Source organism: Acomys russatus, chromosome 17 (assembly GCF_903995435.1).
Source record: "Acomys russatus chromosome 17, mAcoRus1.1, whole genome shotgun sequence".
Lineage (NCBI taxonomy): Eukaryota > Metazoa > Chordata > Mammalia > Rodentia > Muridae > Acomys > Acomys russatus.
This window is the reverse complement of record NC_067153.1, coordinates 62,374,666-62,444,238: the sequence shown is the minus strand read 5'-3', so window position 1 is coordinate 62,444,238 and position 69,573 is coordinate 62,374,666. Positions and strand designations below refer to the sequence as shown.

General features: G+C 49.6%; 3 protein-coding genes across 8 annotated transcripts in view; 2 read left to right on the top strand and 1 right to left on the bottom strand.

The window, feature by feature from the left end:
* The window catches only part of Pou6f1 (POU class 6 homeobox 1), a 20,959-nt gene extending 14,528 nt beyond the window's left edge, over window positions 1-6,431 (top strand). For both annotated transcript variants that reach the window (XM_051160360.1, XM_051160361.1), the window contains exons 8-11: window positions 248-451; window positions 3,177-3,318; window positions 4,605-4,773; window positions 5,647-6,431. In XM_051160360.1, coding sequence (XP_051016317.1) covers window positions 248-451; window positions 3,177-3,318; window positions 4,605-4,773; window positions 5,647-5,992 — 861 coding nt within the window. In that variant the 3' untranslated portion in view covers window positions 5,993-6,431. The remainder of the gene's footprint in view (window positions 1-247; window positions 452-3,176; window positions 3,319-4,604; window positions 4,774-5,646) is intronic.
* Window positions 6,432-21,610: 15,179 nt separating this feature from the next.
* Tfcp2 (transcription factor CP2) lies at window positions 21,611-61,814 on the top strand. 5 transcript variants are annotated; one of them, XM_051160357.1, is made up of 15 exons: window positions 21,611-21,857; window positions 37,726-37,877; window positions 38,261-38,337; window positions 40,054-40,159; window positions 43,666-43,772; window positions 45,352-45,504; window positions 47,878-47,988; window positions 48,304-48,392; window positions 51,568-51,616; window positions 52,456-52,549; window positions 53,470-53,560; window positions 54,544-54,677; window positions 55,324-55,466; window positions 59,494-59,545; window positions 61,672-61,814. In XM_051160357.1, exons 1-15 carry the CDS (start codon window positions 21,736-21,738, stop codon window positions 61,707-61,709), a joined length of 1,518 nt encoding a protein of 505 aa, XP_051016314.1. In that variant the 5' UTR covers window positions 21,611-21,735; the 3' UTR covers window positions 61,710-61,814. The 5 variants fall into 5 exon arrangements, with proteins under 5 accessions (XP_051016314.1, XP_051016313.1, XP_051016312.1 ...); XM_051160356.1 differs by having other exon boundaries at window positions 54,544-54,689; window positions 61,675-61,814; XM_051160355.1 differs by having other exon boundaries at window positions 54,544-54,689.
* Window positions 30,751-35,750, bottom strand: LOC127201777 (dnaJ homolog subfamily A member 1-like). Its single transcript, XM_051160501.1, is given in 4 exon segments — window positions 30,751-30,766; window positions 34,454-35,201; window positions 35,204-35,439; window positions 35,441-35,750. Coding segments are annotated over 4 exon segments (1,203 nt in total). The 5' UTR covers window positions 35,644-35,750.
* Window positions 61,815-69,573: the final 7,759 nt, after the last annotated feature.

Below are 69,573 nucleotides of genomic sequence, written 5' to 3'. Positions count from 1 at the left end.
GTCTACAAAGCAAATCCAGGGCATCCAGGGCTGCACAGAGAAACCCTGTCTCGGAAAAAAAAAAAAAAAAAGAAAAGAAAAAAGAAAAAGAAAGGAACTGCTTGGGTTCCTTTATTGCACCAGGAGAAGCCAGAAGGCTTATGCAGTTTCTCTAAATTGGTCTCTTCGCCTGCAACTGTGGGGGATTTGGATTGGTGGGCCTGGGCGCCCCCTTCATACTTGGGGGTCCATGCCTTACTTTCCCCAGGTTATTGGAGCACTTCCGTGGGTAGTGAACTCGGCTAGTGTGGCCACACCGGCGCCGGCACAGAGCCTGCAGGTGCAAGCCGTGACTCCCCAACTCTTGTTGAACGCCCAGGGCCAGGTGATCGCAACCCTAGCCAGCAGCCCCCTGCCTCAACCTATGGCTGTCCGGAAGCCAAACACACCAGAGGCCCCCGCTAAGAATGAGGTACCAGGGCTGGGGGTGTGGGTGGGCATGGGAAGGAAATGCTGTCTATCACTGCTACCTCCCTCTGAGACTTCTGGGAAAACAAGGCACCTCTAAAGACAGGGTTCCTCTGTGTAGCCTTGGATGTCCTAGAGTGCTTTATAGACCAGGCTGGCCTCAAACTCACAGAGATCCTCCTGCCTCTGCCTTCTGAGCGCTGGGATTAAAGGGATAGGGATGCGCCACCACGCCCAGCCACAGCGTCCATTCTCAGCCCACCACATACCAAGACTTGTGGCTGCGCCCACAGAGGTCAGAGGTCAGAGGTGGGAGATGCTTGAGCTGAACAGTTGGGTTTGGATCATCCTTGGGGCAAACAAATGGCTAGGAAAGCCCTGGCTGGTGAGTTCTATGCCCCAGCACACCGGGCACACTGGGGCTCCGGCTCTTCCCTTGTCTCCGTTCTAGAAGAGATTTGGGGTGGCTGTTATATTCTGGGTGCTAAGGATGCGAAGATGAGATTGGGCTGTGCGCACTAGCCTTAGGTAACCCAGTGCTGCAGACGATTACCAGTCAGTGTCTGAAGGTCTGCAAGGGAGGCATGAATGAAGGGGCTGCGGTACCCCACAAATGGAGCCATGACAGACGGGAGGTCAGGACAGCTCCAGAGGAAAAGGGGAGTTGGATGTAGCGTGTGGGAACTGGAGCAAGCAGGGCGGGCTGGAGCGTCCTGCAGGGCTGCTCAGAGCTGGGTTTCTCCGACAGATCTGAGGTGAGACCCAAGGACGTGCTGAGTTCTCAGGTGATGGTAGTCTAATATGTTGCTTCCAAGACACTTTTAAATAACCCCTTAGCCTCTTCTGCATGATCAGGGTTATAGAAATTCTTGCTTCAGGCTTGTGCAGTAGTAACAGTTGCAATCTCAGCTTTCATAAAGTTTGGGGGCAGCCTGGGCTACATGAGGCCAACCTGGGCTATACAGGGAGCTCAATTCCAGCTTTAGTTATGGGATCCTGTCTTAAAAAAAAAAAAAGACAAACAAAACAAAAAACAAAAAGTATCCGGGCGTGGTTGTGCGTGCCTTTAATCCCAGTACTCGGGAGGCAGAGACAGAGGCAGGCAGATCTCTGTGAGTTTGAGGCCAGCCTGGTCTACAGAGGGAGTTCCAGGGCAGCCAAGGCTACACAGAGAAACCCTGTCTCAAAAAAACAAAAACGAATAAACAAAAAGAAACAAAAGCTGGGCGGTGGTGGTGCACACCTTTAATCCCAGCACTTGGGAGGCAGAGGCAGGCAGATCACTGTGAGTTCCAGGCCAGCCTGGTCTACAAAGTGAGTCTAGGACAGCCAAGGCTACACAGAGAGACCCTATCTCGAAGAAAAAAAGAAAAGAAAAGGAAACAACAACAAAAAAATAGCCCCTAATTTATATGTTTATGAATATTACCCCCAGGAGCTCACCCACTGATATACAATTGGCCTGTGGCGGTAGTTCTGCCTGTTATAGGAGATGCTGCTGATGCTTTCGGTGGCTGATAGGTGTGTGTCTTAGAGGCCACGCCCCCTGACTTGGTGGAGTCAAGGATTGGCATTGGGAGGCCTGGGCTCTGGGGTCAGCAGGAGGCAGGGTAAGCTTCCCAGTTTTTTCTCAGTCAGTGCTGGAGTCTTGTTTATGCTCTGTGCAGCATTGCTGTGCTGTTCCTTCAGCCTCGGGAGTTCCAGGCAAAGAGGAAGGCCAAGGCCCTGGGGACCAGGGACCAGGTGTGAGAGCTGTGGGGACGCAGGATGCAGAGAACAGGAAACCTAACAAAAACCTGTATTTTCTAAAAAGTCTATGGGTTTTGGTTTGGTTTGGTTTTGAGGCAGGGTTTCCCTGTGTAGCCTTGGCTGTCCTGGACTCACTTTGTAGACCAGGCTGGCCTCGAACTCACAGAGATCTGCCTGCCTCTGCCTCCCGAGTGCTGGGATTAAAAGTGTGTCTCCGCACCTGGCCATCTTTGTTTTAAATGCATACTAATACTGCTACTTTCAGATATTTGTAGTTTTCCTGATCATAAATATAAGATTAGTAAAATGGCAAATAAGATTAATCAACATTACGACGCTATGTGTGACGTAAAAAGTAACAATCAGGCTGGGTAGGTGGACCAGTGGTTCAGATGATTGTTATGCACATGTGAGGACTGGTGTTCGGATCCCCAGCTCACCTTGTAAATGTTGGGTGAGTGTGGTAGCCCATCTGTAATCCCAGCACTCAAAGAGCAGAGGCAAAGGATCCCAGAAGCAGGCTGCTAGCCCCACCACCAGCTACACCGGTGAGCCCTGGGCTCAGCTGAGAGACTGTCCTTCCGTGAAAACCATGGAAACCTCTCAATGTTAGCATCAACCATCCGCACTCATGCGCACACACGTGTGCCCACACACATGTACACACACAGCACAGACATGTGAGAGAAAACACAAGCATCAAGACAGGTGTGGCAGTACATACCTATAATCTCAACATTTGGGGCGTGGAGGCAGGAGGACCATAAATTCAAGACCAGCCAGGCACACGGAGAGAGATCAGAGCCCGTTTACTGTGGCTGTTAGTGAGCAACCTACAGTTCTGTTTCCTGATGGCCATAGGTGGGAATGCCCGGGTAGGTAAGAATTTCACGTCCGTTTCTCACCTGGTGCTGGTCTGACCAGAGATCCTGAGCCCCTAAGTCAGGCACTGGTCATGGGGCTTGTGTCTCTTCCTGTAGGCCCAGCCTATCCAGCCAACGCCGGCTGTGCCCCAGCCTGCAGTGATCCTGACCAGCCCAGCCCCGGCACTCAAGCCACCTGCCTCAGCTCCAGTTCCAATCACCTGCTCAGAGACCCCGACAGTCAGCCAATTGGTATCAAGTAAGTGGTGCAGGAGAGGTATGTGGGTCTGGGGTCCCCAATGCCCCTGTAGTCCCAGCTACTCGGGAGGCTGAGACAGGAGGGGGGTCTGTGAGCCCAGAAGCTGAAGCCTAATGAGACTTGGCCTCAAATAAACCCACAGACCTCCTGGTGTCCAACACAAAAAGGTAGCGCCCCAAAGTAGAAAGATGATGACTTTAAATTTTTGCCGGGCTATGGTGGCGCACGCCTTTAATCCCAGCACTCAGGAGGCAGAGGCAGGCGGATCGCTGGGAGTTCAAGGCCAGCCTGGTCTACAAAGTGAGTCCAGGACAACCAGGGCTACACAGAGAAATCCTGTCTCGAAAAACAAAACAAACCAAAAAAATTGTTTTTTCTTTTTTTTTTTTTTTGGTTTTTCGAGACAGGGTTTCTCTGTGTAGCCTTGGCCATCCTGGACTCACTTTGTAGACCAGGCTGGCCTCGAACTCACAGTGATCCGCCTGCCTCTGCCTCCCGAGTGCTGGGATTAAAGGCGTGCGCCACCACGCCCGGCTTTTGTTTTTTCTTTTATTTATTTGTTTAGGGCTTGGGGCGGGGGGGGCAGGGGGTGCATGAGTATCCGCAGTGTGCAGTCTGGGGATTGAACTCAGGTCCTCAGGCTCAGTGGCAAGTGACTTTAGCCACTGAGCCTTTTGCCTTCTACCAAGAGATGGCTTTCTTTCTTTCCTTTTTAAGATTTTATTTATTTATTAATTATTTATATAGTATTCTGCCCCCATGTGTCCCTGCAGGCCAGAAGAGGGCACCAAATCACATTATAAATGGTTGTGAGCCACCATGTGGTTCCTGAGAATTGAACTCAGGACCTTTGTAAGAACAGCCAGTGCTCTTAACCTCTGAGTCCCAAGATGACTGACTTTCTTATTCCCTTTCCCGTTGAGGTGGTTGCAAGCTCAGTGGAGGTGGGGGCTGCTTGGCTGTCTGTCTGCTTACACGGGGCCACCGGCTGGCTCAGTGTGGCCTCTCACCCAGATCTGAGGAAGACAGATGGTGGACAGGTGTGCCTGGCTGGGACCAGAGCAGAGAGCATGGGAGAGGGTCAGCAGTCAGAGCTAGGAGAAGTTGAAAACAGACCACCTCACTAGGTCACTCAGGGCCCTTTCCTGCGAGCCCTGCTTGTCTGGGGCACACGGGTGATGGGGTCTCTTGATAAGTGTCCTTGTCCCTTTTGCTGCACTGGTCTAGAGCCACAGGCCAGACTCTCTCCTGCATACACTCACTGCTGGTCCTTCCCTCTGGCCTAGAGCCTCACACTCCGAGTCTGGATGAGGACGGAATCAACTTAGAGGAGATTCGCGAGTTTGCCAAGAACTTTAAGATCCGGCGGCTCTCCTTGGGTCTTACCCAGACCCAGGTGGGCCAAGCCTTGACGGCGACCGAAGGTCCAGCTTACAGCCAGTCAGCCATCTGCCGGTAAGTGTGACTATCCCCGGATGAAGCCGGGGCCTGCTCCGTGCCTAGGCTGGCTCTCGTTGCAACCTGGGCATCCGGCCCGTGTCTCCCCTCACGCTGTCTCCTTCCAGATGAAGGAGTGTCCTATGGAGGGTATGGGCATGTGGGGTTGGCCAAAGACTGACCCAGGCCTTCTGAACTTTAGATAGACTTCACTCCTGAATATTTAGATGTTCATCTGACAAAGCCCAAGACCCCTGCCCGTTGAAGAATCTTAGCAGGACAGGGGTTGGCCTTGCCCCTCAGCTAGTCAGTGTGCTTGACCCTGGCTGCCTTGCCTCCCACGCCTGCTGGCTCAGCTCAGCCTGAAGGAGCGGCAGGCCTTGTTCTGAGGCTACCCAGGGGCAAAGCAGGAGAAAACTGGCCCTCCTCTCTGGAGGCCATTCAAGATGGCCCCTCAAAGGCCTTCCAGGCATTCAGGGTGAAAGTGCTCCCCAAGTTAGAGCACCTGTGTCATTTCCCGGCCCCACAGAGGCTGTGGACATTATCTCAGTTTTTCGTTTTGTTTTTGCTTTTTGTTGTTGTTGTTGTTTGTTTGGGCATGCAGGGTTCCTCTGTGCAGCCTTGACTGTCCTGGACTCGCTTTGTAGACCAGGCTGGCCTCAAACTTACCAATTTCTGCCTGTCTCTGCCTCCCGAGTGCTGGGATTAAAGGCGTGCACCACCGCCATCAGCTGTAGTCTCATTCTTGAGGCCTGTGAAATGGAAAGTCTGAGAAATCTGGGCTTTTGAGGGGGCCAGGAGGATGGGGACCCAGCAGGAGGCAGGTTGCTTTTCCCTTGTGGGGGATGTGTAGAAGGCACAGACAGCCGCACACCTCCGCCCCTTCTCCAGGTTTGAGAAGTTGGACATCACGCCCAAGAGCGCCCAGAAGCTGAAGCCCGTTCTGGAGAAGTGGCTGACCGAGGCAGAGCTCCGGAACCAGGAAGGCCAGCAGAACCTGATGGAGTTTGTGGGCGGCGAGCCCTCCAAGAAACGCAAACGGCGCACTTCGTTCACGCCACAGGCCATAGAGGCCCTCAATGCCTACTTTGAGAAGAACCCCCTGCCCACGGGCCAGGAGATCACCGAGATTGCTAAGGAGCTTAACTATGACCGTGAGGTGGTGCGGGTCTGGTTCTGTAACCGACGCCAGACGCTCAAAAACACCAGCAAGCTGAACGTCTTTCAGATCCCGTAGGGCTCAGCCTCGGCCCTGTGTTCCGGCACTTTCTGCTCTTTCCTCGGCAGCCGGCTGTCAGCGCTGCGGTGACAGTGCCTGTGTGCAGCTGTGCTTGCCGTAGGTCATGAGACCCCCAGCTATGCATGCGTGTCAATGCCTGCCTCTTCTACCCACGTATGTCACACCCTGGGGGAGGCCCGAGGGGCTGCATGGGAGTCCCGGGCTCTGGGTCGGGCCCGTGGAAGGAAGGGGTTTGCGTCCTTTAGAAAAGCACTTTGTGGGTTCTGCCTGGGAACCCGAAAGGCTCTGTCTTTGGGGCAGGGCTGTTGCAAGTCTTGGAGACCACTGTATATTAGCTCCTGTCTTCAGCGGCACTCTCCACCCCACACCCCCTTTGCTCCTCTGTGTTTGTGCCACTATGACCACCTCCCCCAGTGGGACCGCAGCCTCACACTGCCATCCATCACTTCATATTGAACCCCTTGAAGGTCCGAGGAGACAGAATTCTGGAAAGTGTGGCGTGCTGTCCAGACTCACTGTCTGACTTGATCTCGAGGGCAGAAGGCTCCCAAAGCTGTGGGGCCAGCCGCCACTTGCCGCCGTGAGGTGTCCTCCCTGGGCCCTGCCGGTGATGGGATTGCACTGGGTCAGAACGTTTTCTTCCGCAAACCAAGTTAGAAGGAAGAAAAAGCAAACTTTCCTATCCTGGGGAGGCTTGGGGTCTGTGGCAGGTCTGGAATTTAGTAAGTAAGGCCACCTGCCCAGATTTTCCTGGAATCTTCATGCACCATGCACGGACGTCTCTCAACACAAACGTGTGCTAAAAGAGATCTTTCAACTTGGAGAAATTCCCACTCCCCACTTAGCACAGGCAGCTGCGGGGGGGAATGACCACCAGCCTCCTCCCTCTCTTGTGCCTATACCCATCTCAGTCCAGTAGTGAGGTCTCTTCAAAGTGACCAGTTGAAGGACAAGCCGGTCAGCAAGGAGCTGGCATCGGGAGGGAGGCAGCATCCAGAAAGGTGACGGTTCAGGAAGGGCTTTTGCTGGGGCCGACTTACCTCTAGTTTTTTTTGTAACTTGAAGTCTGGGATGTTAGAAACCTCTCACTTTGTCCAGCTGTAGACCGAGTCTGTGTGTGAGCAGCCATGGCCCCACCCCTTTCCCATCCTTCTGCAGTGCTCCTCTGAGCCGAACGTGCCCCATGTCAGGGCTCTCCCTCTGTAGGTGCTGGCACTCTGGTCACAGGTACCACATCCCACCAAGTGAGCTTGCAGCCACAGGGAGGCTGGCCAGCCCTGTCACATCAATGGTGAATGTCGCTCCACTGTAGAGAACCTTAGTGTTTGGTTTCAGGGGGGGGGGGTGGGGGGAGGAAGCTAAGCAGTTTGCTCGGATAACCCCAGGCTTGCCTCACAGACTGCCCCTAACAGGCTACAAGCTTCGGGGTCAGCCATTTTGACTGTTGTTTTTGTGAGATAAGATCTCACTTAGCCCAGCCTGACCTCAAACTTGTAGTTGGAAATGACCCGGAACTGCTGATCCTCCTGTCTCCAGCTCCCAAAGGCTGGGATTATAGTCGTGTGCCATCCTGCCTAGCTCTTCTCTACTCCTCAGCCTTACAGAGCCCGCTGCTCTCTGCTTGATGTCCACCCTGTACCTTTTGTGACCTACCCTGAGGAGACGACAGTCAAGCAAGGATACGTTACTGTCTCTGCCGGTCACAGGGCAGAGACGCTGGGGGCCATCTTCCTCTCACGGAGTCTGTTCCCGTTCCTGATGGCTGCTGATCCCTCTTGGGTCCTGCAGTGCCAGTGTGGAGGACCTCCTGGTCGCTCTGACAGTGAGAGGACAGTTGTGTGCTGAAACACACACACAAACACTCTCTCTCTCTCTCTCTCTCTCTCTCTCTCTCTCTCTCTCCCCCCACTGCATTCCACCCAGCCAGGCCTGCTGGTGTCTGTCAGGAATAAAGAGGCAGGCGTGTAGCTTTTCCAACTCTGACTCCCAGGAAAGACCATGTCCCCAGAGGAGGAAGCAGCATGTTCTAGACTGTGACCGGCGACCTGCTTCCAAGGGATGGGAGTGAGGACGGGTCCTGTGGGGTTTTTTGTGCTCCTGCCACTCATCAAGGTGACGCCCTTGAAAAGATTGCCCACAGCTTTTCCTGCTCAGAGCCTGCACTCAGGAGTGCTGTGTGTTTGTGGGGTGCCATGTCATACAGAGGACAGCCATGCTGTGGGCACACAGGAGGGTGCCATCTGTTCTGTGGCATGACGGGGAAAAGAATCATGACCCGCCGATCTAAATTCAACCCATCCTTTGTCTAAATCCGTCTTCCCAAGGCTGGGCTGGAATAAGCCGTTCTCTCCTGTGTTGGAAAGACGGGTCCGCCTTTCAGAAGAACAGCACTGAACCTCCCAGGCTGGATTTCTCGAGTAGGGGGTGCAGAGTATGTATACCCAATGTGGGGTTCCCTTTGACCTATGAACTCTGCCCCTGTTCCCCATCTGAGCCACTAATCTGCAAGACAGTTTTTGTTATTTTTTTTGGTTTGGGTTGCATTAGACTCTAAAGAACTGTTAATAGGAATTTTATTTTGAAAGCACCTTCTTGGACTGAAGCCAGCGCTTGATGGCTCTTTTGCCCCGGAAAGACAGGATTGTGGGCGGTAACTGTCCACCCGAATGCTTGGTTTGTTAAGTGATGGGAAACCAGGACTTTCTATGGACTGACTGCTGACTCAGCTGGGCCCTTTGACCCTGAACTAACTATGGATGGCATTTTATCCAAGCAAAGTCCAGAGAAAAAAACTGCTCACATGAACCGTGACCGCACTTGAGTTTGGAGTGAGAACACCTGATGTGTTTGTGTTCCTGTGAATCCAATCACCTTGCTATGCCCGGGACTCCTGTCCTGCCCGTCTCCCGGTGTGGGGGCACTGCCCGCTGAAGGCTTGGGAGGACAGGAAAAGCACTTGATGTAGTTGTGTGAATAAACAGTATTTTTTCTTTTGTACCGCTCTGCCTATTCATTTACTTGCCAGATGCGAGGGGCAGGTTGGGGGGCGGGTGTCAGGCCGAGGAGCTTCCTCACTGCCTTTGCTGTTGTCTTGCCTAGAGAACCCACAAGAAGGTCAGCGCCCCATTCTCACTTCAGAAGATTGCTTGGTCCGACCAGCCCCAACTCTCCCTGTGGGGCTGGGGTGTGCAGAGCTAAGGGGCATGCCCCTTTTCTCCTGATCTGTCTTGCTGGGACTTAGCATCCTAGAATCCCCTGCTGATCCTACTTTCCAACCCCTCTTCTCTTCGGCCCAATGGCAGATTATGCTTTGATGTGCACACTTCCTGCTTACAGTCTAGGCTAGAATAAAACACCTCCTCTGGAGAAGCTTTTAGTAAGGGAAAGCTCCTGCTTACAGGGTTGGAGCCTCTGGAGTCTGCCTGGAGGAGCCAGCAGGCCCGCTGTGTGGCAAGGGCCCCTTCCTGACAGGTAGATGGCTTTGTCATGTGGTAGAGGGACCTGTGCTCCCTCAGGCATCATGACTTAACCGTAACATTAATAGCCTGGCTTATACAGGTCTTTATTAAAATGCGGCTGTGTGCTAAGTGCATGTTCATTTATATCTTTCCCCAGCCTGCGCCTGTCTGGCACAGGCCTGCGACTAGCTTAGGGCTAGCCTAGGACGACTGCCAGGAGGGTTTCCCTTGGCCTGTCCTAGGAGCAGTTTTCATGTGGTCTCCCTCACAGCACCCCCACTTCCCACCTACCCTGTGCAGGTGCGGCCAAACTGCGGCGTAATCTAAACTAACAAGAGCAACATTATCACTCGCGTGGGTTCTAGAACATTCCAGATCCACCTCCCTGACCAAGCCCAAGGGATTCGTGGATGTCAAAGGTTCTGCCCCAAGGCTTGGGATGAGAGGAACTTTGCGGTGTCCCCTAGAACAGTGTTATGCTAGCCTAGATCTCATACCCTGATCAGCTAGCCACAGGAGCTGTGTGTGGGGCTCAGCAAATCAGCCAGCCGGGCACGATGTCGATGCTGCTTCCTCCCTTTGCCTTGAGGGAAATACTGAGAGCTGAGACCCCGGCCTCGGGGAGAGAGCCAGCCCAGGATTCTACTTAGCTCTGAGCTTTGGACTATGAAACGCGGGAATAAACAGAACCTGGCCAGAGGCAGACAGCTTGCTCTAGGGGAGACCTGGGAGCGCTGGCTTAGACCGGTTGAGGGTGGTTTCTGGCAGCTGCCATGGGAAAGTTTTAGATTTTAGAGGAAGGGTGCGGGGTGGGGGGTTGGGGGGTAAGGGGTGGAGGGGTCAGGTGGCCTTGGAGAAGACGCTTGGGAAGGTCATTCGTTGTTCTGTGGACGGCTTCGGCTTTGAAGCGGGAATTATGTAATAGACTGGCTGGTTTGGGGACTAGAGAAGTGAGGAGAAGGCCCTTGCAGGGCTCTGGAAACTTCTGACTAGTTTTTCCAGCTTCAAGGTCCTCAGAGCAGCTTCTGGGGCCTGTGGGAAGCTGGGCCGAGGGAGCAAGGCTCCTGGGTTCTCGTTCTGTACCTAGGGGGAACATGCGGGGGATTGACCTGAGAACCCGGAAACGCTGATTGGTGGGGTGTGGAGGAAAGGCGGCCAGGGCTAGAAGGGTCCTGCTGCGTGAGTCTCTGAGACAGGTGCGTGACGCTCCTTCTGTCAAGGGCAGCTAAGCTTTACAAACCGCCACCGGCCACCGTTTGCTCTGCTTTACTACAGCTTTGCAGCATTTATTGTCTCGGCTGGTTCTCGCCGGTCGTTTTGTGAAGCGAGAACTGTTATCGTTTCCCAGCTGGGACAGGGAAGATGAATGCCAAAGTCACTTGGTTTCTGCGTGGCAGACTCGCTCGGGATTTGAACCCATATGGGCTCTCTCTAGAGCTTTTTTGTACTTAACCCACACCCCAGCCTGGATAGAGCTTGACAGCTATTACCAAGAAATGTCCACTTTCGGGGCCTAATCCAGGGAAGCGAACCCTTCACCACTGAATCCAGACCTTTGTTAGTTGTACCTTTTGCTTAACAAGAACCGGGCTTTTATAGGTGGAATTAATGGCTATAGATATTTGGCCTGAAGGTAGCCATCACTGAATTTCTAGGGGTCCCAGCCCCTGGGATCCTGGTTTCCAATCCTGAAGCTTGAATTTCACTCTTAGTTTCAGTGAAAGGAAGAGGAGGAGGAGCCTGTCAGATCTCACAAAGGAGCTCCTATCCGTCATCCCAAAACAAACAGGGCCAGAGGCGCTCCTAGGCGCTGGCCATCCCAGCAGACCATAGCCTGCCCTGAGACGTCTCTCTTTTCTAGTTTATTATATTTAAGTGTGTGTGTGCACATAAGTGTGTGGTGTGCCTGTACACAAGTGTGTGCACATAAGTGTGTATAGAGGCGCGTGTAAGTGTATATAAGCATGTGCATGTACACAAGTACGTGTATATAAGTGTGTATGTGTGTAAGTGTGTGCACATGGTGGGTATGTGTGTGCATGTATGTAAGTGTGTGTGCCCGTGGAGACCTGGAGAGAGTCGCAGGTTGTTATGAGCTGCCTCACATGGATGCCGGGAACTGAACTCAGATCCTCAGAAAGAGCAGCAAGTGTTTAATAATTCTCCATGAATGTAATTCTTTCTTCCTTCATGCCCCCTCCCCCACCCACATCCACAGACCCATCTCTTTCTTATTGACACTATGTAGCCCTGGCCCCTGGCTGGCCTAGAACTCACTAAAGACCAGACTCAAACATAGATCCATCTGTGTCTGCCTCTGGAGTACTGGGATTAAGTCATGTGCCACCATGCCTGTCATTCATTAAATATTTTTTATATTCATGTTTTTATTATATGTGCTTGAGTGTTTTTGCCTGCATGTATATTTGCATGCCATGTGCATGCCTGGCGCCCTCAGGTCAGAAGAAAGTGTCAGATTTCTGTAACTGGAGTTACAGACAGTTGTGAGCTACACCATGTGGGTGCTGGGAACCCAGTCTGGCTTCTATGTGAGAGCGGCCATCGCTCTTAACCACTGAGCCATCTTTCTAGCACCCAGTAAATTTAAATGTAATTTTTTTGTTTTTGTTTTTCGAGACAGGGTTTCTCTGTGTAGCTGTGCCTGGCCTGGACTCACCCTGTAGACCAAGCTGGCCTCGAACTCACAGAGATCCGCCTGCGTCTGCCACTGTCCTGAGTGCTGGGATTACAGGTGTGCGTCACTGCACCCAGCACAAAATTTAATAATTTTTAAAAAGAAAATTAGAGTCTGGAGTGATGGCTGAGCGGTTAAGAGCACTGGCTGCTCTAGCAGAGGACCTAAATTCAGTTCCCAGCATCTACATGGAAGCTCACAAACTCCCGTAACTCCAGTTCTAGGAGATCCGCTGCCCTCTTCTGACCTCTGTGGGCACCCGTCATGCACTGGCATACATGCAGGCAAAACACTCAGGCATGTATAATACACAAGTTTTTAAAAGTTAAATATATTTCAGTGCATAAGTATGTGTATGTGCATGCTATGGTGCATGTGGAGGGGGAGCGGCTGGCAGCAGGTGGCTCTCCCGAATACTCAGTGGGTTCCCAGGTAGAAATCAGGTTTTTAGGCCTGGAGGGGAGCATCTGATGGTCTCACTGGCCGTGATGGCTAGCTTTCATTGTAAATATGACACAGCCTAGAATCACCTGGGAGACCTTCATAAGGGATGGCCTCCACCAGGCTGGCCTGAGGCAATGGTACGAGTTGTCTTGATTGCCTTACGGCTGTAGGGGAGCCATTTTAAATGTGGGCAGCACCTGTGGGATCAGATAAAAGGTCGTGGGCAAAGGAAAACCAGCCTTTTCTGCCATTTTACCTGCTTAGCCTTCACCCTGCGGATGGGTTCATCTACCCTATTGCTGCTGCTGCTGCTGCTGATCCCTTCACTATCATTGGAACGAGCATTCTTAGGACTGAGGACGAACAATTCCCCAGTAATCCTTCAGACATGCGGTGCCAGGTTAGGACGGCTGAAGCATGTTAGCCTTTCGGACTGAGCGACTGCTGAGTTCTCTTTGGTGTGAGAAAGCCACTGTTGGACTACTGTAACCTTATCATGTAAGTGAACCTAATAATTCCCTTTTCGTATATGTTTATTAAGTCAGTCCTGCTCCTTTAGGGAACCCTGACTAATACACTTAGCCCTCACCATTTTATTTCCTGACTCTGAATTACCTTGCCTATGAAGTGATTTCTTTCTTTCTTTTTTTTTTTTTTTTTCACTTTTCAAGAGAGGCTCTCACTAGTGTAGCCGTGGCTGTTCTGGAACTTACTCTGTAGACCAGGCTGGCCTTGAACTTACAGAGATCTGGCTGCCTCCAGGGATCTGGCTTAAAGGTGTATGCCACGCCCGGCTTATAAATGGAATTTACTACTATCTTTATTATGGGGGCAGGGAGATGAGACAATATACATAAAGCAGTTATGCTAATGCTTAGGAGGCCTCAGTGCCCGGGAGGCTATTGTTATGATTATTTGCTCAGGGGTAGCATTCAAGCTGCCAGCCCTCCGTAGCAAGAGGGGCAGAAGACCACAGTCTTAGAACTGCACAACAGGGCCTGCAGACATGGCTCAGAGGTTAAGGACGCTGATTGCTCCTCCAGACGTCCTGAGTTCAATTCCCAGCAACCACATGGTGGCTCATAACCATCTATAATGTGATCTGGTGCCTTCTGGCCTTCAGGTGTACATGCAGGCAGAGCACTGTATACATAATAATAAATAAATCTTAAAAAAAAAAAAAAAAAAAACTGCACAACTGAGGTCTCAGGAACTACTGGAGCTAAGTTCAGCTTTACTCAGGGAGAACAAGGCTATATACCCCTTGGGGATTGGGTGGGGCTCCAGGATAGGCGTTCATAACTGGTTGGAACCAGGCACTTTCCAGATGCTGCTGGTTTTGCATTTGGCAGCACGCTCTTATCATATGAGCGGGACACACAGCTCCTAATTATCCTATAGGCACAGGGAGGGGAGAGCTAGCAGGGAGCTGTGCCAAGGGCCATGTGTCAAGTGTGGTTAGGGACATCTATGCCTAAAGACTCTCTCCAGAAGCAGTGAGGCAGAGAGCTGGGGACCCTGCTGGGGAGAGGGAGTCCTGCACCTAACGCTGAGCTCAGAGTGGCCATCCGGACTGGGAGGACAGCAACCTCAAACAGCAGGGTCCTTCCAACAGTCTGCCTCGCTGTTTCATGAAGAGGAGATCTAAGCCCCTTTGGTTTTGTAAGGCCTCCTCACCCAAGCGGTCTACCTGGCTTTCTAATCCGGAGGTGGAGCCCCGCAGCTGACCTCGTCCAGGCCTGTGTGGGTGCTGGCGTATCTGAAGTTTTGATCTCCTGTGTATGAGAGCAGAGGTTCTAACTGGCTGACTCTCGACCCTGCTAAGAGTGGGGTCAAGGTGGGGGCAGCCCTTTTGTCCTGGCCAGTCCCGAGTCTAGACTGAGGTGTGCCTGCCTTCTCCCCTGCTGGGAACATGTATCTGGGAGCAACATACACCAGCTTACAGAGGAAAGAAGTGTGTTCCTCATGTTGATCTGAGGAAGGACATTTGGTGATTCCACTGGTGCAGCAGAAACATGGTAGAACAGCCTCCATTTTGAGGGAGTTTTGCTGGCTGGTACTACAAGTCTCAGTGTAAAGGGAGTTGGCTAAGTCATATTCAGAGGAGGCTTTGCAAGTGCCTTTTCCTTAGAGATCTCCCATGGTTAACCCTGACTGACTCCAGTCAGAGCCTGTTCAATCTCTTAAAGAGGTAAGGATCTGGTATAGTCTAACTCCTACGTGCTTTTGGGGTTTACTCTGTCTGGAAATACCCAACAGTCCTGCTCTGGGTCAGCATTAGAGCGGTTGAGCGTTTGCTGCTCTAGTTGGCAGTGTGAACCTGGGAGAGTGGCGCCTAAAACACAAGGCAGACTAGAGTCTTGTGCAGTCACCAGCTTTACTCCTCAGAGCGTGCGGCACTTCATGGCACTTCATACTCTGAGGGTTAAGAAGACCCTTACGATAAGGTATTCAAACTCAAGGTCAAGCCCCATGTGGCAAAACCATGCTTCTCTCCATCAACAGAGGCACATGAAGAGCGACAGCTGACGTAAACTCACTCCTGGCGCTCTGCCTGTGAGGGGCACAGGCGCACATTCCAAGAACAGCTCTGTGTTTTTGAAGAAACCGAGGTTACGAGATCTTCTGTTCTCCGTGTTTTCTCACAAGCACTCAGAATTCTCCTCATCCAGCTCAGGTAGTTGCCGTACCCTTTCTACTAGTTTAAACATAGACAGGTGCGCCTCTGGATTTGGGGTTAGGGTGGTGTTAGGAACCCACTCGTGACCAGGGGCATCTTGTGGCCTTGGGGAGAGTCAGGCCTGGGTTTCATTTCCTTAAGGACCATCATATAGAGGATCCTACTGGAACCAATTGGTCTATTTTCCCCAGGTGGGTATCTCTTGCATGGTGACTTTGTCACCCAGATCTTCCCAACAGGCATGTAAAGCCTGACTACGCATGCTGTCCCTGTGGCCCAGGAGTGGGTGCCAGCCCCAGCCAGGCCCTGATTTTAATCATCTTCCAGCAGGACAGACTGGAGGGTTTCTCCATTGCTTTCCAGAATTAGGGATCTTTGTGTCCCATGAGGGGTCTGTTTCAAGGCCATGGCTGCACAGGGATACGGCCAGCTTCCTTGACACGGGGATGGACTGCTCAACTGGGGGTTCTGAAGCCCCTTTGCCAGGAAACAAGTACCAGAATCTATCCTCTGTCACACGCTCCCCCGACCCCCAGCCCACCCACCAGCCCTCTAAGTGGCACAGTCACAGGGCGCAGAGGCCCACCCAGAAAGTGGGGTGGTCATCTGAAGTTCTGTTAAAGACAATCTTTCTGTTACCGTCTTTCTCAGTTCCCAAGTCCAGGTTTTGGTTCTATAGGGGTGGTACGCCCACAGCCCAGGGCGAAGGAAGAGAGAAACACCATGCCTGCACTTACCTCGAGGGACTCAGGAGGAGGATCTGGCGCCGTCCTCCGTCCTCCTCTGTGGGCTGATGAGACAGCTGGTTTGACATGGTTTGGGGTGGTGAGGATGGCCGGGTCAGGTCCCTTCCACACAGGCCACAGCGTGCGCGCTGCCGTTCTTTTTATCTGAGCCACGTGCCCTGGCATGCTGGAACTGCTGTGTGGGGGTGGGGCTGGGTGGGAGATGGCGGGATTTCCTTTATGGTCCAGTTAATGGCTTGGTGAGCTCCTTGCAAAGCTGGCAGGGAAGTTGATAGGGTGTGATTGGACATTTCTACCTGGGGGATATCTTGGAGTCTGGGGAGAACGGGAGGTGGGTTTTACTCATCCTTTCTACCCAGCCAGAGCTCTGTGACCTATGTGCATGATACAATTCCCAATTAATTTGGTTTGGTTTGGTTTGGTTTTCAAGACAGAGTTTCTCTGTGTAGGTTTCTGGTTTTTTTTTTTTGTTTTGTTTTTTGGGTTTTGTTTTTGTTTTTTTGTTTTTGTTTTTTGATTTTCGAGACAGGGTTTTTCTGTGTAGCCTTGGCTGTCCTAGACTCGCATTGTAGACCAGGCTGGCCTTGAACTCACAGAGTGCTGGGATTAAAGGTGTGAGCCACCATGTCTGGCTTCCAATTAATATTTAATACCTTTGCCAAACTTTGAAATACCTTGCCCAGACAATGGGCAGTCCAAACCTGGGGTTAGCTCTCAAAGAGGGCTCTTTGTAACTACTAGGGCACCTCTGTGCAGGTGAGGTAGGCTGCCACACACACTGAGAAGGTGTCTACAAACACCAGCAAGTGCTTACAGCCCCAAATGTTAGACACGATTTCAGCAAAAATCCGATTGTTAGTGCTCCCCAGTTCCTCCATCCCGGGTCCCTTGAAGGATTTTCTTCCCTTCGAGCCTTTCCTGAGTGCGGGTGACACACCTAGAAGTGGAGTCTTTGATCAGCCTCTGCAAATTTGGAACATAATGCCCATGTCTGCGCGGTTCTGCAGTGTTTGTGGTCCCTACGTGGGAGGCCGCTTGCCTCCCAGACCCACAGGAAGGATGGGTCTACCACCTGGCAGTGGCCATGATCCTTGTTCACCTTGTGTGGCCAGTTCCTGTTCTGCCCAGTCCAACTCGCCTGAGGTGTGTTCCAAATGGTTCAGCACTGTGGGTTCCGGCAGGGGTACTCAGACTTACGGAGGTTCCCCTGGCTCTAGGTCAACTCCCCAGGCTGCCTCTGGCTTCTAGGGAAATCCCTCTGTGTTCTTTGCAATGGACAATGGACACCCTTTTAGGAACTGGATAGCTTCCAATAGGGCTAAGATTTCTTGAGTCAATGCCAAAAGTTCAGCTCTCTGAGCTGCGGGTTCCCCTGCCTAAAGATCATGCCTAGATAGCCTTATCTTGGGTTACCAGTGTTACTGTAGTTTCGGACTATAAGACGCAGCTGACCGCGGGGCGGTGGTGGCGCACGCCTTTAATCCCAGCACTCAGGAGGCTCTACCCCCTATTTCCTCTCCTGCCTGTTTCCCTAAGAGCGCTAAACACAGCACAGCATTTCTTTCCTCGTCTGTCTTCAGCTGAATGGCAGTTGTCAGAACTTTCTGGGTGACTTCCAAAAGCCAAGACCTTTTCATTCCCTCCCATCCCTGTAACTTCTGGAGTTTTCTCCTTAAAGGCAATATTAGTGGCTCGCTGGTTCTGGGGGGCGTCTGGGTCTAGGGGGTTAAATACTGAGATGCCTCACTGAGCCTTTCCAGTAATCCTATGGGTGACTCGCCTGACCACTGGGTGACTTGACTCACCTTGGACAGACAGACTGGCGGGTTTTCTGGCTGCCTCGCTCAGCACCCCTAATAATGTCTGCCTGTGTGTCCAAAGCCCCCTTTTTTTCACTGGACTTGGGGTCCCACTCACCCGGGTGGTTGGGAAGGCCGGTCTATCTAGGCTTCACGTCCACCACGGGTCCCTGCACAGCACAGAGCCAGTGTCCGACTTTCCGGCTGGATCCAGCCTTACTCCTCAGCGGTGAACAAGGTGGTCTGGACTTGCTGGCAGTCATCCCAGGTTGGCTGGTCAGAGTAAGAGACAGTTCCCAACAGACTCCTTGGGTTTAGGGTCTTCCAGCTATATGAGTCATTGTTAGGGAAGGGGACATAAGCCATGACTGGGGCCATGGCTTCTGGTCTGCATCCCCCCCCACCCGCCGAACCAGAATCTGCTGGTGATGCTTCCCTTAGGGGGAGAACAGGGCGTGGTCCCCTAGCCTCAGATAATGCCTGCCTGGCTTCTTCACGTGTGAAGCCACAGCCTGAGCGAAAGCTGTAGTAGGCAGAGTTGACCTCCAGGCTTCCCCGAACCCCTCGAGGGCAGCGGTCCCTCCTCGCCTCCCATTGTACCTCCTACCGGTCTGGTTAAGATGTACTGAGGTGGGCTTTCCAGCTCCTCAGTCAGAGCAGGAAGAACTGGTGGTGCTTTCAGTGCCAGACAGTCTGGCCAGACCAAGCGTAGGTAATAGGCTGCTGGAGAGCCACCCACCTCTGGCACGGCCCGAACCCAGGACTTGAAAATCCCCACCCTTGCCGGGTGGTGGTGGCGCACAACTTTAATCTCAGCACTCGGGAAGCAGAGGCAGGAGGATCGCTGTGAGTTCGAGGCCAGCCTGGTCTACAAAGTGAGTCCAGGACAGCCAGGGCTACACAGAGAAACCCTGGTTCGAAAACCCAAAAAAAGAAAGCCCCCACCCTTGTGACACAGGGTTAACAGCCAAGCAACGGCGCACTGCACGCGAATAAAAGCCCGCCCCCCTGCCCAGCCTGCTGCCGCCTCTGTGCCTGCCAGACGCCGCTACCATGCTGTGTTTTTCCCCATTAAATCTGTGGAAGGTTTGCTATGTGGTGTGACTTTGTGGTATTCATTGGCTCCCAACTGCCAAAAGACTCTTGGGCTGGAAAACTGTTTCCCCAGGACCCTAACTCCCAGGGATAGAGCACAAGTTTTCAAACCTGGGAGTGGATGAAGAACAAGGTCAATACCTGGTCCCTTTTACAATTTAAAAAAAAAATTAATTTACTTATTTATTTTGGGTTTTCAAGATAGGGTTTCTCTGTGTAGCCTTGGTTATCCTGGAGTCACTCTGTGGACCAGGCTGGCATCGAACTCACAGCAATCCATACGCCTCTGCCTCCCGATTGCTGGGATTAAAGGCGTGCGCCACCATGCCCGGCTCAATTTTTTTTATTTAAAAAAAATATTTATTTCATGTACATGGGTGTTTTGCCTGCATGTATGTCTATGCACTGTGTGTTTGCCTGATGCCCAGGGAAGCCAGAAGGGATGTGGGATCCCCAGAGACTGGAGTTATGGACAGTTGTGAGTTTCCATGCAGGTGCTGGGAATTGAACCTGGGTCCTCTGAAAGAGCAGGCAGTGTTTTTGATCCCTGAACCATTGCTCCAACCCCCTTAAAGTTCTCTGTCATCTCTCTCTCTCTCTCTTTCTCCCCCGCGCCCTCTCTGTGTCCACAGTACTCAAAAGCAACTGAGACTAGAGTTACACATTTTGAGCAGTTTTCACTTTTCTTTCTTTCTTTCTTTCTCTCTTCTCGAGACAGGGTTTCTCTGTGTAGCCCTGGCTGTCCAGGAACTTGGAGATCTGTCAGCCTCTGGGATTTAAGGTGTGTGCTACCACGGCCCAGCTCAGGTTTCGCTCTTAACCACTGAGCCATCTCTCCAGCCCCTTCTTCCTTTTTCTTTCTTTTTTTCTTTTTCTTTCTTTGACAGGGTCTCACTCTGTAGAGCAGGCTAGCCTCCAGCTTCCTATGTAGCCCAGGCTGGGCTTGCCAGTACTAATGACCCTCATGCCTCACTCTCTCAACTGCTGGGATTGCAGGTATGTACTCCCAGACTCGGCCTTTACCTGTCTTATTAACACAGGTCTATGATGCCCATGTAGACCAGGCTGGCCTCAAACGCAGGCTCTCCTGCAGCTGCCTCCTGAATTCTGGCATTGAAGGTGTGAGCCACCATACCAAGTAATCTCCCCTATTCCTTAGGAGGTAGGACAGTGGGAGAAGTAGAGTCAAAAATATAAGTCAAACGGACTGTAAAGTTGGTGTGACAAGAATGAAGCATACTTTCATAAATAGGCAACACCTTCCGGTAAGAGGTTTATCATGACAATTTGGCCTTGGCTAATTTAAGCCCTTAGCCCATTTTCTGTTTGGTAAAATAAGTGCCATTTACCTTTAGATTTTTTTTTTTTTTTTTTGGTAAAAGACACTAGGTAGAGCCAGGTGGTGGTGGTGCATGCCTTTAAATCCCAGCACTCAGGAGGCACAGGCTGTTCGTAGCTTACGGATATACAGCCAGTACTTGAAATGGGGATAAGTACTTAATCCTTACAAGAGCAAGATGGAGCAGGTATGATTTCGCCTCCTGCTCCAGGGTCTTCACTGCACAGCCCTGGCTCCTCTGGAAATCAGATCTGCCTGTGTCTCTGCAGTGTTGGAACCAAAGGCACCAGCCACCGCGCCTGGGTATGACGATTCTTAAGCCGCCAAACTATAAAGACGCCAGAGGCCTGACTCTGTTCTGCGGATCTCTGCCCAACATTTCTCCACCATAACCTAAAACAAACAAAGCAAAAGGACCAGTAAGCGGGGCGGGGCGGGGCGGGGCGGCCCACGCTTTTCGTCCGAGCACTCGGTAGACAGGGGGTGCGGCTCTCTCAGTAGCGGGTGAGCCAAAGCTACCCAGAGACTCTGTCTCAAAACAACAAAATGTCCCTTTAATCCCAGCACTCGGGAGGCAGAGGCAGGCGGATCGCTGTGAGTTCGAGGCCAGCCTGGTCTACAAAGCGAGTCCATGATGGCCAAGGCTACACAGAGAAACCCTGTCTCGAAAAAAAAACCAAAAAAAAAAAAAAAAAAAAAAACCAACAACAACAACAACAACAACAACAAAATGTCTTCCCTCGGCTGCACGAGGGTGAAGATAAGGAGGGCAAGGAGGGAGAGTTTAAGACAGGACACCCGAGAAAGAAAGCCCCTCCGGGCTGGAACGTAGAGCTCTCAGGTACCGGCGACGCGCTGAGGCCGCCCACCATCCCGGGGGGCGGGGCGCCTTAGCGTCCATAGCCAATCACCGCTGCGAAGGCCGAGGAGGTCGCCTCTTCATTGGTGAGTGGGTGGGGTGACGCCACAACAGGGCGGAACCGGCGTCGTGATTGGCTGGCGCCCGGGCGGGTTTGCGCTTGGAGTCTGCGCCGAACGTTAGCCGTCCGAGACTCCGGGCCGTGCTCGTCGTCGTCGGGGTCTACGGAGGGCGTGGGGACGGCGCCACAGAAACCTGGGTTTTGTTCCGAGGGCGGAGAACGGGAAGAACCGGTGACCGGAAGTGATCCGACTGACCGGAAGCGATGCCCCGGGGGAGGAGCTTCCCGCGGGAGGGGGCGGAGGGGACGCTCGGGACCGCTGCTGTCTGGGTTCCGAGGCTGTGAGCGAGCCGGTGAGCTGAGCTCCGGCCAGTCCGGCGTAGGTAGCACCCACGCGCCTCAGGCTCCCGGGAGCCGAGCGGGAGGGCACCTGAGGAGCAGCCAGGGTGCAGCCGGGAGTCAGTCAGGTTGCGGTTCTGGTGCACGGCGCCCGCGGGAGCTTGTAGTTTGCTACTGTGGCGTCCCTGCCGGAGCCGGCGCCTGCTGGGGCCAGAAGGAGCCGGCATGGCCTGGGCGCTGAAGCTGCCGCTGGCCGATGAAGTGATCGAGTCCGGGCTGGTGCAGGACTTTGATGCTAGCCTGTCCGGCATCGGCCAGGAACTGGGTGCTGGCGCGTATAGCATGAGGTGGGTGTGAGTGCTTGGAGATCTTGTTAGCTTCTCAGCGACCAACGCAGGAGGATCTGAAAGGGTCGGGATGGCGGGTGCGGAGTTTAAAGAGCTGCCTGCAGCGGGGTGGGGTGGGGAGACTCCTCCCCCTGTTGGTTTGAGTGGTTGTGGGAGACCTGGAAAGGGGTCCTAGGAAGCGTCGTCAACCCTGCAGGGCCCTTGCATCCGGACCGCGTGGGAGACTGACGTGGGCACCCACGGTGTGTGTATATGTGGGTATGTCTGGGTTCATGTGAAGAAAGGGCTGCTGAGGGTGTCTGCGAACTTGGGGAGTTGGGGACTGAGGCTCAAGACTGACTACTTTGTTGGAAAGAAATGGGGGGAACCTTGGGCAAGAAATCCACACATAGCTGTCTCGTGCAACAAACTTTTCTTCTTAAGGGTTCTCTTACAGGGTTTCTGTCTTTGGAAACTGGAGCTGAGAAGTTTTAAAAAAGTGACAAAGCCATGTGTACTAGTACCAGCATCCCAGAACTCAGGAGGCAGAGGCAGGGGCATCAGGAGTTCGAGGCTTAGGGAAAGCTGGGTGTTTAAAAATTATTATTATTATTATTATTATTATTATTATTATTATTATTATTATTATATCACTGCTCAGTTAAAACTGGGTTTCAAAAACTATTATTATTATTATTGTTGTTATTATTGAGACAGGGTTGCTATGTGCCCCTCTGGTTACTCTGTAGAACAGGCTGGGCTCTAATTCAGAGATCTGCCTGCTTCTGAGTGCTGCGGTCGAAGGTGTGCACCGCTCCTGCTCAGCCTAAAGCTGGACTCTTGACTGTGCTGCAGAGAGAGAGTTTTGGGATAAATTACTATGAAGCACAGCTGGAGCTTACTAAAAGGGTTTCTACCGTCGATTTAAGCCTGGGGAGTAGGAGAAAGTGGGGTGCTGAGGAAAGGAAGCTGCCTGAGAATGGGGTTCAGGCCTCTTGGGGGTCATAAGTACCTTCACAGTAACTGTGTCAGTGGTTTCGGTAGCACCTGAAGTTGTACTTAACAGCTCATCCGTGGGATTATTCTAGGTCTCAGGGTTCAGAAGACGGTAAGATCTTTTTTTACTGTAAACAAAACTTTAGCCCTGTTTTAGGGTTTCCCAGGAAATATCTGGGAAGGAGTCAGGCTGTATTTGAAGGTAATGTAGGCTTAGGTCTTGTTTTGTTTTTTGAGACAGGACTTCTCTGTGTAGCCTTGAACTCTACCCTCCTGAGTGCTGGGATTACAGGTGTGCACCACCACCACCCAGCCTTTTTTTTTTTTTTTTTTTGAGACAGGGTTTCCCTGCGTAGTCCTGACTGTCCAAGACTTACTTTGTAGATAAGGCGGGCCTTGAACTCACAGCAATCCACCTGCCTCTGCCTCCTGAGGGCTGGCATTACAGGCATGCACCACCATGCCTGGCTGGAATATTCTTTCTTTCTTTCTTTCTTTTTTTTTTGAATACTATTTCTATGTTGATAGTCTTCACACGAACTATAGTTACTTGTCTTGGGGACCCCCCCCCATCTCCCATTTCTGTGTGCTGTGGGGGTCAAAGGGCAACTTTCAGGAATTGGTTCTATCCCTCAGCCATGTAGAATCCAGGATGGAAGGCAGGTCCTCAGACTCGGTGGGTGGCCAAAGCCTGAAGCACAGCTTATTTCTCAGCATCAGAGACTCAGCCACACTCCCTTTCCTTCCCTTCTCATAATTTTTGCTGTCTTTCTCTCCTGAGACTTTTAAGGCTAAAAATCTGTTTTCTAGAGCTTGTTTGGTGTTGGGTAGTGATGCAAACCCCACAAACCCAGGGACCAAAGGTCTCGACCTAAGAAAGACATGAGAAGGCTCAAGCTTGGAGAGGTTTTTTCTTTTATTCATTCATTCATTTTATTTATTTATTTTTTTAAATAAATTAGTCGTGATACACTTCAGCTTCTGTGACTTGGTGGAGGAGAGGGATTTTGGTGCATGATATGTAAATAATATAATAGACATTCAATAAAATAAAAAAGAAAAGAAGTTAGTCAGACTTTCTGTGATGTGCTTAAGCTTGGGTTTTTGTTGTTGTTGTTGTTTTGAGACAGGGTTTCTCTGTGTAGCCTTGGCCATCCTGGACTCACTTTGTAGACCAGGCTGGCCTCGAACTCACAGCGATCCGCCTGCCTCTGCCTCCCGAGTGCTGGGATTAAAGGCGTGTGCCACCACGCCCGGCTCTTAAGCTTGGTTTTGTTCTGAGTTTTTCCTATATCTATTTTGGAAAAGTCCTTAGGAATAAACTACTATCTAAAATCCCATTTCCCTGGTGATGGTGGCGCAGGCCTTTAATCTCAGCACTCAAGAGGCAGAAGCAGGCAGATCTCTTGAGTTCAAGACCAGCCTGGTCTTCAGAGTGAGTATGGCTACTCAGGAAAACTCTGTCTCGAGAAAAATAAAGAAAATAAAATCCCTTTTCAGGTCTGGGGAGATGCCCAGTGGATCCTGCCCTACAAGCATGTACCACACAACATCTGAGTTTGAAACCACAGCACACACATGAAAAAGCCAGGTATAGCTCCTAGAGCACACCTTACCCAGGGAGCACTAGGGACCTGTGCATACCTTACCCAGGGAACACTAGGGCCACAGTGCACACCTTACCCAGGGAGCACTGGGGCTCTGTGCACACCTTACCCAGGGAGCACTAAGGCCCTGTGCATACCTTACCCAGGGAACACTAGGGCCACAGTGCACACCTTACCCAGGGAGCACTGGGGCCCTGTGCACACCTTACCCCAGGAGCACTGGGGCCCTGTGCACACCTTGCCCCAGGAGCCTTGAGGCCCTGTGCACACCTTACCCAGGGAGCACTGGGGCCCTGTGCACACCTTACCCCAGGGAGCACTGGGGCCCTGTGCACACCTTACCCCAGGGAGCACTGGGACCCTGTGCACACCTTACCCAGGGAGCACTGGGGCCCTGTGCACACCTTACCCCAGGAGCACTGGGGCCCTGTGCACACCTTGCCCCAGGAGCATTGAGGCCCTGTGCACACCTTACCCAGGGAGCACTGGGGCCCTGTGCACACCTTACCCCAGGGAGCATTGGGACCCTGTGCACACCTTACCCCAGGGAGCACTGGGGCCCTGTGCACACCTTACCCCAGGAGCACTGGGGCCCTGTGCACACCTTACCCCAGGGAGCACTGGGACCCTGTGCACACCTTACCCCAGGGAGCACTGGGGCCCTGTGCACACCTTACCCCAGGGAGCACTGGGGCCCTGTGCACACCTTATCCCAGGGAGCACTGGGACCCTGTGTACACCTCACCCCAGGGAACACTGGGTCCCTGTGCACACCTTACTCTGGGAGCACTGGGACACTGAGGTGCCTAATGATAATGAGAAAATAGGCTTCTGTTTGACATATTTCAAGGTATGGCTTTGCTGATTCAAATTTCTTTCTTTTTTTTATGGTTTTTCAACACAGGGTTTCGCTATGTAGCCCTGGCTATCCTGGACTAGCTTTGTAGACCAGGCTGGCTTCAAACTCAGAGATCCACTTGCCTTTGCCTCCTGAGTGCTGGGATATTTGTTTTTGTTTTTGTTTTTTGAGACAGGGTTTCTCTTTGTGTCGCCTTGGCTGTCCTGGAACTCACTTTGTAGACCAGGCTGGCCTCGAACTCACAGCAATCCACCTGCCTTTGCCTCCCTAGTGCTGGAATTACAGGTGTGCGTGCCACCACACCCGGCTTAATTTTTTTTTAAAGATTTATTTATTTTATGGCTGTGAGTGCTCTATCTGCATGTACATCTGCAGGCCAGAAGAGGGCATCAGATCACTTTATAGATGGTTGTGAGCAACCATGAAATTGCTGGGAATTGAACTCAGGACCTCTGAAAAAGCAGACAGTCCTCTTAACTGCTGAGCCACCTCTCCAGCTCCTCAAATTTCTTTTAGTAAATGTTTAATATTGTGTATATTGTCTGGAAGTAACTTTATATCAGGCTCGCTCAGGGCGTTTTGGTGTTGTTAGCTAGGGTCTCAGGTAACCCAGCTAGCTTCCAACTTGCTGCCTAGCTGAGGATGACCTTCAACCTCTGACTCTTTCTGTTTCTTTATGTTCGTTTTGCTTTTCAAGACAGGGTTTCTTTTCGTAGCCCTGGTTGTTCTGGAACTCACTCTGTAGACCAAGCTGGCCTTGAACTCAGGGATCCACCTGCCTCTGCCTCCCGAGTGCTGGGATCAAAGGTGTGTTGTCTCCATAGCCAGATTATGTGGTATAGGGATCAAACCCAGGGCTTTGTGAATGCTAGGCAAGCACTACCCACTATATCCGGTGTCCTGGTCAGGGTGGGCACGTGTGTGGGTGGGTTGGTATGGGTGTGCGCGCGTGTGTGTGTGTGTCTGTGCGTGTGTGTGTGTGTGTGTGTGTGTGCGCGCGTGTGTGTGCGCGCGTGTGTGTGTGTGTGTGTGTGCGCACTCATGCACATGTATGTACATGTATGTGGAGGCCAGAGGTTGATGTCAAATGTTTTCTTCATGGAAGTCAGAAGGTGTTGGATGCCCTGGAACTGGAGTTACAGATGGTTGTGAGCCACCATGTGGGTGCAGGAAGTTGAAGTCTGGTCCTGTATAAGAACAACCAGTGCTCTTACCCATTCAGCTGCCTCGCCAGCCTGGTCGATGGCTTCTTTCGCTGTGCAGAAGCTTCTTAGTTTTCTGAGGTCCCCCTGGTCAGTTGTCAGGCAGATGGAGTCCTGTTCAGGAAATCTTCTCCTGCACCCCGGCATGGAGCACTCCTGTCCTCTCCTGCACCCCGGCATGGAGCACTCCTGTCCTCTCCTGCACCCCGGCATGGAGCACTCCTGCCCTCTCCTGCACCCCAGCATGGAGCACTCCTGTCCTCTCCTGCACCCCGGCATGGAGCACTCCTGCCCTCTCCTGCACCCCGGCATGGAGCACTCCTGTCCTCTCCTGCACCCTGGCATGGAGCACTCCTGCCCTCTCCTGCACCCCGGCATGGAGCACTCCTGTCCTGCACCCCGGCATGGAGCATTCCTGTCTTGTTTTGTACCCCGGCATGGAGCACTCCTGCCCTCTCCTGCACCCCGGCATGGAGCACTCCTGTCCTCTCCTGCACCCTGGCATGGAGCACTCCTGTCCTCTCCTGCACCCTGGCATGGAGCACTCCTGTGTTTTGTCTCATTCCAGCAGTTTCAGTGCTTCGGGTTTAGGTTTTTGATCCATTTGGAGTTAGTTTTTGTGCAAAGTAACAGACACAGATCTGACTTCATTCTGCCTGTGAACAACCACTTTTCCCAACACCACTTTTGAAGATGCTTTATTTTCTCCTGGTGATTTTAGCCTCATTGTCTAATATGAAGTAGCTGGTGTTATGTTTGCCTGTGTTTGGGTCTTCAGTTTTGTTCTGTTGGTCTGTCTGTTTCTGTGCCATATTGTTTTACTCCTGTGACTCTGTCATGTATCTCAGGATCTGGAATTGTAATCCCTCCAGTGTTGTTCTTTTTGTTCAGGATTATTTTGGCTATCTGGGGTCTTTCGAAGTTCCATATGAATTTTAGGAGGGTTTTTTTTTTTCCTGTAAAGAATGAAATGAGGATTTTGATTGGGATTGCATTGAATGTGTGTGTCGTCATTTTCACAATGTTGAGTCTGCCAATCACAGCATGGTGAGCCCTTCCATGTCCTCAGAGGTCTAAGCTTCGACTGCAGTGGCCTTTGCATCCTTAGTTATGTTACGCCTGGATGTTTTGTTTTCTTTGAGGCTGTTGGGAACGGGAGTGCACCCCTGACCCCCTTCTCTGTGTGCTTATTTTTGGTGTATAGAAAAGGTATTGGCTTGTGCAAGTTGATTCTGCATCCAGCCACATTCCTGAACTTCTTTATAGTTTCTAGAGGTTTCTGGTAGAGTGCTGGGGTCTCTACTGCAGTGTAGCTTTACCTGCGAATCTGCGTGCTGTGATGACTTCTGCCTGACGGGAAATGGTGGTATCTGTCCTGTTCTGACTTCTGTGCGACTGCTCCAAACTTTTTCTCCATTTAGGACAGTTGTTCTCAACCTGGGGTCACATACCAGACGTCCTGCACATCAGATATTTACACTACAGTTGATAGCAGTAGCAGGATTACAGCTATGAGGTAGCAGTGAAGTCCCTCAGCACATGGGGAACTGTGGAAAACGCTCACAGCACTAGGAAGGGTGCGAACCACTGAGTTAGGACAATGTTGGCTCTGGGTTTCTTCTGTTTAGCGTGTTGAGGTGTGTTCTTTCTAGCCCTGTGTTCTCTCACTGGACTTTGTAAACGGCTTTTCTGCATCTATTGAAACGATCACTATGGTTTATTGCATTCACCAACCTGTAAATGTTGATCCATCTTGGTCATAGTGTGTAGCTTTTGGTGTCTGTTTGGAAGTGGTTTATTATGTATTTTTGAGTCTGTTTGTTAGGGTACTGGCCTGTTGTTTTCTGTTGTGGTGGTTGCTGTGTCTTTTCCTGGTTTAAGGATCACACTGACACAGCAGGGTTGGGGAGTGCTCCTTTTTTTTTTTTTTTTTTTTAATACTAATTTAGTCTGGTGGTTTGGGTCAATCTAGAAATCCATTTCTTTTAAGTTTTCCTGCTTAATTGCAGTACAAGCTTTAAGTATTCTGAATTTCTTTGATGTCTCTTGTACTGTTCCCTTGTTCATTTCTGACTCTGTTAACTTGGCTTCTTTATTTCTTTCCGTTTGTTGAACCAAGGGTCTGTCAGTTTTGTTTATCTTTAAAAAACAGCTCTGGGCTGGAGAAATGGCTCAGCGGTTGGTTAAGAGCACTGACTGCTCTTTCAAAGGTCATGAGTTCAATTCCCAGCAACCACCGTGGTGGCTCACAACCATCTATAATGAGATCTGGTGCCCTCTTCTGGAATGCAGGTGTACATGCAAATACAGAACTCATACATAAAATAAAAATAAACATTAAAAGAAAAGAAGCGGCTCCAAGATTTGTTGGTTCTTTGTATTGTTTTCTTTGTTTGTTTTTTTTTGCATGTTTGCTTTAATTTCGACTTTGATTTCTATTATTTTTTGCCATTAACTGGGTTTGAATTTGTTTTGTTCTTGTTTTTCCAGATTTCCGAATTGCCTCGCTAAGCCATTTATTTGTGCTCTTTCTGATTTTGGGGTTGGGAGCCGGGGTTTGAGACAGGGTTTCTTTTTGTAGTGTTAGCTGACTTGGAACTTGCTCTGTAGATCTCTGGCTGGGATCAAAGGCATGTGCCACCACTGCCTGGCCATGATTTCTTTCTTTTTGTTTTTGTTTTTCGAGACAGGGTTTCTCTGTGTAACCTTGGCTGTCCTGGACTCACTTTGTAGACCAGGCTGGCCTCGAACTCACAGCGATCCGCCTGCCTCTGCCTCCCGAGTGCTGGGATTAAAGGCATGCGCCACCACGCCCGGCTCCATGATTTCTTTCTTAAACCACTATGTTTTAGCAATATTTTGTTACTCATTAAGATAGCAGGGTAGGCTCTACAGGATTGTTTTTTGCTCCCAACAAAACTTAGTAGTAGTGATAAATGAATATACAATGGAAGATGCTAGTTCTACACACGCACACACACGCACACACACATGCACACACACACACACACACGCACACACACATGCACACATGCGCGCGCACACAGAGAGACAGAGAGAGAGAGCAGCATATTTTAAAAGGCCTCATGCTGTTTAAGGAAATGTAGCCCATAACTCTTCATAGTACACTAAGAACCCAGGGTTACCTAATAAATATTACCGTGTTTGCTTTTGTAAAACGTGCTCTCCCCGTGTTTCTTGGGCTGGACTCAATCTGTGGCCTGTCCCAGTGTCCCCTGAATACTGAGGTTAAATGCACAAGCCTTAGAGCCGGTGTACATGTTATCTATTGTTTCATTTTGGTTTGAGTTTGTTTTTTGTTTGTTTGTTTTTTTGAGACAAAGTCTTAGATAGCACGAGCTAGCTTCAAACTTACTATGTAGTTAAGGCTGTCTTTGAACTGGTCCTCTTGCCCTACCTGCCAACTGTTGGGATTATGGATGTGAGCCACCAGGCCCAACTTGTCTTTTAAAAGAACACATTAATGCTATAAAAGTATATTGCCAATAAAATACATATTTTTTCTCTCTAAAGAGAGAGTTTTAAAGAATTTGAACAGTATGGCAGATGTCCTTATGTAACTCTTGATTACTCATCTACTTTGCCTATTGTTTTTCTGCCATAAAAATTACTTTCTTTACAGAAAACAGAAGAAAAACAGAAATGGCGAGGTCATGTCTGTATCATATTAATTAGTAACTAAATCAAAGACTGAGTCTGTGCCATAGGTTTGGTGTGTGTGTGTGTGTGTGTGTGTGTGTGTGTGTACTTTTTCAGTAACCATTGCTTCAAGAAAGCATCCTTTTTTTTCTTTCTGGTTTTTCAGACAAGGTTTCTCTGTGTAGCCTTGGCTGTCCTGGACTCACTTTGTAGTCCAGGCTGGCCTTGAACTCACAGTGATCCACCTGCCTCTGCCTCCCGAGTGCTGGGATTAAAGGCGTGCGCCACCACGCCCGGCTTGAAAACTTCCTTTTTTGTATGTTGTGCAGATCACCTCGTTTGTAGTTGATTGCTGAGTGCTGTCTAGTTTTGAGCCTCCCTCTTTTTCTTTGTCTCAGGTGTCGTTACCTGTAGAATTCCTTTCATGAGAAACTGGCGGCTAAGCGAGGCAGGTTGAAGTTCATGACAACTTACTGTCCTGAGTCAGTTTCTGCCGTCCTTGAGTGCTGGCTGCTGTTAGTCTTGGGCCTGGTAGATTTCCTCACACTTGTCCCTCTGCGTTCTCTAGGCTCTTTCTGGAAGAGAGTATCTCAACTGCTGGTAGGCCTGAAAGGAGAAGGCTAAAGCACAGTTAAGAATAGAGACCAGCCGGGCGTGGTGGCGCACGCCTTTAATCCCAGCACTTGGGAGGCAGAGGCAGGCGGATCTTTGTGAGTTCGAGGTCAGCCTGGTTTAAGTAGTGAGTTTCAGGACATCCAGGGCTATGTAGAGAAACTCTAGTCTCATCACCTGCCTCCCCCGCCCCCCAGTGATTGACAACAGCGTACATAGCGCTGCAGAATTGAAACAGAAATATAAAGTCCCATCAGTAACACATTCTAAAGCACATAGAAGTCATCTCTTCAAATCGCTTCATTGAAATGAGTCAGATGAATGAGGCAATTTGATAGTCGAGTAAAATGCTCCCTTGCACGTTGGCAGGCACTCCCTCCCGAGAGGCTGCAGAATGGGCTCCCCAGCTGTAAGCAGCTCACCCAGGAGAGCAGCGCAGACTTTCTCCTTGCACTAGCGCTTATTAACCACACATGGTATGGGCGTCCTTAGGACCTGCTCACTTGGATAATTTTCACCTTGCACTACACCCTTGTGTCCCACTCACACTGATCCTCTTTCCAACTAGTCCTACTTTCATGTCGTGTGTGCGCGTGTGTGCGTGTGTAACTTTAAAAGGTAGCCTCCTGTGAATGGAGCCATGTTTGGGGTAGCCATGTTTGCTTTGAGTAATTTTAGAGTCTCAACCTTAAATGACAGGTCTGTGCTTGGTCATGGAGGGTTAAGTGGAATGCCGCGAGCTGCTGAGAGCAGGACCGGTATGGTAGCCTCCCTAGGCACTGAGCTTTGAGAAGGAAAGTACCAGCCTACGCTAATGAGGGTTGAGCTGTTGCTATGTCAAAATCCAATTTCCCTTGATTCCTGGTAATTGTCACTAATCTTTCAAAGAAGCCGGCGGAGGTGATCTGTCTGAAGATGGTGTCACAGTAAAGTCTCCAGCGCCCAGCGTTGGGCCCATGTTTGTTTCATTTCCTCCAGCGTTTGCTGTAGCTGATCTTTCTAGAAGTATTCTCCATGGTTTGAGATCGTCTTCAGGAACACTAGTATTTCTCCCTGGCCAGCATGCCTAGGAAGGGTAAACCCCCTGCCTTTTGCACTCTTATTTCTCATATGGCCCAGGTTGGCTTTGAACTCGTGACCCTCCTCCTTAGCCTCCCTAGTGCTGGGATTACAGGAGTATTCCGGCACACTGGGCTTTCTCTACTCCCTCCCCCCCCCCTTTTTTTTAAAGACAAGTCTTTTTTTTTTTTTTTTTTTGGTTTTTCGAGACAGGGTTTCTCTGTGTAGCCTTGGCCATCCTGGACTCACTTTGTAGACCAGGCTGGCCTCGAACTCACAGCGATCCGCCTGCCTCTGCCTCCCGAGTGCTGGGATTAAAGGCATGCGCCACCACGCCCGGCTAAGTCTTTTATTTTTATAATTTAAAAAATTGTATAAGTATGAATATTTTGCCTGCATGTGCATGTACCATGTGTGTGCCTGGTGCCTGCACGTGTGTATGTACCATGTGTGTGCCTGGTGCTGCACATGTGTATGTACCGTGTGTGCCTGGTGCCTGCATGTGTGTATGTACCATGTGTGTGCCTGGTGCTGCACATGTGTATGTACCGTGTGTGCCTGGTGCCTGCACGTATGTATGTACCATGTGTGTGCTTGGTGTCTGCATGTGTGTATGTACCATGTGTGTGCCTTGGAGGTCAGAAGAGAACGTGGGACCCCAGAACTGGAGTTCCGATGGGTGTGAGCCACACCAGTGTGTAACACATAGCAAGTACCTTTAATTGCTGGGTCACCTTCCCACTTGTAACCACGCCCAGCCAGGCTGTGTGCCCAGCCACAGAGGGGAGGGGAGAGCACCTTCAGGCAGGGCTCTTCAGGAGCTTCTCTTTGCCACAACAGCTGTAGTAAAAAGTGATTCACAGTCTGGGTGTCCGGAGACTCGGGGCTCTGATCCCAGCACTTGGAGGTGTAGACAAAAGGATCTCCAGTTTAGGGCCAGCGTGGGCTGTGTAGGAGCTTCTGTCTTTAAAAACAGAAGGCTCAACTTCCTGAGAGTGGGGAGTGCAGCATCAGAGCCAACACACGTGAACCTGGACCTTTCTCCTGTTGTCCCATGGTGCTGTGGCTCAACCTGGAGCCTCCCTGATGCTCTTCTCTGGAGCATCCCTGACACTTTAGCTCCAACTGTTAGTAGCCGGCCATGCTGTGTGCTCGAGGGATGGAGACGGGGTCACCGGCCTGCTAGCCACAAGCCCAGCTCTAAGTGCAATGTGAAGTCCTGACTCCAAGGCATAAGGCTGAGTGGGTAAAGCAGGATCCCCACCTCCTCCTCTGGTCCTCTGTAGGGTGCATACTTTGCTCCCGGTGCATATACACCCTTACACACACATTTGCACAAGAAAACAGGAGGAAACCTCCACAGACAAAAGATGTGCGAGTGTGGAGCTAGGCATAGTGGCACACGCTTGTAATCCCAGCACCTTGGAGATGAAAGTATGAAGATCTCCAGATAAGGCCAGTCTAGGTTACAGAATAAACAGTCTCCAAAACAAATGCACAGGGGCTGGAGCGCGGCTGCTTTCCAGGGGTCCCTGCTTAGGCTCTTAGCCTCACACTGGGCTGCCTACACATTCCTGTAACTTCAAGGCAACTGACATCCTTCTCTGGTGTCTGAGCGGTCCAGAATACATCTGTTGCACATACATATAGGATACATAAATATCTTTTTTTTTTTCACTTTGTAATTAGTGTATTAGGAGATCATACATTTCAGTAACTGCTTAAATTGTGATATCCAGATTTAAGCATGTGAACATGTGACTTAAGTATACAACAGCGCTATTCATAATTTGCTATACTACCAACATTAAATTGCAGTTACGTTGGAGCCTAAATCAAACAGCAAGCCTGTAACAGACCTCAGGAACACCCTTCCTAGATTATACATGCAAGTCACCTCTCCACATACAGGTCATGTCACTTTAATTTGCAAATTACTTGAGCTTTGGAAGTCACTACCCAAGGATTTGAGAAGGGAAAAAAGGTGACCATGTTCTCTCTCTCTCTCTCTCTCTCTCTCTCTCTCTCTCTCTCTCTCTCTCTCTCTCTCTCTCTCTGTGTGTGTGTGTATTTTAAAGATGGCACAGCAGAAGGGAATTCAATCTAGTAGAAGCAAGCCCTCAAGCAGTAGCTTATAATAGCTTCTTTAGGAATGTATCATTTCTATCACTAACACAGGCGAAATTATATATTATACCACCTTTTAGTAATGGCTGACGCAATACAATGCAGATGCATCACAATTAATTCACTTCATACAACTACCTAGACCAACATGTTGCTAATACTTCTTTTTCTGATTACCAGTTAAATACAGAATTTTAATTCCATAGCTTAACAATGAATGGCCAAACAACACATGCCTAGCAGGTCAGTCTGATGTACACAGCTATTATCAGTTACACAAGATAAGGCCTAACAGATACTAGAGAAATTTTAAAGTAGTTTTTACAAGTATTAAACTTTCATCTTTTATATTTTATACTTGTGTTTATTCTTCATTTAACCTTTAAAACACTACTATAGTTAAAACTAAAACAATAGCCAAGTAGTGAGCATATTATGACTACAGTCCTCCCCACATTCACTGCCGCATGTAGAATGTCATAGTGACTGGCCCACTCAGAGGTCTGACACTGAACGCCACCTCTAGGGTGATGGTCATCATCCTCGTAGGCTTCTCCATTATAATGACGCCGTCTTTCCTGATTTGGATCAAAGTCCACCAGCTCTACCTGATCCATTTCATCAGTCTCTTCTACTTCTTTCCTTTCAGGAAGAAGTTTTTCCAGCAAAGAGAGTTTATCAGGAGAGAAAAGGCCATTTTCAGGGAAGTTTACCTTAACCTCAGTGATTAGACGTGCTTTCTCATGTGGCTGGTGGTACATTGGCATGCCTTCATTTAGCACACGCTTTGTATCTCCATGCTTGACAATCTGACAGGGATGAGAGGTGATGACTATGGTTCGGTTGTCAAGAGTGGATATTGGCTTTTGGAAGCCACACCGTGCTTCCGCCAGCTGTTTGCCCATACACATGAAAAGGTCTCCTCCTTGTCGTGTGAAAACAGCATGGTCCTTCTGGTCTGAGACAATGATAATGTCTCCCAGCTCCAGTCCTGGCTCTTGGTCTTCTTCACCGTGGAATGTTATCTTCTGACCGTCTTTCATGCCTTTATCAATGTGAACTTCTAAAAGCTTCTTCTCACGAACTATTTTCCTTCCATTGCAGCTCTTACATCTGTCTCTAGGGCTGATGCGTTCTCCGTGACCCTGGCACTCCATGCACACTGACTGGATCTGCTGAACCGTTCCTGGTCCGATCTGGTGGATCCGTCTTTGCATGCCAGTCCCCCGGCAGTTGGGGCAGCACCTACTGCTCCTTTCTTACCACCTCGGCCTTCACATTTGTCACAAATCCCATTCTTTTGCAGAGCAGGTTTTCTTGTTGCACCGTTATACAAGTCTTCTGGGGTCACTGAGCGCTGATGAACAACATGTTTACCTCTCCTGTCTCTTTGCATCCTTCCTCCTCCTCCAAAGAACATATCGAAGATGTCCATGGGCGAGCCAAAACCACCACCTGCTCCACCCTCTTTAATCGCCTGCTCCTCCTTTGTCATATAATTCCCTTTTTTTGGAATCAGCAAGAACTTCGTAAGCTTGAGAAATCTGTTTAAACTTTTCTCCTTCATTTGGATTCTTCTCAGGGTGGTACTTCAGAGCCAATTTTCTATATGCCTTTTTCAATTCTTCCTGGGTGGCATTGGGTTTGACCTCCAAAACATCATAGTACGTGGTTTCTTTCACCATGGCTTACAGCCGGTGAGCGGGCCAGTGCTGGAGAGCGGAGAGAGGAGCGTAGCACAGTGCGGTTCAGGCAGACGCGGCTCCTCCACCACCCACCAAGCATTCTGGAAAGTTCCCAGGATACATAAATATCTTTAAAAATGCAACAAACAAGATTGTTAAAATTCCTCAGCACTGTCCCTTTCTTCTGTTTTTGGGTACCATCTGCTCAGCACCTATTTTAAGGGTCCTTAACACGAAGTTTATCATGCATACCTCTGTCAGTCTCCCTCCTTACTCTCATTTTTTAAAATAAAAATAATTGTTTTTCACTTATATATATGAGTGTTTGCATGCATGTATGTATACCATGAGTTATGCCTGGTGTCCATAGAGGTCAGAGGAAGACATTGGATTTCCTTGAACTGGAGTTACAGAAAGTTGCGAACAACAGTGTGGATGCTTTAAATTAAACCCTGTCCTTTGCAAGAGCACACCTTCCAGCCCCTTAATTTTTGTCTTTTTTTTTTTTTTTTTTAGTTTTTCGAGATAGGGTTTCCCTGTGTAGCCTTGGCTGTCCTGGACTCACTCACTTTGTAGACCAGGCTGGCCTCGAACTCACAGCAATCTGCCTGCCTGTGCTTCGGGAGTGCTGGGTTTAAAGGAGTCTTCCACCAGCCTGGCCAATATCTTTTTTTTTTCCTTCCATTTTGTCAATTTTATACACGTATACAATGTATCTTGATCATGGTCAAACAGATCCACCTGCCTTCTGCATCCCAAGTGCCAGGACTAAAGGCATGTGCCAGCTTGCTGGACTGTTTTTAAATCTGGTGAGTCCAGTCAGTTCTACCTCTGTGCGCATGGGCATGGGATCATCTGCTGGAGCGTGGGCAATTTATCAGTGGCTCAGAGGTTAAGAGCACTGTCTGCTCTTCCAGAAGTCCTGAGTTCATTTCCCAGCAACCACATGGTGCCTCACAACCATCTATAATGTGATCTGATGCCCTCTTCTGGTGTGCACGTGTACATGCAGGCAGAATACTGTATAAATAATAAATATATAAATCTTAAAAAACAAAAAATCCCCATCAGGCTATCAACCAGCCCCTGGCCTTGAGAGCATGCCGTCCACCATGCTGGGACTTTGGCTGGCTTGACCTCAGGAAGGTCACGCTGACCCACAGTTGTGTTGAGTTCATGAGTGCAACAGCCGTGTCTTGTCCAGAAGGCTGCACTTAAGAACACTTGTTTGAATCTCTTACCTGCTTGTTCCCTCCTCGGCTGGTGATGTTCCCTGAGCCTTAGGATTTGTATAAATGTCCCGTCAGTGAGGACAGTCTCAGCACTTTGACCAGTTACAAGTTTGTGTGTTGACTGTTGCATGCTTTAAAAGGCTTCTGACAAAGGCTGTAGCAGCACAAAACTATGACTTAAAATATAATATTTAGAGAGCAGTTTGAGTGCATGGCTTCCCAGAAGAGCAGCAGTAGGTGCTCCGAGGGCCTGTGACCTCCTCACTCACAGGCTTTTGATCAGATTTGCAGTACAGGTAGGAGTTCCCTCCTGTGGACTTCAGGTTTGTTCAGACAGCACCGTGACTCATCCTTCAAATCCTGTGCTGAGTGTTGCTGCTCAGGCCCAAGTGTGCAGCTCTAGGCACTCCCCGTTGCCGGCCCCTGCCCTCAGTGCAGCTCTGGGGACTCCCCGTTGCAGGCCCCTGCCCTCAGTGCAGCTCCAGGACCCCCATTGCAGGCCCCTGCCCTCAGTGCAGCTCCGGGGACCCCCACTGCAGGCCCCTGCCCTCAGTGCAGCTCTGGGGACCCCCATTGCAAGCCCCTGCCCTCAGTGCAGCTCTGGTATTATTTTCAGTCTCTGTGAGTCCTGCCACAGATCTTAACCACATAAAGGGTTTAACAGAAAATATTTGTCATTATTCTTTGTAGAGGGATGCGTGGGTACTCTGTGCTGCTGTTTAGACAAAGTGTCACCAAGGAAGAGTGTTAATGGCTTCTCGGGGACCTTTGCAGTTAATTTTTTTTTAATTAATGAATCTGCTTTTGCACCTTAATCAGAAATTAATAGAAGTTGTTTGTTTTGTTTCAGCGATGTCCTTGCATTGCCCATTTTTAAGCAAGAAGAGTCAAGTTTGCCTCCTGACAGTGAGAAGGAAATCCTGCCTTTCCAGTATGTTCTGTGCGCCGCCACCTCTCCAGCAGTGAAGCTCCATGACGAGACCCTCACGTACCTCAACCAAGGTCAGGATATGCAACGCAGGCACCTGTGTGACACGCATGTCATCTGTGGAGTGTGGCCTGTCAGCCAGAGCCTCGGGGGCGTCTAGTCCTAAGGCTGACTCCTCGGCCTGCCTGCTATTTCCAGCTCACGGTCCTGTGCTCTGCCCACTCTGCGCGAGGCTGTCACCCTTCACATGGCCTTGGACACGCTGCCTGGCGTTTGTTTCATAATAACTTAGAAAGTTGTGTCTGTTCCTGTGACAGGATGTGAGAGTGCTTAGCACAGGGCCTGGCTTCTGTTGGTAATAACAGGCTATTTGTATATTTAGCAACTATATTCTTTCTTTCTGAGTTGACATAAGTGGATTGTGATGGGTGTAACTTGTAATTAATTTTTCTTCTAGGGCAGTCTTATGAAATCCGAATGCTAGACAATAGAAAACTTGGAGAGCTTCCAGAAATCAATGGCAAACTAGTGAAGGTAAAAACTGTTCTGTAGGTCTTTTTTGGGGGGCTGGGGTATAGTTTTGTTGTTGAATGTCATTTTGGTTTGGTTTGGTTGTTTTTGTTTTGTTTTGTTTGGCAAAGTCCTGTACATCCTAGGCTGGCCTTGAACTCTGAGTCCTGCCTCAGTTTAGTAGAGTTTAGTGCTGGGATTCCAGGAATGCACCGTCATGCATGGCTGGATTTCTCTCTTCTCTTTCATATTGCTTTGGCTCCTGACAGGCAGGAATTGATGGTGTCTTCTGTCTGCACAGATGACCAGGAGAGAGACTAACGGTCTTTGGGCTGAGAGTGAGAGCACGCCTTGCTGTTCTCGTGGACTGTTTGATTGACTATGTGGCTGTGCCTGTGTGCACGCATGCCAGGGACTGGGTGGAGGTCAGAGGGCGTCTTGAGGGAATCAGTTTTCTGTTTGTACCACGTGGATTCCACGGATGGAATTCAAGGTTGTCAGTCTGTGAGGTGAGGTGAGCGCTTTTACTTGCTGAGCCATCTTGCTGGGTTTCTCCGAGTTGCAGGAGCAGAAGGCTCGCAGGTCCTTCTTCAGGACAGCTTCCTGGTGAAGCTGCTTTTGGTGGCATAAAATCAGCTCCTTGAGGATTACAATTTTAATAATTATTATGAGTGAGTGGTTGCCTGGTGTGTTTGTGTAAACCAGAGTCTAGTGCGTGTTCAGTGTGAACGCCAGCTGTTCCTTAAGGGTTAAGTTTTTGGTTCTTTGGATCCCTGGCCTTGTAACAAGAAAAACTGAAACTACTGTTGCTGTCTCTCCTTCTGTCTTGTTGCACCCTGGATGTAAGATGAGTCAGCACCAGCTTTACTGGGGTCACCCATGGAAAATGGGCCAAAGTTCTCCCTTCTGACCTGTCTGCTCAGGACTGTGTGGTCTGATCTGAAGGTACTGGTAGCAAATGAGCCAGCAGCGCCCCCAGCAGGCCAGAAAGAGCACTGACTTTGCTACAGTGCACTGGTTAACACCACCTACCCAGGGAGTGAGACCATGAAAAAGAACCAAAACCCAACAGAACTCAGAGCATGCTGGGTACAGGAGTTTTATCAGCAGCTGTAAAAGATGGTGGGGAATTTGGCAATCTCCACAGAGTGGGAGTAACGTAAGGAAAGTTGCTAGGAGTGGCCTTATGACCCTCAGCGTTTGTAGTTTGTGTAGGATCGGCAAGTAGCTGGTGTCTCTTACGCACATGGAGGGCTGCGCTGGGCCACTTGATGTGACAGGACCGTGTAGATGCTGCATCACAAGGCTGGCTGGGCGGCTCAGCAGGGAAAGTGCTGTTGCCGCGGGTGGGTGGGACACATGGTGTGAGGAGAGACTCTCTGTGGTGTGCGTTCACTCCTCCGATAAAGAAGGAGACAGTAATTACAAAGAAAAAGAAGAAAAACAAACAAAAAATAAGCCAGTGCTGGGCAGTGGTGGTGCACACCTATAATCCCAGCAATCCGGAGGCAGAGGCAGATAGATCTCTGTGAGTTTGAGGCCAGCCTGGACCACAGAGTGAGTTCAACGACAGCCAAAGCTACACAGAGAAACCCTGTCTGTGGGGGGCAGGGAGAGGGGTGGAGGGAGACAGAAAATTTTAGGTTGTGTCTAGAAACCAACTGACATTAACTCTGTGAGTTTTCTTTTGTCTGAACTGGTTTTCTAGACGCGCGTGGACTGACACTGTCCTTCCTTTAGAGCATATTCCGTGTGGTGTTCCATGACCGGAGGCTGCAGTACACCGAACACCAACAGCTAGAGGGCTGGAGGTGGAACCGGCCTGGAGACAGGATTCTCGACATAGGTGAGTAGGGAGGACAGCCTTGCCTGAGAGCCCAGAGCTGGTTTCCCTGGTGGACTGTCCCCGATGCATGTGCTTCAGACCTGGAGGTGGCATATCACCAGGCATAAGGAAATCATTTGTGAGACGACATCAGGATCGGAGTAGGACATGGCCATCAAATTCCAAAAGCTTTTGTTCAGAACTGTGGTAATATAAAGTATGTGACGTACATAATATAAACCTTGAGTTTTTCCATTTTGAACGGGCAATGGAATGATATTAAGTGCATTTACTTTGTCTACTCTAAGTAGTAGCTTTTTATTCCACTTTTCCCCCATCCCCCAAACCACACTCCTGCCAGTCACTGTCACTCTAGGAGCCTCATGCAGTATTTGACATTTGTGACTAGCTTCTGTGAGCTTCAAGTTTCATCCACGTTGTAGCATGTGTCAGATGCCGTTCCCTTTGAAGGCAGAGGGGCGTTCAGTGCGTGCTGTTCCTGCTCACCCGCTCCCCTGGGGGCTGGGCAGCTTTACTGACAGGCTCTCCTGAGGCGCGCCTGGGAACCTGGTCATGGTAACACTTGGTTTCCTGTTTGTCTGAAGCAAGAGCTCCTTGTGTGGCCGGCTGATCCTGTGGTGACTCCGGCTGTCTCTTTAAGCACAGACGACTCACGTGAGCCAGCACCCTCCCGCGCTTGCTCATTACTACGGGGTGGGAGCGCTGGACCATCAGGCAGTTCTGTTCTTGTTCTTGTTTTGAGCGCAGCAGCTGTAATGCGTTTTACCAGCAGCATTCGCGTTCTCTCCATGTCTGACAGTATCTGTTCCTTTATTTTCTGTGATGCTAGAGACCACAGGGTCCTGCATACTAGACAAGCTCTACAGCTTACTTACTGGTGCCCTCAATTTTTAACCATTTATTTTATTATTACTACTATTATTTTTCAAACACGGTTTCTTCTGTAGCCCTGGAACTTTTCGTGTAGATGAGGCTAGCCTTGAACTTACAGTGATTTGCCTGCTGAGTGCTGGAATTAAAGGTGTGTTCCACCATGCCCGGTTGAGTTACTGTTTTTATTTTTATTATTGTTTTGTGAATTTTTAATTTGTTTTATTCTTCCAAGACAAGGTTTCTCTGTAGCTCTAGCTGTCCTAGAACCACTGTGTAGACCAGGCTGGCCTGAAACTGACATTGGCCTGCCTTTGCCTTCTCCCGGGTGCTGGGATTAAAAGCTTACACCACCAAGCCTAATTTATTGTTTTGTTTTGTTTTTAATTTATTTTATTTTTTGAGTATGGGTCTTTTGTCTGCATATATGTCTATGCAGCACACGTCTGGTGCCCAAGGAAGCCAGAAGAGGTTTTAGGTCCCCTGGATCTGCACTTGCAGACCGTTATAAGCTGCCATGTAGGTGCTGGGAGTGGAACCAGGGCTTCCTCCTTCCCCCCTGTGGGTTTAGGGATTGTTACTCGGGCTTGGCAGGAAGTGCCTTTTCCAGCTAAGCCTGTGGCCACATCGGATCCACTGCACTGTTGAATCCAGTCCAGTGCTGGCTGGCAAGCATGCACCCACATACCCAGAGAGAGCTAGGGTTGTCGCCTCTTAGTGTGCAGTGCTGTTCTGATGCACCTAAATACTGCTTTCCCTAAGCAATAGGATTCTGGCAGATGCAGTGTGCAGTCTCTCTCTGTGTATGTGTCAGTCTCTCTCTGTGTATGTGTCAGTCCCTCTCTCTGTATATGTGTCAGTCTCTCTCTGTATGTGTCAGTCTCTCTCTGTGTATGTGTCAGTCTCTCTCTGTATGTGTCAGTCTCTCTCTGTGTATGTGTCAGTCTCTCTCTGTGTATGTGTCAGTCCCTCTCTCTGTATATGTGTCAGTCTCTCTCTGTATGTGTCAGTCTCTCTCTGTGTATGTGTCAGTCTCTCTCTGTGTATATGTGTCAGTCTCTCTCTGTATGTGTCAGTCCCTCTCTCTGTATATGTGTCAGTCTCTCTCTGTATGTGTCAGTCTCTCTCTGTGTATGTGTCAGTCTCTCTCTGTGTATGTGTCAGTCTCTCTCTGTGTATATGTGTCAGTCTCTCTCTGTATGTATCAGTCCCTCTCTCTGTATATGTGTCAGTCTCTCTCTGTATGTGTCAGTCTCTCTCTCTGTGTATGTGTCAGTCTCTCTCTGTGTATGTGTCAGTCTCTCTCTGTGTATGTGTCAATCCTGACATTCATCTTTGTTCTACAGGTGATCACTGTTGACTGCTGATAAATGTAGCTACAAAATAAGTTTGACTGTTACTTTCATACAGGGCATCTGAGGTCTGGGTGATTGATGACTGACTTGAGGATGGCTGCAGCACAGCTAACAGGTGGCACAGGGCCTTCTTAGTGCTTCCTTACGGGAATCGCAGCACAGCTAACAGGTGGCACAGGGCCTACTTAGTGCTTCCTTACGGGAATCACTGAGCCGAGCAGTAGCACAGCTACATCAGGCTGCGTTGGTGACAATACTGCCTAGGGTTACATCCTCAGCTGTTGTGTTTGGTTTCTGTCTGTCTGGTTGGTTGGTTTTGGTTTTTCAAGATGGGGTCTCTCTGTGTGGCCTTGACTGCCCTGGAACTCACTTTATAGACCAGGCTGGCCTTGAACCCAGACGTCCTTCCGCCTGCCTCTGCCTCCCGAGTGCTGGGATGAAAGGCATGTGCCACCACGGTCCACCCTATATCTGCAGTTTTAATGTTAATAATTGAGAACGGAAAATGGATTTGAGTCGTGCATGTGCAGCATAGAACTAGGCTTTAACAAAGCACATGGCTTTGTGCCTCATCCCCCAGGGTACGGTTGGCTGTTATGCTACAGGTTGTGTGTGGTCTCCGAGTCTGCATCGACGTCTGTGTGAATTTGTCCTCTAACTATGATGCTGCGTTTTCTTTTCCTTTTCTCTCTTTTTAAAACTTTATTTGTTTTTATTTTATGTTCATTGGTGTTTTGCCTGCATGTATGTCTGTGTAACAGTATCAGATCTTGGAGTTACAGACAGTGGTGAGCCACCATGTGGGTGCTGGGAATTGAACTCAGGTCCTTTGGAAGATCAGACAGTGCTCTTAATGTCTGAGCCATCTCTCCAGCCCTATTGTGGGTTGTTGTTGTTGTTTTTTTGTATTCAGGCACAGTCCTTGTGATGTGCTTTCTGGCAGTAATGCTAAACAGAACTTAATTTATAATTTTCTGTTCTCAGGGTGTAGGAGCAGGAGGATTCTGACTTTGAGGGTAGCTTCAGCTGTATAGTGAGACCTTGTCTCAAAACAATTTACAATTTTGATCTTAAAATAGTGTGTAGACTTAACCTACCACCTTCAGCTGCCTTAAGACCTCGGTAGCCACATGCATGGTGGCACGGGCTCATAGCTCAGCTACTCAAGAAGCTGAGGCAGGGGAATTGCTTGAGCCCAGGCAATGCAATGAGACCCCCATCCTAAAAACAGAAACTAGCAGCCCTCGGAATTGTTCAGTGATTCCCAATTATCTCTCTCAGATATCCCGATGTCTGTGGGTGTCATTGACCCCAGGGCCAATCCAACCCAGCTAAACACAGTGGAGTTCCTGTGGGACCCTGCCAAGAGGACATCTGTGTTTATTCAGGTAAGGCCTGCAGTTGCCGTTAGGCTATCAACAGCGCCTGTTACTACCAGGGTGGGGATGTAGCTCAGTTGGTTGAGTGCTTCCTTAGCGTACATGAGGCCCTTGAGTTGACCCCTGTGCCCCATAGACATAGTGTGGTGGTGCACACCTCTAACCTTAGCACTCGGTTAGTAGAGGTAGGAAAATCAAAGTTCTGTATTGAGTGAAGTTCAAGGCAGTTGGTGGCCCAATTGTGAACTAGTAACAGCAAAAAAGATTAATTTAAAATTTAAATTTAAAATCGTTGCTGTGCAGATGGACATAATGGTACATGCCTTCAATTCCAGCACTGACAGATAGCTATGAATTTGAGGCTAGCCTGGTCTACATATGGAACTCCAGGACAGCCAGGGCTACATAGAGAGATCCCCACCACGTGCGTGAGTGAGTGAGTGTGTCCATGCACAAGCATGTGCACCAAGCACGCACTCTCCAGTGAGCTGCAGCTCTCTTTTTCAGGGTTCTAGCCCATCAAGCTGAGGCATCTCAGATGAGGCGTTTGAATTATTTCTGCTAATTTCCCGTAACTACGTCTCTAAAATGTTCGCTGTTGGCTGCGTAGTATTCCATTCTGTGATTGTAGAGAATCTGCCTAACAGTTATTTAACATGTAAATATTTTTCCCCACTGTTATCCATCAAGTTATTTTGTTTATTATGTATACTGTATTCCTTCTGCATGTACGCCTGCAGGCCAGAGGAGGGCACCAGATGTCATTATAGATGGTTGTGGGCCACCATGTGGTTGCTGGGAATTGAACTCAGGACCCCTGGAAGAGCAGCTAGTGCTCTTAACCACTGAGCCATCTCTCCAGCCCCCATACACTTAAAGTTTGATATGCATATGTGATTATGTCCTTTAGCTACATTCCTCAAACTTCTTTATTTGTAATTTTTTTTTCTTTTTCTTTTTCTTTTTTCTTTCTTTCTTTTTTTTTTTTCCTTTCTCTTTTTTTGGTTTTTCAGTGTAGCCCTGGCTGTTCTGTACACTCTGGACACCAGATTGGCCTCGGACTCACAGCGATCCTCCTGCCTCTGCCTCTGGGGTGCTGGGATTAAAGGCGTGCGCCACCACGCCCAGTTTATTTGTAATCATTTCAACAATGCTTCATTAAATATCTTTGAGATTGTCACTATGTCAGCACTATGTATACATGATTTTAAGACTTTGAGTAACAGTCCTAGTGCCTGAGTACAGAGGCCATGGGCATCTCACCCTGGTGGTTGAGAGCCAGCTGATACGGGTTCTGGGAACTGCACTTGGATGCTCTGGAGAAGAGCATGTGCTCTCAAGCACTGGGCCATCTGTCCAGCCCCTGGGAGGGTCAGAGGCTTAGGGAGAGCCATCCTTCCAGCTAAAGCGGTCAGCTGCACTGTCCGAGACTCCCATCCTGTTCCACCTGAGCTCTCCGCCTGGGCGTGCCCCTCCTGCTGTCTAGTGAAAGCTCCCTAGCTTTGCTTCCGTTGCTCCCTGTTCTCAGGAGTGGACATTGAGTCAGGGTTTGCCTCAAGCAGCTGACGCCTGGTGTCCCTTCTTTCAGGTGCACTGCATCAGCACTGAGTTCACTGTGAGGAAGCATGGTGGAGAAAAGGGGGTGCCCTTCCGAGTGCAGATTGACACCTTCAAGGAGAATGAGAGTGGGGAGTACACGGAGCACCTGCACTCAGCCAGCTGCCAGATCAAAGTCTTCAAGGTACCCGGGGCCGTGTGCTGCCGGAAAACCTGCTGCTTGGTTGCTTGGTTGGTTCGAGACAGGGTTTCTTGTGAGGCCCTGGCTGTCCTGGACTCCTTTGTAGACCAGGCTGCCCTCTGCTGAGATTAAAGGTGTGTGCAACAGGCCCAACTAAATGCGCTTTCTGTTTTGTTTTGTTTTGTTTTGTTTTGTTTTTTGAGACAGGGTCTCTCTGTGTAACAGTCCTGGCTATCCTGGACTCACTTGTAAGGTTTTTTGTTTTTTGTTTTTTTCTAATTTTTTAAAAATTTATTTTATGTATATGACTGCTTTATCTGCATGTACACCTGCAGGCCAGAAGAGGGCATCAGATCCCATTATAGATGGTTGTGAGCCACCATGTGGCTGCTGGGAATTGAACTCAGGACCTCTGGTTAACAGCACTTGTGTAGACCAGGCTGGCCTCAAACTCATAGCGATTCACCTACCTCTGCCTCCTCAGTGCTAGAATTAAAGGTGTGCGCCATCATGCCTGGCTTAAAACCTCTTTTTTTATTGTTGTTGTTGGTTTGTTTGGTTTTGTTTGTTTTTCCGAGACAGGGTCTCTCTGTGTTAGCCTTGGCTGTTCTGGTCTCCCTTATAGATCAGGCTGGCCTTGAATTCATAGCCATCCGCCTGCCTCTGCCTCCCAAGTGCTGGGATTAAAGGCGTGCACCACCACACATGGCTTTATCGTTCTAAGATGAAGTGCCAAGGTAGTGAGTCTGTTTTTAAAACTACAAAGCTAGAGTTACTGAGCAAACCTCTGAAATGCTTCCTAATGTGTTAGGGTCTGAAAATCCAAAACAACCCAGACAGGCACAAGAGTCCAGCAAAGCAAGATCTTTATTGAATTAGGCAGCAAAAACTACCCAGTGAGGACTGCACAGACTCGAGCTGACTGCATCTTCGAGCGTTCATCTTAGTAAGTACTTCAGCAGATAACAAAATTTATTATCTCCAGGGTGCTCCTTACTGACCTATCAGGGCTGCAGAACAGACTTGGGAGCTGAACTGTGACCCCAAGCCAGGATGGTGCTGAGACTTCAAACCTGAAACCCCCAAACATCTGTGCCAGGTTACAGTTACATTTCCCCACCAGTCAGGACTCAGGGCGAGGGCACTGCCTTAGGAACATGCCTTGTGGTGCGCTTGCCCTGTGCTCGCTGGCTGGGTCATTCAACTATGGCGGGCGGCTGACCTAGCATTCACGGCTCTCAACTTGCCAACCAGATGTCAGTTACCAGGGAGGTCTTTGGGAGCTTGCACTTTATTTGACCTCTATTCAAAATGGCTCCCGTGGGCTCCTTCTTACAAATGTAGTTTACATGGAGTTTGGTGCAGGCTAACAACTCGTGAAGTGAGCAGTAGGCGAAACTGGGTTCTCATTAGAGCTTGTTGAGCTTGTCAGCTCTGCTGTATGTTCCGGATCCTGGGCGGCTAGTCTGGGCACACGTACAGCTAGTGCTTCTGTTACTTTTGTTGTTTTGAGGCAGGCATGAAGCAGTAGTTTTGAGATAACAGCCAAGAATGGCCTCAGATTTGCTAAACAGCCAAGAATGGCTTTGAACTCCTGATACTTCTGCCTCCAAGGGCCGGGCCTTGTGGGCACGTGTCACCACTCCCTGCTTTGTCTTTGTTTTTATCACATGAAGAAATTGAGGCTAAGTGTGGTGGCTGGAGAGGCTGAGGCAAGATTGTTGCAAGGTCGATACCAACCTGGGCATGGCAAGTTTTGGAGTCAGTTACCCAACAGCCCTTGGGGCCCCACAGTATAATCTCCCTTATTGCTCTTAAGCCTGACTCCCTAACCTCTCCGCAGAGGTGACTAGGGTCACAACTTGTTACCATGCTCTGGGCCTGTTCTGTTCTTTGAATGTGCTTGCACAGGTATACAGATACTTTCCCTGAAACATGAGTGGGAGTGTACTGCATGGGTCATTCTGAGAGTTGGCTTTCTCCTCCGTTAGCTCTGTGCTTTAGAGGTCTTTCCATCTGTTCATCTTTCCAACTGCCTCAGACATGTAAATACCCTGTCTTCAGACAGTGAGGGTGGTGCACATAGCCCTCTGCATTACTGTGCACACATGGTTGCTCTGCATGTGAATAGTTAAGTCTTTTAAATATTTCTGGGTCAAATTGTAAGTATTTGGTCTGGGCAGGTATTGTTTGTTTTGCTTTTTCTGAGACAGGGGTTTCTCTGTGTAGCTGTTCTGGAACTCACTTTGTAGAGCAAGCTGGCCTTGCACTCATAGAGATCTGCCTGCCTCTGCCTCCCTAGTGCTGGGATTAAAGGCACGCACCACCACCGCCCAGCATGTAGTTGAATTTAAAGCAACATATTTCTCATTTCAGCCTAAAGGTGCAGACAGAAAACAAAAAATAGATAGAGAGAAAATGGAGAAACGGACACCCCATGAAAAAGAGAAGTATCAGCCTTCCTACGAGACGACCATCCTCACAGAGGTAAACAGGCTCTCAGCTCAGTCTGTGCTCTCACTCATCGTCCTGTGGTGCTTGGGATCGGTCGGACCGAGGGCCTCGTGTATGTTAGGCAAGGACTCTGCCACTGAGCTCACACCCATCCCCAGAGTTCCATTCACAAGAGGAAATGTGTCTATGAAAACACACATATCCTTCCAGCCTGCTCTCAACTTTGTTGTGAGCATTCCTCCTTGACACCCGAAGATGCGCTGGAGGATTGAGGGGTGTAGGGGCGCTGGACAGAAGCACGCTTCCCTACCGCTGCCTGAGTCCTCCTGAGTCCTCCTGTGCTTTCAGTGCTCGCCGTGGCCTGAGATCACCTACGTCAGCAGCTCCCCGTCTCCTGGCTTCAACAGTTCTCATAGCAGCTTCTCTCTTGGGGATGGGTAAGTCTGGGAAAGCAGTTGGATTATGTTTGCACTAAATGTATTTTATTTCATTACATTTCCTTCAATACAATCTTTCCAAATTAATACTCCAAAAAATAGATGGAGTTTTACCCTCTAGACAGTGTCAGGGAGCAGCGTCAGGCGGTGTGTCAGGCAGAGTGTCAGGGAGTACAATCAGGAGGTGTGTCAGGGAGCACAGTCAGGCAGTGTGTCAGGGAGCACAGTCAGGAGGTGTGTCAGGGAGCAGCATCAGGCAGTGTGTCAGGGAACACCGTCAGGCGGCATTGGGTAGTATCTTCTGTGGGAGGTTTTTAGCAGCATGACCAGCAGCCTTGGTCTCCTGAGCTGCCTTACCTCATTTGCCTGTAGTTATGTCACCTCCTTTTGATGCTTGCACCAGAGAGGGGGGACTAGGAATTGGGAGCACGGCTGCATAGACATTCTTTTTTTTTTCCCCGTGTTAGAATACTTGTATTCAGCTGTGGGTGGTGGTGCACGCCTTTAATCCTAACACTCGGGAGGCAGAGGCAGGTGGATCGCCGTGAGTTCGAGGCCAGTCTGGTCTACAAAGCTAGTCCAGGGCAGCCAAGGCTGTCTTGAAAAACCAAAAATTAAAAAAACAAAACAAGCCAGGCGTGGTGGCGCACGCCTTTAATCCCAGCACTCGGGAGGCAGAGGCAGGCGGATCGCTGTGAGTTCGAGGCCAGCCTGGTCTACAAAGCGAGTCCATGATGGCCAAGGCTACACAGAGAAACCCTGTCTCGAAAAAACCAAAAAAAACAAAACAAAACAAAACAAAACAAAAAAGATGTAAAAAGTAGCTTAAATACTTGAGAAGTAGCAGTAGCAGATAAGAACTAATGGTCTTAGTTATAAAAGGCAGTATACCTGTTAGAGCACTGACGTCGTGGCAACTACAGCAGAAATAAAGGCTAAGGGGTTGGTTTTTGTTTGCTCACAGCAGGGTCTTACGGTGTACTCCAGGGTGGCCGTGGCCTGTTAGACAGCCAGGTTGACGAGGGTCCCAGCAGTCCTCCAGACCTAGTATGGGATCCTAGGCTTCAACTGCCACCTCTTGTGTGTTTCTTTGTATATGGAGCCTTAGCTTTATTTCTAAGATGGCCTTGAACTCCTGGAGCCAAGCAATCCCCCTGCCTCAGCCTCTCAGTTAGCTGACTACAGGCATGGTTCACTGTATCTGCCCAAAGAAGAGCTCTTGAAACAGGGATTTCATATTATCCTTAGGGTAGAGCTGTCCACTCGGGGGCGATTTAAAATATCTGCAGGCTAAGGGTTGTGTTTTTCTTTTCTTTTCTTTTTCTTCAACTATTTCTCTCATAAAGAAAATGAACAAGGCCTGGCACTGTGGCGCACACCTTTAATCCCTGCACTCGGGAGGCAGAGGCAGCCTGGTCTACAAAGCGAGTTCAGGACAGCCAAGGCTACACAGAGAGACCCTGTCTTGAAAAAACAAAACAAAACAAAACAAAAACAAAAGAAAAGAAAAGAAACATAGCCAGGCAGTGGTGGTGGCACATGTCTTTAATACCAGCACTCAGGAGACAGAGGCAGACAGATCTCTGAGTTCAAGGCCACCCTGGTCTACAGAGTGAGTTTCAAGACAGCCGGGGCTATACAGGGAAACCCTATTTCGAGAAAATAAAAATAAAAATAAAAAATAAAAAGAAAGAGAGAAAAAGAAAGGAAGAAAAACAAAGAGAAACTGCTTGGGTGTGGTGGCACATACCCTATAATCCCAGAACTCAGGAGCCAGAGGCAGGAGGATCTCTGTAAGTTTGAGACCAGCCATGGCTCTGTTATTCAGGGAAACCCTGTCTCAAAAACAAGCAAACAAACAAACAAACCGGGCTATAAGAAAAACCAAAAATGTGGAGATAAATACTGAATCACAAGTTAGTACTGATTTTGAATCACCTTTAGAAGTAATGCTTGGGAGCTAGAGAAATGGTTCAGTGGGTACGAGCGTGTGCTTTTCACACACACACACACACACACACACACACACACACACACACACACACACACTCTGTCTCTCTCTCTCTCTTCTCTCTCTCACAGATAGATAGATAGATAGATAGATAGACAGATAGATAGATACACCACGTTGGTAAATCTGAACCAAGCGAGCTGGTCAGATAGCCCGGGGTAAAGTGCCTGCCCCCCAGGCCAGTAGTTCTTCTGGATCCTAGAACCCACATCAAGGAAAGGGGAATTGCCTCCATCAAGTTGTCTCCCCGCCTGGACCTCGGACCCCTGGACCAGCCCAGCGTCATACATACAGAGCAGTAGCAAATGAAAACTTGAAACAAAGAAAGGCTGGAGAGATGGCTCAGCAGTACAGAGACTGGCGGCTCTTCTGAAAGGACCCAGTTCACCGCCCAGCTCTGTCATGACAGCTCACAGAAGTAACTGTTCTCAGAGCTCAGGTAGTGCAGTGGCACAGGAGCAGCTAGCACATGCAAGGAGGAGACGGGGTTCGGTTGCCAAGACAGCAAAATAGTTGGAGGGTTTGTTTGTTTGTGTTTTGTTTTTTGAGGCAGGGTCTTATTATGTAGCCTTGCCTGTCTTGAAACTGAGTTCAGGCTGGCCTTGAACTCAGAGATCCCCCTGCCTCTGCCTCCCGAGTGCCGGGATAAAGGCAGAGGCTATCGTGCCCAGCTCAGTATATAATCATAGTAGACATTTTCTTTTGATTCTTCGTGTGTGTGTGTGTGTGTGTGTGTGTGTGTGTGTGTGTGTGTGTATGCGTGGCTAGGACTTTTCTGTCTCCAGTGTTTTTTTCCCTTTTTTTTGGACACAGAGCCTTACGCATCCTAGGCAGTGCTTTATTGGGAACTGTGTCCCTCGCGCCCTGCAGATGTTTATTATACCTGTGCTTTAACCTATCAGCGTCTACTGGCTGACGTTCTGATGCTTCCTTTTGTTTCCTCAGTCATAAAAAAATGTTTCAAATTACATAGTTTCTTCCCTTCCTCTGAAGTTTCTGAGGTAATTAGCACAAAGCTTAAGTATTCCGTCAGAGAAGAATGTTTTCAGACAAAGTAGAGTCTTTTAGCTCTGTAACTTAAGAGCTCCTGTGACAGTGAATCATGAGGTAACGCCTACAGAGTTACCATGGACTCACCCTTTCTTCTTCAATGTCTCTCCCTAGAAATGGCTCACCCAAGCACCAGCCAGAGCCGCCCCCTCCTGTCACTGACGTAAGTCTGAAGCCAATGCCAGTTCTGTGTGACGTGTGGTTCTGTCAGGTGCAGTGGGCTTGAGACTTGTTCCCTCCTTCACCTGACCAGCGCTTACTTCAGCTCTGCGCTCTAAGTTGCACCAGGTGCTGGAGACAGCGTAGACGCTAGCAGGATCGTGGAAGCTGCTGCTTCTCTTTAGGCAGGGAACTCACTGCAGCCCTGGCTGGCTTAGGATGCACAGCGGTCGTCCCGTCTCAGCCTCTCCAGTGCTGGGTGACAGGCGGGCACTGCCTCACCTGGCTGCTGTTTCTTTTTGGTTTTGTGGCTCTCACTTTGTTCCCCGGGCTGGTCTGGTGTGAGCGATGGACTCATGTGGTTTCTCGCGTAGCTGCCACTCCCTGGTCTTTGACTATAAAGCTCTCAGTCCGATAGTGAGATAGTTCTCGAGGTTGGAGGAGGCCTGTGTGACTGTAGCCGGTGCGGCTGTAGCCTGTGTGACTGTAGCCGGTGCGACTGTAGCCTGTGTGACTGTAGCCGGTGCGACTGTAGCCGGTGCGGCTGTAGCCGGTGTGGCGGTAGCCTGTGTGGCTGTAGCCGGTGTGGCTGTAGCCTGTGCGGCTGTAGCCTGTGCGGCTGTAGCCGGTGTGGCGGTAGCCTGTGCGGCTGTAGCCGGTGTGGCGGTAGCCTGTGTGACTGTAGCCGGTGTGGCGGTAGCCTGTGTGGCTGTAGCCGGTGCGGCTGTAGCCTGTGCGGCTGTAGCCGGTGTGACTGTAGGGTGCGGACGTGTTTGGTGTGCATTAGCTGATGAGGTAGCAGACGAGCCTGTCCAAGACATGGAGAGTGCGTTCTTCCTTCAGAACCTCTTGCCGACAACCTCGCCTCAGGAAGCCCAGCAGTGGCTGCATCGCAACCGGTTCTCCACGTTCACCAGGCTTTTCACCAACTTCTCAGGTTAGTTTAGTTTTTTTCCTTTTTCCTTCTCCAACACAGTGTGCTCATGTGCATTTTAGGCCCTCTTAGTGCCCCGTGTGGGAAGTGTGGGGAGTGTCTCAGTCGTTTTTTTCTGATAAAATGAATTTCATGAAACACCTTGGATGTTTTTTTAGCCAGCTATAATTGTCTAATGAGCTCTTAAAAAGAAGCAGCTTTAGAAAAAAAGTCTCTAGATGTATTTAATTTATTTTATGTATATGAGTATTTTGCTCTATGCATGTCCGTGTATCACAGTGTTATAAGTTGTGAGCCACCAGGAAGATGCTGGGGATTGAGCCTGGGTCCTCTGCAGGACCAAGATGTCCTCCTAACTGCTGAGCCATCTCTCCGGCCAAAAAAAGCAGCTTTTAGTTTGACCTCACATGAGCTTTAAGATGTTTGTTCTTATAGCCTGTTAAAATGTGTGCTCCATTTGGGGCTGGATCAGGGAAGCTCCCAAATAGACTGAAAGTGCCCCCGACACCACTGTACCCGTTACTCCTGCCGTCTGATTTTGTGCAGCCTGTGTGCACATCTGTGGGGAGCATGTACTAAGATGTACTGGTTGGAGCGCTTTCAGCGTCTGCGTAAACCCTGAGTCCTGTGTGAGAAGTGTGCGGTGAGCTTGGGCAGGGCTGCTGCGAGCCTGTCCGACTGTAGGAGGGTCTTTCAGGCAGGAAAAGCAGCTGGCCCACTCCAAGCCATCACCTGACGGAAGCGTGGGTGAGTGGAGAAGTCAGGCAGAGGAGAGTTGCTGAGGCAGAGGCCTGGGCACAGGAGCTCTGTCTGCTGTAGATGCTGTAGCTCACGAGGGGTCCCTGCAGGAGAGCCACTCTTAAAACTTATTTAAGTAATTTTGCCTTCATTGCTAACGTGTTCTTTTCTCCTATTTATCCCAGGGGCAGATTTACTGAAACTAACTAGAGATGATGTGATCCAAATCTGCGGCCCTGCAGATGGAATCAGACTTTTCAATGCACTGAAAGGCAGGTGTGTAAGATAGCCAGTGAGAATACATTTCAAATGATTTTTCACTCAGGAATTTCTCACAGTCCTCTGCACAAATAAATATGTCTTGTCAAAACATTTTTATTTTGAGACAGGGTTTCTCTGTGTAGTCTTGCCTGTCCTGGACTCACTCTGTAGACCGGACTGGCCTCAAACTCATAGTGTTCCTCCTGCCTCTGCCTCCCAAGTGCTGAGATTAAAGGTGTGCGCCATCACTGCCCGTCAAAACATTAAAAAAAAAAAAATCTAACCATGGGCCTGTGAGGTCAGAGGGTAAAGACACAGGTAGAAGAAAAGGGCTGACTCTCTCTCAGAAGTTGTTCCTTGACCCCCACCCTCTGCGTGTGCACTGTTACACGCCCCTCAGGTACACCCTCTGCGTGTGCACTGTTACACGCCCCTCATGTACACATAGACATTCATATGTGCATACACACACACAGATTAAACTCAAGTGGCAAGAACCTTTTCCAGATGAGCCATCATGCCCACCATATATTAGTTTTTAAATAGCATTTCTAGAACCTGACCCTTATAAAAAGGGTGACTATTGCATTTTAACTATTTCTAACCATTACTCTAAGCTCACAAACTCAAGTGTGCAGGAGGTACATGGTCTAGAGATCAGTAAGAAACCTTGGGAGAGCGAGGGCCCTGATTGCCAGGTCTAAGCTAGCCACGGTGGTCTTGTCCCCTCTCTCCCTGCTCCTCTTCTGCCCTTCCTCTTTAGTGCTGAGAACAGAACCCCAGGCTTTACGCTCGCCAGGCCAACAGTCTGCTGCTGACCCCCAGCTATAGCCACACATCTGACTTTGCAGGGACAGCCTGAGTTTAGAATTGGCATGAGCAACAAAGAGATTTCATCTCTGCTCTGACCCGTGCGCAGGGGTCCACCTCACTTCCTCCCTGTGCATGGTCACCATGGAGAACACCATAAAGCTGACAGCTCCTTTCTTCTCCAATAGGATGGTGCGTCCCAGGCTAACCATTTATGTCTGCCAGGAGTCGCTGCAGTTGAGGGAGCAGCAGCAGCAGCAGCAGCAGCAGCAGCAGCAGCAGCAGCAGCCACAACAGAAGCAGGAAGATGGAGACTCAAATGGTACTTTCTTCGGTAGGTCGTTCTGGGCAGAGCAGGACAGGAAGAAGGAGAAGCGGTGACTCGCGGGCAGAATTGATGGGCGTTTGGACCAGTTCAGCGTCAGAGCTCTCGCAGCAGTGCCAGGTCCTCACATCTATGCCACATGCTAGTCCCAGTGCTTTTTTCACAGGCTTGCATTCTTTTTTTTTTCCCCCTAAAGATTTTATTTATTTTATATGAGTGCTCTATCTGCCTGTTCACCTGCAGGCCAGAAGTGGACATCAGGTCACATTACAGATGGTTGTGAGCCACGGGGTGGGTGCTGGGAATTGAACTCAAGGCTCTGGAAGAGCAGACAGTGCTCCTAACCACTGAGCCATCTCTCCAGCCCCCAGACTTGGATTCTTTTTTTTTTTTTTTTTTTTTCAGACTTGGATTCTTAAGACTAGTAATGTGCGTGTGCTGGAGAGCTTCTCCAGTGTGAGAAAGGAAATGGCCAGGGTTGTCGAGTAAGTTCTAGTTCATACAGGGAAAAGGTAACTGAGGTAGGATCTGAAGCTAGGGTGGGGGTGCGGGGGTTGTGAGTCTCTAGAAATGAGCAGGAAGTCTGCAGGTGCAGGTGACCTTTGACCTCTGCACTGACTGCTTTTTTTTTTTTTTTTTGCAGTGTACCATGCTATCTATCTAGAAGAACTGACAGCTGTTGAATTAACAGAAAAAATTGCTCAGCTTTTCAGCATTTCTCCTCAGCAGATCAGCCAGATTTACAAGCAAGGGCCAACAGGAATCCACGTGCTCATCAGCGACGAGGTCAGTGCTCAGTGTCATAGCATGCTAGGGCACGTGACACGGCCAAGGTAGCCCTCCAGAGCCAAGCTTGTTTTCTACAGAGGCTCAGCTTTTTAATATTAATTCCTTTGAACAGATATGGTCTTGTTTTCATGACCTGCCTGACATGAACTTGGGGGCTTACGTGACCCTCCTGCCTTAACACCCTGCTGGGTAGCTGGGACTATGGCACGAATCACTGTGTCTGACTTGGATTGTCTTGTTTGCTCACCTCCTAATTTTTAAAAATTAGGTATAAAGTTGGGGGTGGTAGTGTACCCCTATAGCCCCAGCACAAAGAGAAGTGTGGAGGCAAGGAGATCATGAGTTCAAGTTCATCTTTGGCTACGTAGTCAGGTCAAGGCCCACTTGGCCTTGGTGAGATGGTGTCCAAAAAAAAAAGCAAAAACCAGAGAGGGAAAGGTGACTCAGCAGTTGGGAGCACTTGCTTCACCAGAGTGAGATTCCAGCACCCTCAGATGTGGTCCCCCACATGCTGTAAAGATGGACATGGTCCCCCACATGCCTGTAAAGACGGATGTGGTTCTCCACATGCGTAAAGATGGACATAGTCCCCCCACATGCCTGTAAAGATGGATGTGGTCCCCCACATGCCTGTAGAGATGGACGTGGTCCCCTGCATGCTATATAGATGGGCGTGGTCCCCCACATGCCTGTGGCCCAGCACAGGAGCATCACTGGAGTTTGTACTCTGCCAGCCTACCTTGCATCCTCTGGTTCTTGAAGCAATTTGTTTCAGCCAAATACATAACTTGCATCAATAATAGTTGCAAACATTTCTTCTGGGTAGCATCATCATTACTCTTACAGAGGGGATCAAAAATGACAAGTTAGTATTTATGAAACATTGAAGCATAGCTCTCATAAAACATGGAATCACCCAGTCCCTTTGCCCGTGCTAGCACATGGCTAGTTAATCTGTAGTTGAGTGCTGCCCCCTAGCTGTGAAAACGGCACAGAGTCAGCGTCAGTTCTAGCCTGCTGCTGCCTCTGGATGAAAGTACAGTGTATGGACCCTGATTTCTCAGTTGATGGATAGGAACAGGTAGGGCTTTGCTGTAACACTATCATTGGATTTGTTTTTGTTTTTGTTTTGAACTCCTAAGTTATATACCAAAAATTACATAATGATGTTGCGTCAAGTCATCTATCTTTTAACAGTTGTGATTTGGTCACTCTTGAGTTAGACACCCTGCCACTAATGTGTGGTGTATTTTTGTTATTAAGCTCCATCTTTGTAGTTCTAGTTAGGGGCTGAAACATTTCTGCCTCAGATGGGGCACCTCAGGAGAGGCCAGCCTGCGTTACGGTGCTACGGCTGGAACATGCGGCCTGTTCGCTGATTCTTTTCCCAATCCATGTGCTCCCAGACCGGTCTGAACCTGCTGCCCCTCTCCTCCTCTCTGCCTGTCTGTCTCTTAAGTGCAAGGGCTTGTCGATTAAAAACACAATAGTCCAGGTGGAGTCTTCCCCCACCCCCTTCCTGAATTCCAGGCCCAGGATGGCTCCACCCAGTCTATCTCAAGGTTAATCTCAGGGAGTATCCGCCAAGACTGCTTTCACCTGTGACAAAGTTTACAATCCTTCCCACATATATCTATAAAATTTCATAAGAAAACACATCATATATAATTTTCACCAATAGACTTAAAAATATTAACAGGCTTTTGTAAATTAGAAAGAGCTGTGTGTGGTGGCACACCTTCAATCCCAGCACTCAGAAGGCAGAGAGGCAGGTGATCTCTTGAGTTTGAGGCCAGCCTAGCCTACAAAGTAAATCCAAGACAGCCAGGAGAGAGAGAGAGAAAGGAAGGAAGAAAAGAAAAAGAAAATTGAGAAGAAACACATGATTCAACAGAAAATTTTGAAACTCTCATTTATGTGACCTGCAAACCCTCTCCTATAAACAGCCCTCTGGGGTGAGGAGATAGGGAGGGCGCAGGGATCAGAAAGAAGACAAAAAGTGTCTTTATTTGCTTCTGTCTTTGAAGTGCTAGGGCTTGAGCCCTTGGAACCCCTCCTGCTTTTCCTCTTCCTTAGCCCAGGACCTCGTGCATGAGTGTGTGTGTGTGTGTGTGTGTGTCTTGAGGGGTTGCTTCTCTTTGGTGTCAGTTTTAAAGACAGAATCTGGACAGAGGCTGGAAAAATGCTTGTTGGTTTAGAGCGTCTTTGTGAGGACCTGACTCAGTGTGCAGCGCCCACGCTCGTGTCTCTGTGAGGACCTGACGCAGTGTGCAGCGCCCGCTCGTGTCTCTGTGAGGACCTGACGCAGTGTGCAGCGCCCACGCTCGTGTCTCTGTGAGGACCTGATGCAGTGTGCAGTGCTCGTGTCTCTGTGAGGACCTGACGCAGTGTGCAGCGCCCACGCTCGTGTCTCTGTGAGGACCTGACGCAGTGTGCAGTGCTCGTGTCTCTGTGAGGACCTGACACAGTGTGCAGCGCCTGCTCGTGTCTCTGTGAGGACCTGACGCAGTGTGCAGTGCTCGTGTCTCTGTGAGGACCTGACACAGTGTGCAGCGCCTGCTCGTGTCTCTGTGAGGACCTGACGCAGTGTGCAGCGCCCGTTCGTGTCTCTGTGAGGACCTGACGCAGTGTGCAGCGCCCGCTCGTGTCTCTGTGAGGACCTGATGCAGTGTGCAGTGCTCGTGTCTCTGTGAGGACCTGACACAGTGTGCAGCGCCCACACTCGTGTCTCTGTGAGGACCTGACGCAGTGTGCAGTGCTCGTGTCTCTGTGAGGACCTGACGCAGTGTGCGCGCCTGCCTCGTGTCTCTGTGAGAACCTGAAGCAGTGTGGAAGCGCCCGTCGTGTCTCTGTGAGGACCTGACAACAGTGTGCACGCCTGCTCCGTGTCTCGGTGAGGACCTGACACAGTGTGCAGGCGCCTGCCTCGTGTCTCTGTGAGGACCTTTGTGACTGTCTGAGTTGGTGTGCAGTGCTCGTGTCTCTGTGAGGACCTGACACAGTGTGCAGCGCCTGCTCGTGTCTCTGTGAGGACCTGACGCAGTGTGCAGTGCTCGTGTCTCTGTGAGGACCTGACACAGTGTGCAGCGCCCGCTCGTGTCTCTGTGAGGACCCTGACGCAGTGTGCCAGTGCTCGTGTATCTGTGAGGACCCTGACACAGCAGGTGCCAGCGCCTGCTCGTGTCTCTGTGAGGACCTGACGCAGTGTGCAGTGCTCGTGTCTCTGTGAGGACCTGACACAGTGTGCAGCGCCCGCTCGTGTCTCTGTGAGGACCTGACGCAGTGTGCAGTGCTCGTGTCTCTGTGAGGACCTGACGCAGTGTGCAGCACCCGTGCTGGCTCACGACCCACTGCAGCTCCAGCTCCAGGGGGCTCGGTACCTTTTCTGTCCTCTGGCATATATATGTCGCATAGTCAGGCAAAGCAAGTCTTTAAAAAGAGAAAAGACTCCAACTCCTTTGGTCACCACGCTCCCCAAACTCCTCTAAGGTGGCCACCATCATCTGATGGGGCGGTCACTGCCCTACGTTGATTATGGGATGTTCTTTGCCTTCCTTCAGGGTTGTAGAGCAGAAAGTGGCCTAATCTGAGCTGGAAATTAAGTGCACTTTTTATGTGTGTGCATTTATTTTTTTACCATGACTTGTTCAGTGCCATTTTTACAAAATGCTTTGTTTCTTCTACTGTTGTTTTAGAAGGCTCTAGTAAAGCTATGCTAGTTTAAATACGGACTAGTTTTATAAAATTATGATTCATTTTGAAAAATTTGTGAATTTATTTCAGATATTGCCAGTACCTTCCAGAGTACGTGATATTACAGTACTATTCAGAGTTGGTTCTTCTGGCTTACTGAGCTTGATGGACTAAGCTAGCTAGAGCGGCACTGTCCTCTTACAGTGGTCACCAGCTTAGTTGTAAGCATAAAATCTTACATGTATTTCTGCACTGTGTCATGAAAAGCTTCATATTCAGAGTAAACTACACACCCAGGGTTTTCATCAGCAAACTGTGTTGCTCTTTTCAGATGGTGCAGAACTTTCAGGAGGAAGCCTGCTTTATTCTGGACACAATGGAAGGTAAAGACCAGTGAGACACACTCTAACAGGGTCCTCCTCTGTCTATGTGGGGGTGGGGGGCTATCTCAGGACAACCTGCAACCTCCTCTATGTTTGTGGGGGCGTGGGCTATCACAGGACAACCTGCCACCTCCTCTGTCTGGGGGGGCTAACACAGGACAACTTGCAACCTCCTCTGTGTGTGGGGGTGTGGGCTATCACAGGACAACCTGCCACCTCCTCTGTCTGGTAGCGGGGGTGGGCTATCACAGGACAACCTGCCACCTCCTCTGTCTATGTGTGTGTTGGGAGTGGGCTATCACAGGACAGCCTGCCACCTCCTCTGTCTATGTGTGTGTTGGGGGTGGGCTATCACAGGACAGCCTGCCACCTCCTCTGTCTATGTGTGTTTTGGGGGTGGGCTATCATAGGACATCTGGCAGAGTTGTCTCTGTCCTTCCACCATGTGGGTTCTAGGAACCAAATTCAGGTTACTAGGTTTACCCCATTGAATCTTACTGCTAGCCCAAAATAAATATCTTTCTAATAATGGGTGTGTGTGTGTGTGTGTGTGTGTGTGTGTGTGTGTGTGTGTGTGTGTGTGTGTCCCCAGAGGACAGCCTCAAGTGTTGTTACTTAGGCACTATCCACCTTTTATGAATTTATTTTTCCTACTTCAATATAAATGTATTAAAATTAGATTTAAATGTTTTATTTTTATGTGTATGGCTGTTTTGCCTACATATCATAGTGCCCAGAGGCCAGAAAAGGGCCTCAGATTCCCTGGACCAGGGTTAGAGATGTTAGGACCACGGCTGCTAGGAGCTGAACTGTGGTCCTCGACAGGAGCACCCAGTGCTCTTAACCATTGAGAAATCTCTCCAGACCCCCACCTTTTAAAAAAATGTCTTTTGTGTTTTGGTGTGGCACATGTGTACACGTATGTAGACCTGCACATGTACAACACGTACCATGTTCAAGCCGGAGACTGAAGGCAGTCAGAACAGGGGTTAACTGCTGTGAAACCTCCATGTGGGTGCTGGGAACTGAACCCAGGTCCCCTACAAGAACAGCAAGTGCTCTTTTTAACCACTGAGCCATCTCTCTAACCCTGCTGGGTTTTTTGTTTTGTTTTATTTTGTTTTGCTGGGTTTTGTTTGTTTGGTTGTTTTGGGGTTTTGTTTGGTTGGTTGTTTTGGGTGGGTTTATGAGACAAGCTGTCCCTGGGCTAGAGCCTGACTAGGCTGGGCTGGCAGCCAGTGAGACTCAGTTTCCACCACCTGCCTTACTGTCCCAGCACCCATGAGTGGCCAGTGAGACTCAGTTAGACATTTGTTCTGGTAATCAAGGAGAGGACTTTACCCAGCCACCATCGTAAGGAATTTTAGAGGTCCACCCCCCACCCCACCCCACCGCCCCCACTGGAGTGTTTAACTTGGCCTTAATTTGCTTAGCATACACAAGGCCTTGGGACTGAGTGCAATTCCACAACAACAATGTCTTTAATGTTTTACCTTTTCTTAGGCAAAATATAGAGACCCTCTTTTTGGTGTGGTCTCTATGAAATGCGGGCTGGCTTCAGACTAGCAAAAACACCTCAGCCTCCCATGTGCTCGAATTGACCATGCGCACGTCATTTCCAGGGACGTATGTCCCCTCTGAGGATATGGCAAAGTGTCACTGTTGGACATTTTTCTTTGTGTGAAGTGGCTTCTTGATGTTATCAGAAGAAAGCACCACGGGCAGCTCTACCGTTCTCTTACGTCTTTCGTTAGCAAACAAGGAAATCCAGGTTGCTTTCACACATATTTATTAGTTTACAGTGCGGTCCTGTCCTGATAAGCCCAGTGTAAGGGGAAAATGCTAAAAGTCAGTAATGTTTAACCCCAGCACGCAGGAGGCAGCGGCAGGGAGAATTCTGTGAGCTTGAGGGTAGCCTCAGCTACATAACCAGATCCAGGACAGCCAAGGCTACATAGACCCTGTGGCCCAAAAAAAAAAAAAAAAAATCATGATGCCTTTGTTCTGCCTGCTCCTGCCTCCTGTGTGCCGGTTTGTGCCAGCACACCATTCCCTCTCACGAGATGGCTTCCCCTTCCTGCTTTAAAGGAGGCTAAAGACCCCCCCCCCCTCTGTCCTCTTCACAGCAGAGGCCAGTGATAGCTATCACGTCATTCTGAAGTAGGAGGAGCGCTCCACACTGGCTGCTGCTGCCGCCTGCACCTCCTGACGACTGCAGATGGAAGGTCTTCAGGAGCCTGGCTCGTCAGACTGTCTGGGGTACTGTGCCGGGCGACCAGGCTCTAAAGAACCCAGGCAGCACCCTGTGTTGGGCCCTGATGAATACCAGGAACAGCTCCCGTCAGTAGGGGTGTGTAGAGAGCAGTGATAACAGGAGTGGTGTGATGTTTAGTGGAAAGATGTTTAATTTTGTGATATAGAGCTCGTGACATTTTTCTAATATAAAAGTGAACGTCTGTGTTCATAAAACTGAAGTCACAAACCTTCTGTATCCAGCGTACCACTCTCCTCTCTGCTGTGCTCACAACCTCATCAGTGACCAGAAACACGGGGTTTTTCCACTACTTTTTCTTTTGAGACAGGGTCTCATGTTCTTGGCTTTCAAGAGCTGGGATTACAAACATATGCCACCTTGCCTGGTTCTGCAGTGCTGGGCTCAACCCAGAGCCTCCCGTGCGCTCGCTCAGCAAGCACTCCTCCGCTGAGCTCCAGCAGGCCCTGCCCCTCTGTCAGACAGCCTCAGGACCTGTGTCACCACAGCGGCGAGTGGCTGGACTAAGACCTGTTGGGGTGGAAGGAATGATAAACCCCATAGAGGGTTACATTGTTATCCTTCCCTCAGAACATCCGTGACGGCTGGGGACAGTGAACTGACTGAGGGTAAGGAAGTGAGGTGCGGTGGGGACGTAGCTTGCAGGGGACAGGCAGTTGGCAGGCAGTGGCGCTCTTGGCCCCTGTCTGATACCACCGAATGCCACCCTTTGTTGCCTGTGCTCAGCATGGTTGCCTACTGGGACTGTGCTGGAAACTGATGGATAAGCCACTGAAGGAAGGACAGCATACCTAAATAAAGACGATCAAGACCTACAAAACCAAACACACGCCTTAGTGTCACGCTGACCTCAAGCACAGAACTGGAGGTAAAAGAATCAAGACTGTCTCTAACTCCAGAGTTCCTTGTTCCTGAATGATAGTCTCAGGCTGTTTAAATAAATGAGTTAGCATAGCCCTGCTCCTCCCTCCCCTGCTCCTCCCTCCCCTGCTCCTCCCTCCCCTGCTCCTCCCTCCCCTGACTTATTTTGGCATAGTTTGTTTTTTTATGTAAACTTTACAAAATTTTTTTTTTCTTCAGTCAAGCTCATACTGTGTTTATGCCCTGCCTTCCAGATGACTGTATCTCTCTGTGCGTGTGCAGAATTTTAAAGCACTGTAGGTCTTCTTTTTTCATATGTACAGTTTTGTTTGTTTGTTTTTCCAGACAGGGTTTCTCTGTGTAGTCTTGGCTGTCCCTGAACTTGCTCTGTAGACTGGGCTGGCGTTGGACTCAGAGATCCATCTTCCAAGTACTGGGTTTATAGGCAGGTACCACCACTGTCAGGCCACATGTAAAGTTTTTTGTTTTTTGTGGGGGTTTTTTGTTTGTTTGTTTTTGGAGACAGAGTTTCTCTGTGTAGCCTTGGCTGTCTTGGACTTGCTTTGTAGACCAGGCTGGCCTCAAACTCACAATGATCCACCCGCCTCTGCTTCCCAAGGGCTGGGGTTATAGGCATGTGCCACCACACCTGGCTCCACATGTAAAGTTTTATCCAGAAATTGCTCAGATTTTATTGAGATGAGCAAAGAATGTTAAAATATTCTGTATTGAATTTGAATATATGTCTTTTTTTTAAATATTTGATAAAACTTAGGTTTTTTTATATATAATTTTTTGTTGTTGTTCATTAAAATTAACCTATAATGTGGCTTCTAATTTCTTTGGTTTAAAACAAGTTTAAAACCTTGAAACCTGAGAATTACTCACACTAATGGGAGCAACTTGATATGTCAGACCAGAGTTCTTGTCCACTGCGTGATTGATTACCCAGTGTCTCATACTGAGGTGCCCTTTCTAGCTGTGGTACCTTCCAGGGAGTGGCTCCCAGTCAGTTCACCCAGCCTGTCCTCAGCTGCTGGCTGCCGTCCCACCCCACGGTTGGCAAATGAGAGGGTAAACTAGGAAGGCGACTTCTGTTTTGGTCTGTGAGACAAGATCGTCTTGCTCTGGCTGGCTTGGCGCTTGATAGGCAGCCCAGGCTGGTTCTGAACTTGTGCCTCAGCCTTACACACGCTGAGATTAAAGATATTTGACACTATTCCTGGTCTTGACCAGGGTGACTTAAGGTTCCTTCCAAAAGCATGTATCTCTGATTCTTGTAAAGTACAAATGATGCATATAATTCTATTAACATATTGGTTATAAACTATATGTCCTAGAGGGCTGGAGAGATGGCTCAGAGGTTAAGAGCACTGGCTCTTCCAGAGGACCTGGGTTCAATTCCCAGCAAACACATGGTGGCTCACAGCCATCTAACTCCAGTTGTAGAGGATCTGATACTGTCTTCTGGCCTCCAAAGGCACCGGGCATACATGTGGTACATAGACATATACCCATACACATAAAGTAATAAAAAGTTTTATTTTAAATTGAAATTATATGTCACTGGGCATGGTGGTGTATGCCTTTAATCCCAACACTCAGGAGACAAGGCAGGCTGTGAGTTTGAGGACAGACTGGCTTACAAAGCCAGTCCAGGACAGCCAAGGATTTATGGAGAAACTCTGCATCCAAAAAAACAAAACAAAAAAAAACTGAAAAAGAAAAAAAATTATATTTCCTAATTTTTACTTGAAATTACTTTTTATTGTAGTAGTCCTTAAAATTACAAAAGTGAATTTATATACCATTGTAGTTTTATATTTGGTTTGGTTTGGTTTTTGGTACTTAAAGACAGGCCTTCTCTGTGTAACAGCCCTGGCCACCCTGGAACTCAGCCTTGTAAACTAGTCTGGCCTTGAACTCACAGAGTGCAGGACTTAAAAGCGTGTGCCACCACCACCTGGCTTGTTTTTGTTTTTAAGGCTAGGCTAGCCTGGGACTCCAGTTGTAGACTCGGATGGCTCAGATCTTTAAAGTCACCAGCATCTCCCTTCCTGAGGCGTTGGCTGTGCCTGTGCTGTGTGACTGCCAAGGCTTAGTGATAGGTCATGGTGATTATTTGCAAAATATATATCCTATTACTGACCTTTTGAGTTAGATGAAAACTTAGCCTTTCCATTGTGAAAGTAAAATTTTAAATTATTATAAATATAGATGATAAAGGATATTAACTCTTTTAGTCCTAAGGGGGGGGGTCAGTGGCTGTGGGTATGGTGGTTTACTCCTGTGGTCTCAGTGCTCAGGAAGCTGAGGCAGGAGGCTGCCTTAATCCCCGCCCCCCCCCCCTTTTTTTAAATTGCCACAACAAAACACCCTGACCAAGACAACTTGTAAGAGAGACTTTAATTTGGGCTCATGACTGCAGAGGGTTACAGTGCATGACCGACTGTCACGGAGCATAGGGCCAGGCAGCAGACGTGGGGCCAGCCATAGTGGAGAGCTTTCATCTGACCACAAGCAGGAAGCAGAGAGAGAGCTAACTGGAAACAGAGACCTCAAAACCCATCCCCAGTGACACAGCACCTCTAACAAGGCCATACCTCCTGGTCTTCCCCAGACAGTTCCGCCAACTGGGGACCAAAGGTTTTTTCTCATTCAAACTACCACAGAGACCTTGTCACAAAAAAAAAATTTTTTTTTAATCACAAAAAATGTCCTCAACAGATTTATTCACATACATAAGTCTCAGAAAGTCATTCTAATAATACATGACTTAGTTCTAGTATTTAACATTTTTAATATCACCGGGTGATGATGGCACATGCCTTTAATCTCAGCCCTGGCAAGGCAGAGGCAGGCAGATCTCTGTGAGTCTAGGACAGCCATGGCTACATAGAGAAACCCTGTCTCAGGAGGGAAAAAAAAAGGTATTATTGGGAAATAAAAAGGAGAAGAGGGTCATTAAGACTGTAAAAATTACTAGGCGCTGTCTCAGGGTCACTATTGCTGTGATGAAACACCATGGTCAAAAGCAGCTTGGAGAGGAAAGGGTTTATTCAGCGGTGTTCACCACTGAGGGAAGTCCATACAGGAATTCAGTCAGGAGCTGATGCAGAGGCCATGGGGGGCACCGCCCACTGGGTTGCTCTGCCTGCTTTCTTACAGAACCCTGGACCACCAGCCCAGGGGTGGCCCCACCCACGGTGGGCTGGGCCCTCCCCATCAATCACTAAGATTGACTACAGTTCAATCGTATGGAAGCGTTTTATTTTTAGCTAGTGTCCAGTTGACATAAAACTATCTAGTACAGTGACTGGTGCACTAATTGTCAGTAATAACAATGTTTTCCCATGGCTGCAGGCCTGGCTCAGTGGGGAAGGCACATGCACTCCTTCAGCAGCCACGTGGTGCCCTCAGCTGCCCTCACTCCCGTTCTGGGAAGCCTGACTCCCTCCTCAGGCTGGAGAAGGGGTCCAGAGGCTAACAGCGCCTTCTGTGCCTGCAGAGGAAGAGGGTTTGGCTTCCAGTGCTCATGTGGCACACCACAAGCATCTGTAACTCCAATGCTACGGAATCGGATGCCCTCTCTGACCTCTGCGTGTGCGCTTACGTGCTGGCAGTCCCACAAACATAAAAATCTTTTTTTTTTTTTTTTTTTAAATAAAAATCATTTAAAACAATTGTTTGTTGAGCCAGGTGCGGTGGCGCACACCTGTAATCCCACCACACTCGGGGAAGCAGAGTCAGGTGGATCGCTGTGAGTTTAAGGCCAGCCTGGTCCGCAAAGTGAGTCCATGACAGCCAGTGTTACACAGAGAAACCCTGTGTCGAAAAAGAAAGAAAAAAAAAATCAAAACCATCTTGAGCTACAAAACAAAAACTGTGTATGTGTGGGTGAAGTATGTAAACTCTGATATGAAGACATTTGTGTTGGCTTGAATTTTTAGTCTATTTTATTGGGGTTCCTTCTACCTCTACCTCCCGTCTCCACCCTAATCTCTTCCAGCCAGGTAGGAGAGAAAGGTTAGGGGGCAAAGGAGCAGCGAATGTCTCTTTAGGCTACTTCCTGTTGGTCAGGGTCCTAGGGCTCCTTGGGGCAAGTCCAATCTTCATAGTCAGGATATCGCCAATTTATTCTCATCAAACCACAACGAAGGCAACCAGGAGCAGCAGCCCTCTTCTTCCTCAGAGCGCCCCTGCCCCTCCGACCACCCCCTTCTCAGAGCCCGCGCGAGGCAAATGTCTGCTGCTGCTGTGGACGATCTGCAGCAGCCCCATATCCCACACCCGGGATTAAAACAAAACATGTTTCTATAACATAACTGAGTTTTTAAAGAAAGCAAAACTTCCACTACACATTTGAGTAGTTACTGAATGAACCAAAATATGGTTGGCATAGGACAAGGCAAAAGCTTGAGGTGGGAGCATCATAGTTGACAGAGCTGCGGGAAACGCCACTTTATTGAAGCAGAGTATGGGAACGAGGGGCGCGGAAGGATGACAGATTATGGGAGGGGGCCACAGTGGAGAAAAGGATGAGGGGAAAAAAAAAAAGCTAAGGCTGTTGTTTGTGCACGCCTTTAATCCCAGCACTCCAGAGGCAGAGGCAGAGGCAGGTGGATCTCTTGAGTTCGAGGCCAGCCTGGTCTACAAAGTGAGTCCAGGACAGCCAAAGCTACACAGAGAAAACCCTGTGTGTGAGGGTAGGAGTGGGGGAGGGGGTCTATCTGTCCTATAAGTAGATAGGTCATTGCTTTTATAAAATTAGGCCAGCTGCAGCAAGTCATATGGGGACAACTCCATGAGGATTACGCCCCTCAGGCATGAGCATGAGGCCCTGGTGCGAGGAAGAGGAGGGCTTTATATATAGACGTCGTTTAGTTGGTGCCGCTGTGCAGCCGGGAACGCTGCGGACGCTCGGGCAGGCTTGCTCTAAGGCGGCACAAGGATTTTGCGGCGCTCATCGCCTCCAATTCCCGGCATGCCGTCGGGCGTGGGCCGGGTGTAGACTCCATTTCCCAGGCTGCTCCGGTCCTCGGCCACGACGCGCCGGCGCCTATAAGAGGCAGAGCGCTGCAGCCGGAGCCTATTGTTAGCCGGAGCCGGGGCGGTTCTGGGCTTTGCCGCCCCGGGTGCCCGAGAGAGAGCAGAGCCGTCCGCCCCCCGCCGCCTGCCGGCCGGCCGGCCCACACAGCCTGCAGCCCCGGGAGCTTCGCGGCGAGCCCGGGGCCCGGCACGCCTCGGTCCTCCGTGCTTGCACACCAGCTGAGGCGGCAGCGGGGGCGGCGGAGACCGTGACGGGAGAGACGGCCGCGGCGGGGCCGGTAATGGGCCTGGGGTGCGGGGCGGAGGGGTCCGCCTCGTCCTCGCTCGGCAGCGTCTCGCGGGCGGCCGCGGCTCCGCTCCGGCGCTGAGCCGTGCGGACCGAGGGGGCGGGGAGCCGGGGCGCCTCTGGGAAGAGGCGTGGGAGCGAGGGGCGCCGGGGACGCGGGCCCCGGGCTGCAGGCTAGCTCGAGGGACGGGCGGATGGGCGGCTTGGAAGCCGGCGGGATCGCGGCTGACGGGCCGAGTTCGGAATGGAGTGGGCAGTGATGTAGGATGGAGGGAAGTGAAGGAAGGGGAGGGAGGGGGCTGGGGGGAAATGTGGGAGGAGTGGTTGGGAATTTGTGAGTAGCGGGCTGGAGGGTGTGGAAGGCTGTGTGGGAACTGCAGAGGGTCGGCCCCGAATGAGCGGGAAGGCTAGCGGCAGTCAACGGGTTGAGAGCCGAAGGGGGTTCCTCAGTGGTGTTGAGGTGACTTGACATGTCCCTTCTGCTCTGGTGCCCGATGTCTCCCATTTTTCTGGCGCTGTGTTAAGAAAAAAAAAAAAAAAATGAGAGCACCCCATGTCCCGGCTGCTATAGCTTGGTCTTTTTCACAGGCCCGAACAGGCGGCCGCCTGCCATCCATCCCTTTGAGTGCTGTGGTCTTGATTCCTCCTTTTAGAAGGGCTGAGAGTGGCAGTGTGACACACAAACGGCTCTGTAGTGTGAAAGGCTAGAAGTTACCCCCAAGAGATGACACTGTTCCCCTTGTCCTCCAGCTTTCAGTTCGCGTTAAAAACGCCAGCAGATGCACATTCTCCTTTTTGGTGGCTTTAAAGTGTACAAATCTCTAAACCCGGACTGTTGTGTGGCAGGGGAGAGGTATGGCAGCATCATGTCCCATGTCACAGAGAGCTAGCTTGTAGCTTACCTGTGGGAAGCCAGATTCTAACGTGGTGCAAACAGACTGGTAAGAATCTGAGAGTCTTTAAATACTTGGCCGTTTACATGAGTACCTCAAGTGCTTTTCCATGTTCGTGATCTCGGTGAGACACGTGGATCCATAAAGCTGTAGTGTTTGGGAGTCACCCACAGTATCTTAGAAGGGGAAGTAGGGTAGGGCCTCTTACTCAAGGTAACTGGGGCTAACAGCGAGCCTTTCTACCTTACCCCTGCCTGGTCATGGCCAGTAGTCCTAACAATCCTCTAAGAGGTTCTTTGACCTTTAGCAGAATACTGGGTTCTAGTCGGGTGGAGAGGCTCTCGCTGCGAGGGGTACACTGCTAGGTACGTTACCCACAGAGACCCACCTGCCTCAGTCTCCTGGGTGCTGGTGCTAAACGGCATGTGTTGCCACACCCGGCTCTTGTTCTTATGTAAGTTGGGATTTGGGGTTTGAGTCCTCAGCCTGTGGAAAGCATAGACCTAGTGCTGAAATCTACATACGTGCTGGCTTTGTTTGGCACTAGCCTAATGTGATCTGTAGTTAGGATGTATATTGTGTGCCTTTGGGAATTGTTGAGCTAGAAACACTTAACAAAACACCGTAAGGCAATGTAGTCAAACTATGTCTCCGACTCTTCTCTCAC

Bases quoted from the DNA above. Each gene is read 5' to 3' on its own strand.
- Tfcp2 (XM_051160355.1), top strand. From the start codon at position 21,736: ATGGCCTGGGCGCTGAAGCTGCCGCTGGCCGATGAAGTGATCGAGTCC. The intron at 37,878-38,260 runs GTCAGGATATGC...TTTTTCTTCTAG, and splicing joins CCTCACGTACCTCAACCAAG to GGCAGTCTTATGAAATCCGA. The intron at 54,690-55,323 runs GTAGGTCGTTCT...TTTTTTTTGCAG, and splicing joins CTCAAATGGTACTTTCTTCG to TGTACCATGCTATCTATCTA.